The sequence below is a fragment of the Pseudophryne corroboree genome, chromosome 10, assembly GCF_028390025.1.
Source record: "Pseudophryne corroboree isolate aPseCor3 chromosome 10, aPseCor3.hap2, whole genome shotgun sequence".
NCBI classification, from domain to species: domain Eukaryota; kingdom Metazoa; phylum Chordata; class Amphibia; order Anura; family Myobatrachidae; genus Pseudophryne; species Pseudophryne corroboree.
Genome location: NC_086453.1, coordinates 248858084 through 248930172, shown reverse-complemented (window position 1 = coordinate 248930172; position 72089 = coordinate 248858084). Strand labels below are relative to the sequence as shown.

Sequence of the window (72089 nt, the reverse complement as noted above, 5' to 3'; positions counted from 1 at the left end):
ACCCTACATGAACATATTAAATGTAATTTTGAAACAAATTATGATCAAATACATTAGTTGGACATCAATATCAAGAAAAAAAGAAGAAAAGTACTGCGCTATAAATTCAGCAGCTCCATTAGATATGGATAAATATTGTTAATGTATATATGGAGCGCTTGATAGTATGTTACTGTCTAATGCTGAAAAAGAAAAAACAGGTTTAAAACACAATGGGTTAATAATGAACTCAAGGTGCCCTGAAATGTTTAAGCTCTTTTTTGAAATTTTGAAAGTCCCGGTCTCCAACTCAATGTGGTCCTTTCAGGCACAATAGCAAGGTCCCCGGCAGGTGTACTAACTGTCCCTATCCTACCTCTGGGTCCAGGACGAAGTGCCGCAGTGCATGAAGGACCACATTGAGTTGGAGACCGGGACTTTCAAAATTTCAAAAAAGAGCTTAAACATTTCAGGGCACCTTGAGTTCATTATTAACCCATTGTGTTTTAAACCTGTTTTTTCTTTTTCAGCATTAGACAGTTACATACTACCAAGCGCTCCATATATACATTAACTATGGACATCAATATCAGTTGGACCAGGAAGCAGCTTTGTACCTCTATATACACAAAAGCAACTGATTGCAATACATTGTTACATGGGCAGAGTCACCACCCTTTACCCTTAAAGAAAGGACTGCCCTATTCCCAGCCAGTTATGGGTGGCCAGGATCACCAGTGATAGAGAGACAGCACTGGTGGAAATGGATAAGATGATTGACAAGTTCATCCAGCGAGGCTATGGACGGGCTGAATTATTGGCAGCCAAAACGAAAGCATTGTCAAATTCAACTCAGAATACAAGCACTAAAAAAATCATGACAAGCTAACACCATGATGTTCATTAACAACTATAGCACTGGGAGTCATTTCATCAATAAGACCACAAAGAGACTTTGGCCTATTGTAAACACAGACACTAAAAACCTTTAGTAAACTCAAAGATCATGATGGGATACAGAAGAGGTCGAAATCTGAAGGGCTAGTTAGTCCACAATGATATTGCAACAAAAAGTGTTGCTTCAACTATGCACTTTCTATAAAAATAAAAAAGGGGATGTTAGATGTGCACTGGGTGCACCACGTGTAGGTATATGGAAACAGGTACATATGTATTGCACACACATTCGGGGAAACACTTTCCAATTAAATATGTTTTAATGTGCACCAGCAGATACGTAGTTTATCTGATTCATTGTCCGTGCAGCCTAGTATACAAATGTAAGACCACTTGTACTTTCCGTATGCGATTGACACAACATCGTAAAGCCATACGTCAAGCCATTGAAGAAAAGGCCATTGACTAGCCTGTGGACCATCATTTTCGAGATCATCTACATAATCTAGCGACATTAACCTATAAAATTGTGGACCATGTACCAGCATCCAGGAGAGGAGGAGACAAAGACATAAAATTATTGCAACTGGAGGCTTTTTGGATCCACAGAATTAATTGTGTGGCTCCTTTTGGGCTTAATGAGAATTTAGCATGTTTTTTGTGAAGTATTTTTTTATGAGTAAGTGATGAATTTATATTAACTCTACATGACACATTATCTGTAGAATATACAGTGAGCATATATAAATTAGCATCAGTCAGTTATATATTATTAATATCTACCAAGTATCACTCCTTTTGAAATTCCTTAATTCTTCTTCCTTATATATTTGGGATCAGGGCAGTTAGATCAAAGAACATTTACTATATTTCAATAAACAGCATAATTTTGGTGCAACAAGTCCCTGCTTATAAAGTTTGTTAAAACTGTATCTATGGGGAACTCATGAGTTGTACATAATAAGACAGTCTATAGCCAGCCATGCTTTTTTGTATACAATTGTTCTTAATACATGTATTATTAGTCATTTTTGCACTATTGCATGTATTTCTTGTGTATTTGTATTATTACAGTGTGCAGCTGCGTTGCCCAGGTAATGCAGAGTGTGTTCTTATCACGTGGGCTATGAACCTTGTCACTGGCATCTGACGTCATGCTGCCTAGTGTCAGCTCACCGGGAAACCAGTGGGATGTGATGTGGATACCTGGGTCGCGGTGAAGATGGCGTCACACTTTGGGCGGCAAGCAGGAGCGTGGCGTGACCACTGCCTTCTCACCACTGGACACTTGTTATAAAGCTATGTCTGCTTATGTTTGGGTTCTTGATAAAGGTCCAAGAGGACCGAAACGTTGAACAGGTACCAATGCCTTTGACTCTCATTTAAGCAGTCCCATGAGTGCCCCCACATTGGATTCTATGGGAATATATATATATATATATATATATATATATTAGAGATGAGCGGGCTCAGCTCTCAGAGAATCGAACCGTACCGAACTACACGTTCTGCACCCGGTTCCGAGTCAGGCTCGGGTTTTCCCGCCTGACTTGGAAACCCGAACGAGGCAAAACGTCATCATCCCGCTGTCTGATTCCATATAAGGAGCCGCACAGCCATTTTCACTCCAGTCTCGGAGAGTGTAGTGAGAGGACGTGTTTCCATCCTCAGTGTCTGTGTGGGGGCAGGAAAGTGGGGTGGCGAGTATTGTGCTGTGTTGTGCTGCTCAGTCCAGTCCAGTGTAGTCAGTGTATTGTGCTGCATCAGTCCAGCCAGCCACAGTGTTGGTGTCCTCTGCTGCTATATGTCCCCAGTGCTGCTGGCTGCTATATCAGTTACTTGCATTTTTGCTGTGTTGTCTTGCATCAGACCAGGGGTAGTGTCTTATGCAGCATCAGTCCAGTGAGCAGTCACAGTGGTGGTGTCCTCTGCTGCCATATATCCAGTAATATTGCCGTATAATTCCTGTGATATTGCCATATAATTCTCTAAATATTGGCGTATAATTCCTGTGACATTGCCGTATAATTCTCGGAATACTGGTGTATACTTCCTGTGACATTGCCGTATAATTCTCTGAATACTGGCGTGTAATTCCTATGATATTGCCGTATAATTCTTGGAATACTGGTGTATAATTCCTGTAGCATTGCCGTATAATTCTCGGAATACTGGCGTATAATTCCTATTATATTGCCGTATAATTCCTGTGATATTGCCATATAATTCTCGGAATGCTGTCCTATAATTCCTGTGATACTGCCATATAATTCCCGTGATACTGGCTTATAATTCCTGTGATATTGGCGTATAATTCCAGTGATATTGCCATATAAATCTCGGAATACTGCCATATAATTCCCGTGATACTGACGTATAATTCCTGTAATACTGGCGGATAATTTCTGTGATATTGCCGTTTAATTCTCGGAAAACTGGCGTATAATTCCTGTGACATTGCCATATAATTCTCGGAATACTGGCGTATAATTCCTGTGACATTGCCGTATAATTCTCGGAATTCTGCCATATAATTCCCGTGATACTGACGTATAATTCCTGTGATACTGGCGGATAATTTCTGTGATATTGCCGTTTAATTCTCAGAATACTGGCGTATAATTCCTGTGACATTGCCGTATAATTCTCTGAATACTGGCGTATGATTCCTGTGACATTGCCATATAATTCTCGGAATACTGGCGTATAATTCCAGTTATCCTGCCATATAATTCCATATAACTCCATATAATTCCATATAAATCCAGTCCAGTGGTGCCGCCATATAAGTTCAGTGGTGCTGTCCTGTGTTGTATATTATTTAGTCCAAATAAAGAGGTTATTAATATTTAATCCAAATAATTTTTACAGTGTTTGCCCTGTGAGGTGTAGGGGTACGCTCTCTTGTGTTGCATATTGTGTTATATAACTCCAGAAAAATAATGGAGAACAAACATTTGGAGGAGTTAATAGGGAAAGCTCAAGAACCACTTCCTCCTAGTTCTGAAGCTGCTGCCACTAGCCATGACATAGATGATGAAATGCCATCAAAGTCGTCTGCCAAGGCCGATGCCCATTGTGATAGTAGAGGGCATGTAAAATCCAAAAAGCCAAAGTTCCGTAAAAAGACCCAAAAAAAGAAACTTGAATGGTCTGAGGAGAAATGTAAACTTGCCAATATGCCATTTATGACACGTCGTGGCAAGGAACGGCTGAGGCCCTGGCCTATGTTCATGACTAGTGGTTCAGCTTTACATGATGATGGAAGCCCTCATCCTCCCGCTAGAAAAATTAAAAGAGTTAAGATGGAAAGAGCACAGAAAAGAACTGTGCATTCTAAGATGGTATCACAAATCCCCAAGGAGAGTCCAAATGTGTGTCGGCAGTTGCTATGCCTGACCTTCCCAACACTGGACGGGAAGAGGTGGCTCCTTCCACCATTTGCACGCCCCCTGCAAGTGCTGGAAGGAGCACCCGCAGTCCAGTTCCTGATAGTCAAATTGAAGATGTCACTGTTGAAGTACACCAGGATGAGGATATGGGTGTTGCTGGCGCTGAGGAGGAAGTTGACGATGAGGATTCTGATGGTGATGTGGTTTGTTTAAGTCAGGCACCGTGGGAGACACCTGTTGTCTGTGGGATGAAGAAGCCCATTGTGATGCCTGGGCAAACTACCAAAAAAGGCACCTATTCGGTGTGGAATTATTTCTCCACAAATCCGTACAACAAGTGTCATGCTATCTATCTGTTGCCTCTGTCAATCTGTAATAAGTAGGGGTAAGGATGATAACCACCTAGGAACATCTTCCCTTATACGTCACCTGCTGCGCATTCATCAGAAGTCAATGTCAAGTAGTGAAACTATGGGTAAGAGCGTAAGCAGTCCACTGACACCTAAATCCCTTGTTCCTCTTGTACTCAAGCTCCTGCAAGCCACACCACCAACTCCCTCAACGTCAACTTCCTCCTCAGTCAGGAACGTCAGTAGTACCACAGGCCATGTCACTGTCAAGACTGAGGAGTCCTCTCCTAATCGGGATTACTTCATAGGATCCTTGAGTGGTATACCTGCAGTTGCTGCCGCCGCTGTTGTTGCTGTTGAGAGTCGATCGTCATCCCAGAGGGGAAGTCAGAAGACCACTTTTGCTACTTCCAGTAAGCAATTGACTGTCCAACAGTCCTTTGTGAGGAAGATGAAATATGACAGCAGTCATCCTGTTGCAATGCTGATAACTGAGGCCTTGACACTTATGTTGGTGTTAGACATGCATCCGGTAGCCGCCATTAGTTCAGTGGGACATAGAGAATTGTTGGAGATAGCGTGTCCCCAGTATCAAATCCCATCTAGGTTCCACTTCTCTAGGCAGGTGATACCGAGAATGTACAAAAACGTCAGAAAAAGACTCACCAGTGTCCTACAAAATGCGGTTGTATCCAGTGTCCACTTAACCACGGACATGTGGACAAGTGGAACATGGCAGACTAAGGACTATATGACTGTAACAGCCCACTGGGTAGATATATGGCCTCAAACAGCAACAACAGCAGCGGCAACAGTAGCAGCATCTCGCAAAGGCCAACTCGTTCCTAGGCAGGCTATGCTATGTATCACAGCTTTCCATAAGAGGCACACAGCTGACAACCTCTTACGGAAACTGAGGGACATCATCGCAGAATGGCTTACCCAAATTGGACTCTCCTGGGGATTTGTGATATCAGACAACGCCACAAATATTGTGCGTACATTACATGTGGGCAAATTCCAGCATGTCCCATGTTTTGCACATACAATTAATTGGTTTGTGCAGATTTTTTGAAAAATGACAGGGGCGTACAGGAGAGGCTGTCGGTGGCCCAAAAAATTGTGGGCCACTTTCAACATTCTGCTACTGCTTGCCAAAGACAGGAGCGCCAGCAAACACTCCTGAACCTGCCCTGTCATCAACTGAAGCAAGAGGTGGTAACGAGGTGAAATTCAACACTCTATATGCTTAAGAGGATGGAGGAGCAGCAAAAGGCCATTCAAGCCTATACATCCACCTACGATATAGGCAAAGGAGGGGGAATGCACCTGACTCAAGTGCAGTGGAGAATGATTTCTGTCTTGTGCAAGGTTCTCCAACCCTTCGAACTTGCCACACGTGAAGTCAGTTCAGACACTTCCAGCTTGAGTCAGGTCATTCCCCTCATCAGGCTTTTGCAGAAGCAGCTGGATAAATTGAAGGAGGAGCTAAGATGGAGCGATTCTGCAAAGTATGTGGGACTTGTGGATGGAGCCCTTAATTCTCTTTGCCAGGATTCAAGGGTGGTCAATCTGTTGAAATCAGAGCACTATATTTTGATCACACTGCTCGATCCTAGGTTTAAAGCCTACGTTGTATCTGCAGAGGTGCAAGGACCTGCTGGTGAGTAAATTGTCAACTCAAGCTGAACATGACCCGTCAACAGCTCCTCCTTCATTTTCTCCTGCCACTGGGGCTGCAAGGAAAAGGATAAGATTTCCTATCCCACCCGCTGGCAGTGATGCAGGGCAGTCAGGAGCGAAAGCTGACATCTGGTCCGGACTGAAGGACCTGCCAACGATTACTGGCATGTCTACTATCACTGCATATGATTCTGTCACCATTGAAAGAATGGTGGAGGATTATATGAGTGACAGCATCCAAGTAGGCATGTCAGACAGTCTGTATATATACTGGCTGGAAAAAGAGGCAATTTGGATGCCCTTGCACAAACTGGCTTTATTTTACCTAAGTTTCCCCCCCTCCAGTATTTACTCCGAAAGAGTGTTTAGTGCAGCCGGTAACCTTGTCAGAGATCGGCATAGGTGGTTACTTCCACAAAATGTGGAGAAGATAATGTTCATCAAAATGAATTCTATATTCCTCCGGGAAGACCTTTACCAGCAATTGCCTCCAGACAGTACAGAGGGACCTGTGATGGTGGATTCCAGTGGGGACAAATTAATACTCTGTGAGGAGGAGGAGGAGGAGGAGGAGGATGTACACAGTGAAAGGGGTGAGGAATCAGAGTATGAGGATGAGGTCGACATTTTGCCTTTGTGGAGCCAGTTTGTGGAAGGAGAGATTGATTGCTTCTTTTTTGGTGGGGGGATTAATTGCTTTTTTTTTCGTGGGGGCCCAAACAAACCAATCATTTCAGCCACAGTCGTGTGGCAGACCCTGTCACTGAAATTATTGGTTTGTTAAAGTGTGCATGTCCTGTTTATACAACATAAGGGTGGAAGGGTGGGAGGGCCCAAGGACAATTCCATCTTGCACCTCTTTTTCTTCTTATCATCATGTGCTGTTTGGGGACTATTGTTTTTAAAGTGCCATCCTGTCTGACACTTCCGTATATGTCCAGTGGTACTGCCATTTAATTCCAGTGATTTGGATGTATAATTCCAGAGATTTGGACATATAATTCCAGTGATTTTGCCATTTAATTCCAGTGATTTGGAAGTATAATTCCAGTGGGAATTGTTTGTGTCACTTGGCGTAGTCATACAGCTACCTCTTTGTACCTCTTCAACATCTTTGCATGAGGTGCTGTTTGGGGCCTAGTTTTTGAAAAGTGCCATCCTGTCTGACACTGCTGTATGAGTCCAGGGGTACTGATATATTAGTCCTGGGGTACTGCCGTATATGTCCACCAATTGCAGAATTTTTTTTAAATGACAGGGGCATGCTGGAGATGTTGTCAGTGGACCGAACAATTGCAGCCCACTCACGACATTCAGCCACTGCGTGACACTGCTAGATGGGCCAGGTGGTTGTGTCACTTAGCTTAGTCATACAGCAACCTTGGTGCACCTTTTTTTCTTTTTTGCATCATGTGCTGTTTGGGGACTATTTTTTTAAGTGCCATCTTGTCTGCAACTGCAGTGCCACTCCTAGATGGGCCAGGTGTTTGTGCCGCACACTTGTGTCGCTTAGCTTGGTCATACAGCCACCTATGTGCAACTTTTAGGTGAGGTTTAGGTGAGGTTTGAGGTGTTCAGAATAGACTGGAAATGAGTGGAAATGAATGTTATTGAGGTTAATAATACCGTAGGAGCAAAATTACCCCCAAATTCTGTGATTTTAGCTGGTTTTATGTTTTTTCAAAAATCACCCAGATCCAAAACCAAAACATGAAAGTGGAATTAGAACCAAAGCCAAAACACAAAACATGAAAAGTGCCAGCTGCACATCTCTAATATATATATATATGGTTTTAGGGGCACTCCTTCATGCGGTAAAGCTGCAGGGGTGCCTTTCACAGGCAATGCATAGTATAAATCCTACTTACATAGGAAATGATGGAACTCCACAATCTTATTTCAAAAGATAATGTGAGCTTTAATACTGACATTTCGAGACCATAAACGGTCTATATATATACACATACATACATACATACATACATACATACAAACAAACAGCCACATGTTGGCACCAGCATTCCCCTGCTTCCACATTCACATGCATCTTGGTGCCCTCCAATTCCATACCTCCCAACTGTCCCGATTTTCGCGGGACAGTCCCGTTTTTTGGGGACTGTCCCGCTGTCCCACCCGCGGGCCGCAGTGTCCCGCGGTGGGGGGGCAGTTGAGAGACTCTGTCAATCGCTGCTCTGCTTAGCAGAGCAGCGGTGAATAGACGCTGTGCGCATGCGCACAGCGTCTATTCAGCGGAGTCAGAGGGAGCGGGCATGCCCCCTCAGTGACGAAAACGGGGCGTGGCTCGCAATCGCGGTCCTCCGTAAAGCCACTCCCCCTTTTCTATAGGCCATGCCCCCTCTTCGGGAGTGTCCCGCTCCACAAGGACAGAAAGTTGGGAGGTATGCAATTCCACCTTAAGCGTGGTAAGATAAATACATACAGAGTCTATGAGCGGCACTCTGGATGCCTTGTACAAAATATTCAAATGAGTTGCATCTCTATTGTAGTGATACAATATATTCACTTCTGTGAACAAGTTTACAGCTAGCAATTGCTATTAGTACTGTGGAAGGCTACAGAAAACTTTTATGTTAATCCATATGAACACATCATTTATGAATGTATTTCTATATTGGGAAATGCTGAGAAATTATAATACCCTTGTACTGTATATACTGTACTTAGACTTCTGGGTTATGTACCTCCTTCGGACACGTATAATCTCCTACTATAACTTCATTTATCTTATTAGTGTGTCAGTGTCTTTGTGTGTCAGTGTCTGTGTTTCAGCTTCTATTTATGTGTCAGTATCAGTGTGTCAGCTTCTGTCAGGTGTGTCAGCTTCTGTCTTTGTGTCAGTGTGTGAGCATCTGTGTGTCATCATCAGTGTGTTTAGCATCAGTGTCAGTGTGTCAGCATTAGTGTGTCAGTGTCTCAGCATCTGTCTGTGTGTCAGCATCTGTCAATGTGTCAGTGTCTGTGTCAACATCTGTTTGCGTGTCAGTCAGTATGTCAGCATCTATATTTGTGTAAGTGTGTCAGCGTCTGTCTGTGTCAGCATCAGTGTGTCAGCCAATGTGTTTTTTTATTTTTCATATGGGGGAAGTTTTTTTATTTTTTGTTGGGGTTATTGTGTTTTTTTTTCTGTGGGGGCCAGTGTGTGGGGAATAATGTGTTTGCTTAATTTCCTTTTTATTGTTCTCTGTGGGGGCTAATGTGTATTTTTTCTGTGGGGCCAATGTGTGTGTTTTTTTTCTGTGGGTGCCAATGTGTTTTTAGTCTGTGCATGGGTCTGCATCGCACTGTGCATTTATCCTGATACTGTTCATACACAGTTACAGTACAGATTCAGACACACGCACCACACAGTTTATTAGAAATGTGTTGGGCTTCCCTAGGCAGTTACAGGGGGTTAGCTAACAAGAGGTAATGTAGTATGGGCATGTTGCTGATAGTGGTTGTGCACAGAAATTCTGAATCTCTTACATTGGAAGCCATATTCGGATGATCTGCACATAGCATAGGGCTGGTGAATGTATCAATGGTTCAACCGATGGTAGCGTCTAAAGATTGCCAATGTGAGTCTCAGTCCTTGCATATTCAGACACATGTTCACCAGGAAGGGCATTGTCATGGCATTAGTATAAAGTCACAGATGCAACTGCAGCAAAAGATATAAGGAAGGCCACAACTGTGTCCAAATCAGAATCAAGCCCTATAAGGAGGAATCCTAGCCCCCTTGACAGATACCACCCTCTCAATAGACTACTCCCCCATTAGGGCTGCTTCCACCAGATTCCCAGGCTGATTTTCCATCTTAATCCATCCCTGACAGAAGGAGATGCAGGTGTGGTTCCAAAACACTTGGTGAGGCAATATCCATTGTGGTATATATGAAAGTTCCATAGATTTTTAAGGGGCACCCCAAGATTTAAATAGCTTCTTCAATTTTATGAACTGATACACTAGTCACAGCAAACTAATTGTGGGTGCGATTATTTGCACCCACTATAAGTATGGACATAGCTATATTTGTAAATACTGTATTTTTACTATAGAATTTTAGAATTTTCTGTAGTCAGTACTGTATATCTCATGGTTCAATTTTTGGTGGTTATTGCCAACCGATTCTTCAGTTCACTACTCTGCTCAATCTTTCTCCTCCACAATTATAATATTATTAATGGGTACTATAATGGTAGGTCCTTGAAACACTGATAATGTGTTAGTATTAGGAATATTGGGGTCCCACGTGATGGGGTTCACCTTAACGTGGTAGATGTGCACACTCTTTTGGCTAAACAAGCCTTATTTATATTACATGATAATTGTAGAGTTTACCATATTTATTTTGACTATTAGTATTCTTAGTGCTTAGAGCATGCACCTGCATTTTCTCTTTTCTGCCTGATTCAAAGTCGCTAGCAAGTCGGCAACAGATTTGCCTTTTTTTGTGTTCAGAAAATAAATGCAGATCTTTTCCTTTATTCATAGTTGGCCTATCCATCCACTTGTGAAAGTAGCCATCATCACTATGATTGCAAATTTGCACCAGCCCTGTATATGGTACAAGAAATCTGTCTACTATAACATGGATCTTTGCATATGCACAATTCTAAAAATCAGCAGCTATGCGTATGCAACCATCACACATGTTCAGAATACTTATCCTATGTGTAATACCAAGTTGCCAACCAGTTACAACCTAAAGCCTCAAGTAGAGAGGTGGCTGAGATGTAATTGACTCTACAAATTTGCATACAGGGGATCAGTACGAGTCTGGAGACCAATACTGGGAGCCCAACAGCCGGAATCCTGGCGGCGAGGGCAGCGTGTCTCCTCGTGGGCTCACTGCACTTGCCACACTTCAGGCAAGTTAGCGACCTTCGGTCGCCACAGGTTTCTATTCCCCTCTGGGTGGTGGCGTGGATGACCAACAAAGAGGGATGGTCATTACGCCGACTGCTGGTATTTCAGATGGTGTCAATTGACTGCCTCCTGCATACAGCATGCTTAACTTGGATGAATGTGGAGTGAGAAAAGATGAATAATGAATACTGAAAATAGGGAACAGCTTTACTAAATATAAACAGAATCCTGCTATCATACAATGCATACTTTACATTGCCATTGCCAAGATGACCTTTTCAGAGCTAATTTTTGAATTACCCATAACCTTCTTTATATCTCTACTCACATAAATTTTGAGACTGTTGTACAACTGTTTATGAATAAACTAATCACTATAGTCTGTATGTCTCTTTCTAGCACCTTGGACAAAGATTATATAAATAAGAAAAGACAAGAGAACACAAAATAGATTAGTATGTTAAATGTGAACAATCTGAGGCTAATGTAATGCTGCATGCTTAACAGAAAGAAGAAAAACATCATATCTGTATTCTTCAACCAGTGGTATCCTGTAGACTTTGAAATGTTACGCTATGAAAAATTCACTGAAGACCTCCACATAAAGAATGCTGGCCACCACAACTGGAGATTTCACAGATAAGCTACATATTTACTGACCAGCTTTTTAATTTATTTTACTTCACATGATGGGTCTTATAACCTGTATTTTAATATCTATAGGTGATTCAATGGGTATTAAATCCAAGAATATGTCACAAAGCCTATTGACATTTGTCTATTTTGGTGAATATTGATAGGTGGGGACTACACGGTGATGTAGGAGCACACAAAAATGAACACAATTTTTAGATTTTATTTTTTTAAGTAGGGTCTTTGGTATCACCATATAGAAAGTTTTAACTCACAGTTGTCAGAATAATTCCGCAGGATAATATGTTGTTTAATAAATGACCGCCACCCCCCTTATCTGCCTGTTTACTTGTTATTTCTTTGTTTCTAGACAGTTGTTATAAGAGAGAAAAATCCTCCTTAGAGATGTCAAATATGTAGACCTCTTTGGATGCATAATTTTCACACATTAAAGCAGTCTAATGTGGTCCTATAAAAAAACATTTATTCATTTATATTAGAGATGAGCGGGTTCGGTTCGTCGAGTTCCGAACCCCCCCCCCCCCCCCCGGAACTTCACGTGTTTTTCACGGGTCCGAGGCAGCCTCGGATCTTCCCGCCTTGCTCGGTTAACCCGAACGAGGACGAATGTCATCATCCCGTTGTCGGATTCTCGCGAGATTCCCATTCCATATAAAGAGCCGCACATCGCCGCCATTTTCACTCGTGCATTGGAGATTGAATGGAGAGGACGTGGCTACTTTCTCTGCCTGAAAAGCTCCATATCTGTGCTCAGTATGCTGCAAATATCTGTGCTCAGTGTGCTGCAAATATCTGTGCTCAGTGTGCTGCAAATATCTACGTTCTCTGCCTGAAAAGCTCCATATCTGTGCTCAGTGTGCTGCAAATATCTGTGCTCAGTGTGCTGCATTGTGGGGACCACCAGTATATAATTATAGTAGTACAGTACAGTAGGCCATTGCTGTATCTTGAAGCTCCATGTCAGACTCAGTTCTAGACAGTATCCTGATCATCAGTGCTCAATATCTGCTGCATTGTTGTGTGACCAGTATATACTATATATATTATATATAGTAGTACAGTGCAGCATTTTGGTGACCACCAGTATAGTAGTACAGTACAGTAGGCCATTGCTGTATCTTGCAGCTCCGTGTCACTTCAAGTATCCATATCTGTGCTGCATTGTTTGTGAGCAGTATAGTAGTACAATGCAGAATTTTGGGGACCACCAGTATATATATAGTAGTACAGTACAGTAGGCCATTGCTGTATCTTGCAGCTCTCTGTCACTTCAAGTATCCATATCTGTGCTGCATTGTTTGTGAGCAGTATAGTAGTACAGTGCAGCATTTTGGTGACCACCAGTATAGTAGTACAGTACAGTAGTCTATTGCTGTATCTTGCAGCTCCATGTCACTGCAAGTATCCATATCTGTGCTGCATTGTTGTGAACAGTATATAGTAGTACAGTACAGTAGGCCATTGCTATTGATATAATAATATTACTGGCATATAATTCCAAACATAAAAAAAAGAGAGAACAAAAATGTGGAGGGTAAAATAGGGAAAGATCAAGATCCACTTCCACCTATTGCTGAAGCTGCTGCCACTAGTCATGGCAGAGATGATTCAATGCCATCAACGTAATCTGCAAAGGCCGATGCCCAATGTCATAGTAGAGAGCGTTTAAAATCCAAAAAGCAAAAGTTCAGTAAAATGATGACCCAAAAATCTAAATTAAAAGTGTCTGAGGAGAAGCGTAAACTTGCCAATGTGCCATTTGCGACACGGAGTGGCAAGGAACGGCTGAGGCCCTGGCCTGCGTTCATGGCTAGTGGTTCAGCTTCACACGAGGATGGAAGCACTCATCCTCCCGCTAGAAAAATGAAAAGAGTTAAGCTGGCAAAAGCCCAGCAAAGAACTGTGCGTTCTTCTAAATCATAAATCCCCAAGGAGAGTCCAATTGTGTCAGTTGCAATGCCTGACCTTCCCAACACTGGACAGGAAGAGGTGGCTCCATCCCCCATTTGCACGCCCCCTGCAAGTGCTGGAAGAAGCACCCACAGTCCAGTACCTGATAGTCAAATTGAAGATGTCACTGTTGAAGTACACCAGGATGAGGATATGGGTGTTGCTGGCGCTGAGGAGGAAATTGACAAGGAGGATTCTGATGGTGAGGTGGTTTGATTAAGTCAGGCACCCGGGGAGACACCTGTTGTCCGTGGGATGAATATGGCCATTGACATGTCTGGTCAAAATACCAAAAAAATCTCCTCTTTGGTGTGGAAATATTTCAACAGACATGCGGAAAACTGGTGTCAAGCCGTGTATTGCTTTTGTCAAGCTGTAATAAGTAGGGGTAAGGATGTTAACCACCTAGGAACATTCTCCCTTATACGTCACCTGGAGCGCATTCATCAGAAGTCATTGACAAGTTCAAAAACTTTGGGTGACAGTGGAAGCAGTCCACTGACAACTAAATCCCTTCCTCTTGTACCAAAGCTCCTGCAAACCACACCACCAAATCCCTCAGTGTCAATTTCCTCCTCCTTAGACAGGAACGCCAATTGTCCTGCAGGCCATGTCACTGGCAAGTCTGACGAGTCCTCTCCTGACTGGGATTCCTCCGATGCATCCTTGAGTGTAACGCCTACTGCTGCTGGCACTGCTGTTGTTGCTGCTGGGAGTCGATCGTCATCCCAGAGTGGAAGTCGGAAGACCATTTGTACTACTTCCAGTAAACAATTGACTGTCCAACAGTCGTTTGCGAGGAAGATGAAATATCACAGCAGTCATCCTGTTGCAAAGCGGATAACTCAGGCCTTGGCAGCTGTGTTGGTGTTAGACGTGCGTCCGGTATCCGGCGTTAATTCACAGGGAATTAGAGAATTTCTTGAGTTAGTGTGTCCCCGGTACCAAATACCCTCTAGGTTCCACTTCTCTAGGCTGGCAATACCGAGAATGTACACAGACATCAGAAAAAGACTCACCAGTGTCCTAAAAAATGCAGTTGTACCCAATGTCCACTTAACCACGGACATGTGGACAAGTGGAGCAGGGCAGACTCAGGACTATATTAATGTGACAGCCCACTGGGTAGATGTACTGCCTCCCGCAGCAAGAACAGCAGCGGCGGCACCACTAGCAGCATCTCGCAAACGCCAACTCGTTCCTAGGCAGGCTACGCTTTGTATCACCGCTTTCCATAAGAGGCAAACAGCTGACAACCTCTTACGGAAACTGAGGAACATCATCGCAGATTGGCTTACCCCAAGTGGACTCTCCTGGGGATTTGTGACATCGGACAAGGTCACCAATATTGTGTGTGCATTACATGTGGGCAAATTCCAGCACGTCCCGTGTTTTGCACATACATTGAATTTGGGGGTGCAGAATTATTTAAAAAACGACAGGGGCGTGCAAGAGATGCTGTCGATGGCCCGAAGAATTGCGGGCCACTTTCGGCATTCCACCACTGCGTGCCAAAGACTGGAGCACCAGCAAACACTCCTGACCTTGCCCCACCATCAGCTGAAGCAAGAGGTGGTAACGAGGTGGAATTCAACCCTCTATATGCTTCAGAGGATGGAGGAGCAGCAAAAGGCCATTCAAGCATATACATCTGCCTACGATATAGGCAAAGGAGGGGGGATGCACCTGACTCAAGTGTAGTGGAGAATGATTTCAACGTTGTGCAAGGTTCTCCAACCCTTTGAACTTGCCACACGTGAAGTCAGTTCAGACACTGCAAGCCTGAGTCAGGTCATTCCCCTCATCAGGCTTTTGCAGAAGCAGCTGGAGAGATTGAAGGAGGAGCTAAAATGTAGCGATTCCGCTAGGCAAGTGGGACCTGTGGATGGAGCCCTTCATTCGCTTAACCAGGATTCATGGGTGGTCAATCTGTTGAAATCAGATCACTTTATTTTGGCCACCGTGCTCGATCCTAGGTTTAAAGCCTACGTTGTATCTCTCTTTCCGGCAGACACAAGTCTGCACATGTTCAAAGACCTGCTGGTGAGACACTTGTCAAGTCAAGCGGAAAATGACCCGCCAACAGCTCCTCCTTCATTTTCTCCCGCCACTGGAGCTGCCAGGAAAAGGATCAGATTTCAAAAACCACCCACTGAAGGTGATGCAGGGCAGTCAGGAGCAAAAACTGACATCTGGTCTGAACTGAAGGACCCGCCAACGATTACTGACATGTCATCTACTGTCACTGCATATGATTCTGTCACCATTGAAAGAATGGTGGAGGATTATATGAGTGACCGCATCCAAGTAGGCACGTCAGACAGTCCGTACGTATACTGGCAGGAAAAAGAGGCAATATGGAGGCCCTTGCACAAACTGGCTTTATTTTACCTAAGTTGCCCCCCCTCAAGTGTGTACTCCGAAAGAGTGTTTAGTGCAGCCGGTCACCTTGTCAGCGATCGGCGTACGAGTTTGCTTCCACAAAATGTGGAGAAGATGATGTTTATCAAAATGAATTATAATCAATTCCTTCATGGAGACATTCACCAGCAATTGCCTCCATAAAGTACACAGGGACCTGAGATGGTGGATTCCAGTGGAGATGAATTAATACTCTGTGAGGAGGGGGATGTACACAGTGAAAGGGGTGAGGAATCGGAGGATGATGATGAGGTCGACATCTTGCCTCTGTAGCGCCAGTTTGATCAAGGAAAGATTGATTGCTTCTTTTTTTGGTGAGGGCCCAAACCAACCAGTCTTTTCAGCCACAGTCGTGTGGCAGACCCTGTCGCTGAAAGGGTTTGTTAAAGTGTGCATGTCCTGTTTATACAACATAAGGGTGGGTGGGAGGGCCCAAGGACAATTCCATCTTCCACCTCTTTTTTTGTTTATTTATCTTTGCATCATGTGATGTTTGGTGCCAATTTTTATAAGTGCCATCCTGTCTGCCACTGCAGTGCCACTCCTAGATGGGCCAGGTGTTTGTGCCGCCCACTTGGGTTACTTAGCTTAGTCATCCAGCGACCTCAGTGCAAATTTTAGGACTAAAAATAATATTGTGTGGTGTTCAGAATAGACTGGAAATGAGTGGAAATTATTGTTATTGAGGTTAATAATACTATAGGATCAAAATTACCCCCAAATTCTATGATTTAAGCTGTTTTTGAGGGTTTAAAAAAAAAAAAACACCCGAATCGAAAATGCACCCGAATCCGACAAAAAAAATTCAAGGAGGTTTTGCCAAAATGCGTCCGAATCCAAAACATGGCAGCGGAACTGAATCCAAAACCAAAACACAAAACCCGAAAAATTTCCGGTGCACATGTCTAATTATATACACTACATGGCTCAGCTCAGTTGGTTATATCAAATTGACTGATGTACACATAGTTTAAAAAAAGGTAATTTAAAAATTTTATCGACCTCACACAACTATATGCTCCTTTTATGACGTCTGTCATTGTTCACTATGTACTCCATGTGGTCAACTTTTATTATGATTAGCCACAGACTCTGTATGCTAAAACTTTCCACCGAAGACAAAATTGTTTTTTTTGGTGGTGCAGGTTTGTGGAACTTGTCCTGGAACCCAGTTGTTGTTACAGATGCCAGGAAAGGCCCACCATTCTGTCAACCATTCTGTTCTGTCTATAACTTCGAAAAAAATGTTGCACACACCATGCATGTTCATGGATGGCGTACTGTGGCATACCAGCTTTCACTTAATGTCTACCATAACGTCTACTGTAACATAAGATACATGCAGATGGAGCCACGATAATTGTGGTTCCGTCTGTGCCTGCCCGGGCACGCACCTGTCCGGGACGCACATGCGCCCCATTCGTGATTAGGTGTTAGGTGGAAGGATCGCCTAGTCACGTAAGATACACATTCAAGTTTCAGATACCTACTAATTAAGTCATCTGTGGCCAAGCATAGATATATTTAAAACCTGGCCCTTTAGGGTGCCTTGAAGACTAAATTTGGGAAACTCTGGGTTAAATGAAACATTAGAAATTCACTTCTGATTCCCTTTCTATAACAATCATTTTCAGGTTTTCCTAAACTCCGCCATTACAGTCCAGATTTTACGGATATCCATGCATATAAGTCCTGTCGGTTAAATAAAATTACCTGAGGTACTATTTATGTCAGCTCTGATCAGGCATTGATTTTCTTAAAATATGGACTGTAAAAGGAGGAGTTTCTACATAATAGATTTGTGTTAATGTTTATGACTGTTATTGTGATTACAAGTAAACATTTTTATTTCCCAAGAAGGGTAACATCTCCGTATAAATGTTTTGTTTTCCTTTCTTCGTTTTTTATACCTTCTGCTCATTCATTTTTTTGTAATAGACTTACCCTAAGGGTAAAAATAATGTTAATTTCTAATTCTACTTTTTTATTTGTGATAGACGGTATATGACTTAATTAAGTCAGATTAAAGGGTTTGGTGTTGTTGGCAATCAGTTTTGTTCCGTGGTATCCTGGCCAGAATGAAAAATAATGGGCCTCATTCGAGGTGGAACGCAAATGCAAACACATTTGCAGTTGCCGATAATCGATACATTGTACGTGCGCAAAATTCGCACAGTGCATGTCCGTCGCTATATTTGCGTACGGAATAGCATAAAAATAACCTCCACTAAACTATTCAGCAGACTTGCACATAAAAACTAAACAATGTTAAAAAGTGTCTGTGGGCAGTCTCTGCAAGATTACAAATCTGGGTATGTACCTCGGTCCGGGGCAGTGCATATGCATATCTGCAGATAGGCACCCTTAAAGTACAAAAAAAGTCAATGCAGATTCTGGGCAGGTATATAGCAATGCACACTGGGGGTAATTCCAAGTTGATCGCAGCAGGAATTTTTTTAGCAGTTGGGCAAAACCAAGGCCCTCATTCCGAGTTGTTCGCTCGGTAATTTTCTTCGCATCGCAGCGATTTTCTGCTAACTGCGCATGCGCAATGTTCGCACTGCGACTGCGCCAAGTAAATTTGCTATGAAGATTGGTATTTTACTCACGGCATTACAAGGTTTTTTCTTCGTACTGGAGATCGGAGTGTGATTGACAGGAAGTGAGTGTTTCTGGGCGGAAACTGGCCGTTTTATGGGAGTGTGTGAAAAAAACGCTACCGTTTCTGGGAAAAACGCGGGAGTGGCTGGAGAAACGGAGGAGTGTCTGGGCGAACGCTGGGTGTGTTTGTGACGTCAAACCAGGAACGACAAGCACTGAACTGATCGCACTGGAAGAGTAAGTCTCGAGCTACTCAGAAACTGCACAGAGAAGTCTTGTCGCAATTTAGAGAATCTTTCGTTCGCAATTTTGATAAGCTAAGATTCACTCCCAGTAGGCGGCGGCTTAGCGTGTGCAATGCTGCTAAAAGCAGCTTGCGAGCGAACAACTCGGAATGAGGGCCCATGTGCATTGCAGGGGAGGCAGATATAACAGGTGCAGAAAGAGTAAGATTTGGGTGGGTTATTTTATTTCTGTGCAGGGTAAATACTGGCTGCTTTATTTTTACACTGCAAATTAGATTGCAGATTGAACACACCACACCCAAATCTAACTCTCTCTGCACATGTTATATCTGCCTCCCCTGCAGTGCACATGGTTTTGCCCAACTGCTAACAAAAATCCTGCTGCGATTAACTTGAATTACCCCCACTGTGCAAGTCACTATAATGACAGCAGTAACATCGATGACTGATGCGATGGCTGCACAATTAGCGAATAATCACACACAGCTGATGTTGTTTAGTAAAATCACACACAGCTTATGTGCTGCCTCACCATTTTAGCTGCAGGTTTTTGACCCTTATGTAGGGTGACAAGACTATCCCTTTAACCTGGAACACTCATTACACAGGTTCTGTGGCTAACTGACTACAAGCCTGAATTTCACCTGGTTTCAAGCAGCCACAGAACCTGTGTAATTCATGAGTGTCCCAGGTTAAAGGGATAGTCTGGTCACCAAACCTTATGCATATTGAATTTCAGGTTTATTCCTTTGTTTAGCTTATGTTTGTGAGTGCATCAATCAAACTGCTCAAGCTTTACAATTTAGGACATTAGTAACATATGCACATTACACTGTGTTTGTAGTTTAATTTAATGGAAACACTAAGGCAGAGGTTCTCTTAGTGCAAATGAATGCTAACCTGCAAAGAAACTGCAGTATACTGTAATTGCATCTAACGTTTGCATAGGTTTCAGGGTGACTCCTATTTTGTGTATTTTTTTTTATTTTTTTTCATTGTTTGCACTATGGGTATTTTTTTTTTCATTGTTTGCACTGTGGGTATGGTTTTTTGGGTTCAGATTGCATACCTCCCAACTTTGTCCGCCTTCAAAGAGGGACACACGTGCGGCTCCCAAAAGGGGCGTGGTCTATAGAAAAGGGGCGTGGCTTCGAGGAAGGACCCACAATTGCGAGCCACGCCCCCGATTTAGTCACTGAGGGGGCATGCCCAGCACTCCGTGAGCCGCTGGCATACCCTCTCTCCCTCTGTCTGCACTGAATAGACCCTGTGCGCATGCGTACAGCGTCTATTCACCGCTGCTCAGCTAAGCAGAGCAGTGAGTGCAGGAGCCTACCAACTGCCCCCCCCCACACCGTGGGACACTGTGGCCAGCGGGTGGGACAGCAGGACAGTCCCCAAAAAATGGGACTGTCCCACGAAAACCGGGACAGTTGGGAGCTATGAAATTGCAACTTTGCTTTTGCTATTACATTTGCGTTCAACCTTAAATTAGGCCCAAAGGGAGTCATTCTGACCCGATCGCTCACTGCAGTTGCCGCAGCGCAATGATCAGGTAGGAACTGCGCATGCGCCGGTGCCACAGTGCGCCGGCGCATGGCAGCTTTCGTTATCTAGCGATCGCCTCTGAGACAGAGTCGGTCGCTAGGCGGGAGGGGGCTGAACGGCGGCATTAAGCCACCATTTAGGGGGAGCGGTCCAGCCAACGCAGGCGTGGCCGGACCATTGGGGGGGCGGCCGGCGGCGGCTGCGTGACGTCTCACGCAGCCGCTGCGGCTAGCGGGAGTGACGAGCAACTCCCGGCCAGCCGCAGGAGCTGCGCTGGCCAGGAGTTACTCCTCAAATACAAAGGCATTGCCTCTGTGCGATGCTTTTGTATTTGTGCGGGGGGATGGCACTGACATGCGGGGTGGACCAGCCCTGTGCTGGGCGTCCCCCTGCATGTCTGAGTTAACGATCGTAGCTGTGCTAAATTTAGCACAGCTACTATCAACTCGAAATGACCCCCAATGTGTGCATACTTAACATGAGGGAAGAAGGGTGTACCGGCAGGACAAGCATTGTGCGGCAGAGGGGCAAAGGAGAAGAGAGAGAGGTGACATCAGCAGATTTGGGAGATCGGGATTGGATGCAGTAGAGATGAAGGGTCTGGGGTTGTGGATAGTGGATCACCCCTAGCCAGGTGCTGCATAGATGCTGATAAATCACTGTTTGTTTAGCAGTGCTGGCTGCAGTAAGGCCATGTCTTGGCCGGTTAAGATGGTACCTTATGGTATAAAGGTGAACTCCTCCTTGTCCTGTCATTTGGTAGGTGAGTGTCTCCTCTTCTCTGTAGTTACAACTACCTGGGTGAGCAGATGGTATCTTGTATGGTGGGGGTGATGCAGGTGACATGTGTTTACTAATGATTTCCTCTCAATGAGTTTTGATTGTACATTGAAGAGAAACTGGGAGAATAGTGAGGAGCTTTCAGAAGCACTGATCACCAGGGATTATGTGGCCCAGGTCCGAACCTGAATACAAGTTCCCACACTGGCACCCCGTCTGTGTTGGCACCTGGAGCATCGGCCCCATATGACTCACCCTTATTTTGCCACTGGTGTATTTATTAAAACACCTAAGGGCAGATGAGAATGGTGGTTATACCAAGCAGAAGGAATCTCAATCATTGTGTGTACATTACTGTATATACACAAATCCAGAGGAAAGTGTGCCTGGGGAGGGGGGGGGGGGGAGGGGGGAGCTTGGACTAGATGTGCTACCATGCTGAGAATTGTAACATGTAAGAAAATGTAAAAAGGAGCACACTCTAAGCCAGGCATTCCCAACCACGGTCCTCAAGGCACACCAACAGTGCAGGTTTTAGTGATATCCAGGCTCCAGCACAGGTGACTTAATTAGTAGCTTAGTTATTTTGATTTAACCATCTGTGCTGCAGCCTGGATATCACTAAAACCTGCACTGTTGGTGTGCCTTGAGGACCATGGTTGGGAATGCCTGCTCTAAGCACTAGGAATACTGATAAACTCTGCAGTTCACGTAGAGTATAATGGGGCTTCTTAGCACATGGTTGGCCAAATATGCATGCCCACCTGCATGTAAAGGTGTACCTCATCAGATGGGTCCCTAGCATCGCTAATACTTACACATAATATCAATTTATTCAGGACTTACTATATAAACATATAATATAGAACATTCTATATGTAGACAGAAATGTAGGTCCTCATTTAAAAAAGGGCAGATTGGGGTGGGGTGCTAATACAATACTGAAGAAGTCTTAACCTTTAAGTATACATTATATATGCAAATGTAGAGGTAATGGGGGGGTCTATTTATTTATTGAAATCACACTAGTGATTCTTTCATAAACACTCATATATTCAATTCATGTTGGATCCTTTCCAACAAGCATTTGTTGGAAAGGATCCGACAATGCACTATTCAATAAGATGCCAAATTCGACTGTCAGATTTGAGCCAAATCCATCTGTCGGATTTGGCCGCCACTGCTGCTGATGCTCACCATGGCGCTGCTCAACCCGGCTGCTGCTGCTCACATTGACACTGCACCAGCTTCTGCTCACCCCAGCACCAGTTACAGGAGTCAACTGCAGTGCAGCACCCGTGCTCCCTGTGTGCAGTGGGGGGTAGGCAGTGGCAGGTGGGTACTGGTAAGAGTGGTGTCACCGAGCTGGATCCTGCGATGAAGAGATGGCAGGGTGGATGGAGGAGACAGTGGTAGGGTGGATGGAGGAGGCGGCGGCAGGGTGGATGCAGGTGGCGGCGGCGGCAGAGTCGATGGAGGAAGCGGCGGCAGGGTGGATGCAGGTGGCAGTGGCAGAGTGGATGGAGGAGGCTGTGGCAGAGTGGATGGAGGAGGCTGTGGCAGAGTGGATGCAGGAGGCGGCGGCAGGGTGGATGCAGGAGGCGGAGGCAAGGTGAATGCAGGATGCTTTGGAAGGGTGGATGGAGGAGGCGGCAGCAATGTCAATCTGACTTTTTTAAAAGTCGGATTGACATTGTCAGAAATGGGGCTAAAACCTATTGGGTATGGCCGCGCTTCTGACAATGCACATGTGCATTTCCAACAGCTTTCAGGCAAGTCGGATTTCCCGACTTGTTGGAAAAAATGGCCCCCTATTGAATAGGTCGGAACCCCTTCCGAACTAAATCTTTCGGCAGCTGCTGTCTTTCCGACAAGACGGCAACTTCCGACACTTATTGAATATACCCCATTGTGTTCCTTACTTTGGAATTTATCTTTTCAAATCTTGATTCTATATGGAGGTTTTTTTTAAAAATAAATCTGTACTTGAAAATTATGCATTTTGCTAATGTGCTCAGTCTTTGTTACATGCTTACAAAATGTAAATCAGGGGACCCATTTATTATTGATGCAATATGGGTTAGGTATGTATTTTGGACCCCCCCACCCCACACACACACACACACACACACACACATACACACCCACACATGAACAGACAATCTTTGGAAAACGTGAATATTTTGTGATATGATTTAGTCATCGGGCCTAATTCAGCATGAATTGTAGTTTTGCTAAAAGTAGCAAAACTACAACTCTTTTCGCTAGCATGCGGGGGGCCACCCCCCGCTAACATATAAGCAAATCGCTATACAGCGTTGCGCTCACATGCTTAGGGTTGCCCCCTGCCTAAGCAGCCTAGCTGCAAAGGCAGTTGATGGGGAATCCATATTTTGGGTTGCAGTGGCTGCATGTGACATCTTGCAGCCGCCACAGCCTTCGCCGCAAATGGTCCAGATATGTCTGTATTGTCCGGACCGCTCTCCCAAACAATGTATTGAAGCCCACAAAACGCAGGGTCGCCACTTCGTCATCGCCTCCTGCCAGCTCTTAAACTGCGATTGCAGTTTGAGACCATGTGCATGCATACACCACCATGCGCACATGCGCAGAAGCGCAGAAATGGCAAATAGTGAATTCCACCCCCTACGGGGCTTACTGGTGTTCAGAGGGTTCAGATTATTGTCAGGGGTAAAATTATTTGAAAGAGGGGTCTGGCCTCTTTTAAACAAGTACAATGTGCTCTCCAAATCTTCACTGTGTCCCGGGTCGCAGTGGCTGCGTGTGACATCATGAAGTCGCTGCAGCTCGTGCCTGCAAGGGTCCAGACACACCTGCATTGTCTGGGCCGCGGACTGCCAACAGCATTCTAATGCAGTTGCCACGCCACTCCCGCCTCACGACCACCTGTACCTGTCAATCAGGCATATTTTTACCCTCGGAAAATATCTGCTAAGGGGCTGCATGATTTAAAATAGGAATTTCCCATCTTTCAAATGTGGATACCTCCACATATACTGGAGCAATTATGAGCATGAGAGGGCATAAAATCCATTCAGAGCCCAACTATATGGTCCTATGAACAATAAATATGAAGGGAATGGGGAATATATATAGAAGTAATATGCCTGACCGTACAGTATCAACACTAGGTGGAGATGGCGATAAATCCAGTATACAAAAATCCCATGAAACACAAACACCATGGGGTATATTTACTAAGGTTCGTATTTGTAGTGATTTGGTGGGAGATTAAACTTGAATTACATTGTTCGTGTTTTTTTGCAACTTTTTGAATAAAGTGCATGTAATTTACTAAGCTGTCAAGTTGTCTTCTTTTGTATTTTCCGATGTCGATGAGATTCGTATTGTCGGGCAGTGTTTTACGGGAGTAATTAGTAAAACACTGCCGTACTTAACACAATGAATCCCGGCCGGTACAGTGAGATCCGTGCAGGGCTTCAATGTGTACATTATCTGAAGTCTGTAAAGTGTTTAAAATCCTTAAAACATTTGCATGGGGTCCCCCCTCCTAAGCATAACCAGCCTCAAGCTCTTTCAGCCGGTCCTGGTTGAAAAAATACAGGGGGAAAAATCACAGGGGTCCCCCCATATTTCATCAACAAGCACCAGGCTCTGCGTCCGGTCCTGGTTCAAAAAATACGGGCAACAAAACACGTATGGGTCCCCCATATTTTTTAAACCAGCACCGGGCTCCACTAGCCAGAGAGATAATGCCACAGCCGGGGGACACTGTTATACTGGTCCCTGCAGCTGTGGCATTACACCCCCCAACTAGTCACCCCTAGCTGGGGTACCCTGGTGGAGTGGGGACCCCTTAAATCAAGGGGTCCCCCCCTCCAGCCATCCTAGGGCCAGGGGTGAAGCCCGAGGCTGTCCCCAACATCCGTGGGCGGTGGATGGGAGGCTGATAGCCATTGTGTAAAAATAAAGAATATTGGTTTTTTTTTTAGAACTACAAGTCCAAGCAAGCCTCCCCCGCAAGCTGGCACTTGAAGAACCACAAGTACCAGTATGCAGGAAAATAATGGGCCTGCTGGTAGCTGTAGTTCTACTACAAAATAATACCCCAAAAAATACACAAGATGCATACCGTGACAGTACAACTTTAATTTACATACATGCACACTTACACACACACATACTTACCTATGTTGACACGGAGCCCCTCGGTCCTCCCGTCCAGTAGACAACAAGTACGTGGATTACAAATTTAAAGAAGAGCACCAATCTACACAGGATTGTTTGTAAGTATAATTTTATTTTTACAGGTACCCAGTGGATTCTACTGGACAAGAGGACCGAGGGGCTCCGTGTCAACATAGGTAAGTATGTGTGTGTGTAAGTGTGCATGTATGTAAATTAAAGTTGTACTGTCACGGTGTGTGTCTTGTGTATTTTTTGGGGTTGGGTTTGTAGTAGAACTACAGGTAACAGCGGGCCCGATATTTTCCCGCATGCTGGTACTTGTGGTTCTCCAAGTACCAGCTTGCGGGGGAGGCTTGCTGGGACTTGTAGTTCTTCCAAAAAAAAAAACAATATTCTTTATTTTTACACAATGGCTATCAGCCTCCAATCCACCGCCCACGGATGGGGGGGACAGCCTCAGGCTTCACCCCTGGCCCTTGGGTGGCTGGAGGGGGGACCCCTTGATTTAAGGGGTCACCACTCCTCCAGGGTACCCCAGCCAGGGGTGACTAGTTGGGGGTGTAATGCCACGGCCGCAGGGACCAGTATAACAGTGTCCCCCGGCTGTGGCATTATCTCTCTTGCTAATGGAGCCCGGTGCTGGTTTAAAAAATATGGGGGACCCCTACGTGTTTTGTCCCCTGTATTTTTTGACCCAGGACCGGACGCAGAGCCCGGTGCTGGTTGATGAAATATGGGGGAACCCCAGTCATTTTTTCCCCTGTATTTTTTCAACCAGGACGGGCTAAAAGAGCCCGAGGCTGGTTATGCTTAGGAGGGGGGATTTTTAAGCCATTTACACCACTTCCCACTAATAAGAATGCACGGATCTCACTGATCCGGGCATGCCTATCGGAATACAGATAAAAAAAGCAGGTCTATTTGAAAACTGCTTTTTTTTACGATTTGTAACATTTACCGGCAGTGTTTGGACATTGCCTCCAGTGATTGTGAATACAAATTTTTTGTAAATTACCAAGTTGTATAAAATAACAGACGTGTTTTACCGATGGTGTATTCATTCGTATTTTTTTTCTCTGCCCTAAAAAAAAATACGAATGCCCTCATCACTGCCGAGATTTCTGTTTAGTAAATTCCCGAGATGACACTTTGAAAAAAAAAAAAATCGGTCAAAATCGGGAGTTTAGTAAATAATCCCCCATGTCTGGCTACATAGCCATGCCCCCAATCACAAAGTTTAAAATGACTCCTGCAGTATTTCATCCAAGCTTCAAAAATATTAACATTTTGATTACATCTTAGACATTTTTAATGTTCCACTTTCTAATTCTAAAAGTGAAAATGTAATTTGTAATTCTTTTTATATCATTACTGAACAATGATATAAGTTCTGCATAGAACTTAAACTGCATAGAACTTAAACAGTGACAATCATATTCCTCCAACAGATTAATGAGGATGATCTTTCTAGTCTATAAAATGGAAAGTAAAGGTCTCAGATATCAAAACATTTTAGAACTGAACATTCACCTTATATAAATGATGTAATAAAACAAAGTTTTTTCTCTAAAAAGTTAAATTAGGAATTATATGAGTTTTCATAATGAGATATTAGGGATCACATTTAAGGAGCACATTAGAACTTTTCACATTCACTGTCAATTACATTGAATGCGGTTGAAGGATAACTTAGTGTTTCTCTAATTTTTCTTTTGTATTATATTAGAAAAACATATTAATGAAACAATATACTTTAGTGGCAACAGTTGTCCCCATTTCCCATTTTTTTATATTTAATTACCTTTAATTACCTGTTGCTGACCTATACACGTATTTTTGACCTCTTGACTATATCAAGATGTTTCATTAAATTACTGATCTCTCTCAGGGTCTTGTTTGCACTAACTTGATGACCTAAGTAAACTGTCAAACTAAAGCTTGTACACTGCTGTCTGCCAGACACAGGTTGGAAAGGTACATGTAGAGGTGGCAATGAAAGCCTTCAAACTATGGCAGATGACTGCCACAGTGTTTGCTCTTCAAGGGATAAATCAGGAAGACAGCAGACAGGAACAGTCAAGGGACTCACAAGTGTGATTCATGTTAGATAATAGCTGAAGTAAGTGAGCCAGACACATTCTCAGTAGAGCTTGGTGTCTGAAGGAACATGAACACAATTAAAAAATAAATGCCAACTTCTGGTGGGCGGCGCATCTAAGATGTCCGTGTTTTGACTGAGCTCTGCTTTATCCAGCTCTATCTGCTGCCATCCACATTGTTACAGCCTGTTTCACGGCACATCTAAACGGGACTGTCTCCCTCAACTATAGAGGTATCCAACGATATCCGTCAACAGTTCTCATTGTGCTTATATTGTATATGTTTTATCTTTGTGTTCTATTTACTGTGGGATAATTCTCACTGAATATTATTTACTGCCTACTTTATTCGTGCACTGGTATTTGTTTTTTTTAGGCTGTATTAATTCATTGTATCTCCGGTTCACTTATATCCACTAACTTAACTACCTTCTCTGCTAGGCCGCTACCGGATGTCCTCCCACACGTCATTATGTTTAACCTTTCTGTGGAATAAGATGTAATTCACATGTTTTTTTGTATACAATCTCTTCTGGGGACAACTTATATGTTCTAACACTTTACCGTTGTATCCTACCCATATTCCTTCTATTTCTAATACACCTGCCTCTTATTGTCAGTCTCTGAAACATCACATTCACTCCTTTTTCAGAGGGTATGGATAAATTTGTTGATAAGACCATGCCTCCTAAACAGTCCACCTCCTCTAGTAAAACTAGTAAAAATAAGACCCCCTCTCAAAAATCAACCCCGCCCTCTCCAACTCACTCCGACCCTGGCTCCTCAGAGACTTAGGGGGAGAGGTCCGCTCCCCAAACTGCTAGGAAAATATCGTACTTCATAATGCCCTTTAGGTACAAATGGTTTGAGAGTCTCCAAATGAGATTAGAGGCTGTCCTGGCCCGCATTGACTCTCATGCCTCCCATATAGTGGCATTGGAATCGAGGGGTAGGGGATGTTTAAGACAAAATTCAGTTCTGTCACTCTGACTTAAAGTCCCATGATAAGTTAACTCAACAGCTATTGGAGAGGGTGGACAATCTCAAAAACATAATATCACATGATTTTAATAAACATTAAGAAATATAAAAATGATTAATTATAAATATCACACAATTAAACGAAATGACTTTATAAGTTCCCAATTAAGGGGAATGGGACCACTAGGGTCTCACTTATGTATTGATTGTATATGCAGTCTCTGGTTAGGACTCGCTCCTCATTACTTGATATTTTGGTAGTTACCCAGTCCGTATGGAAATTATCCCCGTGGATCTCAGTTTGGCAGTTTAGGGATCCAATTAGCAGCAGGGTTTTTTTTCAAATTCCAGGTCTGGAAATGTCCAAATGGAGGTAGAAGAGTCCAATAAGTACCATAGAAATATAGTGGATCCTGAGGAAGCTGGCAGCAACTAGACCAGCGAAACACGTTGAGCCAAGGACACTGACCACCACCATTGGATCCACTATATTTCTCTGGTACTTATTGGACTCTTCTACCTCCATTTGGACATTTCCAGACCTGGAGTTTGAAAAAAAACCCTGCTGCTAATTGGATCCCTAAACTGCCAAACTGAGATCCACGGGGATAATTTCCATACGGACTGGGTAACTACCAAAATATCAAGTAATGAGGAGCGAGTCCTAACCAGAGACTGCATATACAATCAATACATAAGTGAGATCCTAGTGGTCCCATTCCCCTTAATTGGGAACTTATAAAGTCATTTCGTTTAATTGTGTGATATTTATAATTAATCATTTTTATATTTCTTTATGTTTATTAAAATCATGTAATATTATATTATAAATATTCTTATCGTCCCTTATTGGTATTTCAGCCGGCGCCAGTATATCCTCACATCACTCTTCCGTTATATTAAGGGGTTGACCACCCCTTTAACTGGCTGCCGCTAACTGCGCACTCATATCTTCCTTAATCTCAAAAACATATCCCATCAAAATAACCTTAGATTTGTGGGGATCCCTGAGGCGGTTACTGGGCCGAACCTCACTACCCTTCTTACTATTGATTTGCTTTCAACCCTTGGTATCTTGACTGACATTGATCTCCCACGCATCAAAAGAGCACATAGAGTTGGCCCACTCCAGGAAGGCACTAGACATCGTTCCTGACCGGTGCTAGCTCGCTACCTGTACTACAGAACTAAGGAGGCAATTTTATCTGCTTACTGCAGACATGGGGAACTGATAATTCAAGGCAGTAAGGTCTTGATATTTCAAGACTTTTCAGCCATGGTATCCCAGAAATACAGACAATTTTCTGAGGTTTGCACGTATTTACATAATAGAAAAGTCCGCTTTGCCCTGCTATACCACGCCAAGTTGAGGGATCTTGGTGAATGGCACTCACATGTTTTTCCCAGACCCTGAGGCGGCAAAGACCCACTTCATGGCTTGTGGTTCTCCTTCACCCTCCCCAACTTGAGTTCACCTCTCAGAATTAGACTATAATCTAGGAGTTCCTCACACCTAGGGTAGGATACATTTTTTCTTACTTTCTCTGAGTCCTCGGAAGGTTGCATACCTTCATTTTTGTTTTTTTCTTTTTTCATTGATATTTATAGATGGTGTCTACGGCCTTTTTGTTGGTTAGGATAATTATAGAAAACCTTCTTGAGGAACATTGGATCTCTACTAGGGAGAATTCACTCAAAGCTGCCTGGATTGGTTCATGTATTTTGTCCCCCTTTAAACAAAAGGCACGAGGGGTGGCTATTCTCTTTAAAAAGGGACTACCCCTGTCCATGCTCTCACAAACTATAGACCCTGATGGCCTCTATATCATCATGGATAAAGAGTTATATTTTACTAAATATACCCTTGCCAATATCTATGCCCCGAACCTAAACACACACCATTTTTTTCAAGACTTAGGGTACATCCTGCAGAGCTGGCACAATTTCCCTCTAATACTTGGTGGGGACTTCAATATGGTAGAAGATCCTTCCCTGGACAAATCCCCCTCACAACCTTGACTTATGCACGCAACCTACTAACACCTTATTGCCTTTAGACTTGACTAAACCCTCTCTGACCCTTGGCGTTTACTGAGCCCATACGCATTTATCCTTAGTCCATGGCTCTCTCTCCCGGCTAGATAAGATTTACATAACTGATGACCTCATGACGACTGTTCGGCGAGTGGATATCCATGATATCCTCATCTCAGATCATGCCCGCCCTAGTATCTCTAGCCCTTTCCCATCCGCAGATGCATCCCACTGATCGGATGTGGTGATTCCTCTATTACCTGGCCCAATCGGATGACTTTAAATCTCATCTTACGCAACTCTGGACTAATTACATTGACGATAACCTGGCATACTGGGACAACCCAACCCTTTTTTTGGAAACTTCCAAAGCAGTGATGCAGGGACACGTCATTAGCTATGTCTCTCGAAAAAAGACAGAGGCCACTGCCGAATATAACAATCTCAGAATGACTGTACAAGACTCATTCTTACAATACACACTGCATCCTTCTGAGGAGCCTCTGGCCACTTACAAACAAACTAGACAATTTCTTGAAACACACTTTGCTACCCAAGCTCGACACATTTTATAATACACAAAACACCGGTTTTATTGTTGGGGGAATAAGGCGGGCAAACTCCTAGCCTCTCTTACCAAAACTGTTTAAGTCTAGATCTACTATTACCTCTTTGAAACATCCCTCCACTGGCGCTATACTCACTAGATCCCATGATATAGTCTCTCAATTTCAATCCCATTTTGAGGCTTTATTCTGCCCTTCCTCTGTTGACTCCACGTTACAATATACATTCCTTACTGACACATTATTACCTAAACTGACCTCAGAACAGAGGACTATTTTAGCGGGCGACATTACCATGGAGGAATTTAACACGGCCATATCCAACTTCCTCCATGGTAAATCGCCTGGCCCTGATGGGTTCTCTGGAGAATACTACTGTATTCTTCAATCTCATATTGCCCCTGCCATTCTAGAATTATTCAGAAATATTCCAAACCACAAACCTTTTTACCCTACTTTTAACGCTGCCCATGTGATCCTTTTGCCCAAACCTAACAAAGACCCCACTCTTATCACATCCTATAGATCCATCAGTTTATTAAATGTTGACTACAAGCTCCTGGCTAAAATCATGGCCTCGCGTCTCCAAACTAACCTTCCCCATCTAATGACGGACCAACAAGTGGTATTTGTCCAGGGTCACCATGCTATTAAAGCAATTAGAATGGCGATAGCGGCTGTTGCAATGGCAACTAATGCACCCAATGTTGCAAACATGCTCTTAAGTCTTAACATACACAAGGCATTTGATATGGTTTTATGGCTGCATTTGTTTGCGGTATTAGACAAATGAGACTGACACAGGGTTCACTGACCTAATTCACTCTCTCTACCACAATCCTTAGGTATCCTTATTGCTTAATGGCATTGTGGGACCTTGTTTCCAACTGGATAGAGGCACCCAACAGGGCTGCCCATTATCCCCCTTATTATTTAATCTGGCCCTAAATCCCTTGTTATGATCCCTTCAGAATGACCAATCTTTTCACGGCATTAAACTAGGACATCAAGAAATTAAACTCTCAGCATTCACTGATGATATCTTCCTTTATATAGGCAATCCTGAATGATCCCTCCCCCTCATTCTAGACAAAATTGGCCTCTTTAGTACAATCTCGGGCCTATATATTAATATGGATAAATCAACCGCATTGGCTTTGGGTAATATGGTTGGACATTCCTGTTGGGCTAGGCGATTCCCATTTATTTGGGCATCACACCATATTTCTTTTTTGAGTATACTGTTACCCCGAAATTTTAATTTGTTATACACCTTACATGTTAAGCGCAGAGGATGTTAAATCATGGAATCGATTGATGTTATCCTTTTTGGTTATAGCTAAGCTCCTGAAAATGGTGGCAATCCCGCGTTTATTACACCCTATACCAGGGATGGGCAACCTCCGGCCCACGGGCCATATACGACACGCAAAGCCATTCATTCCGGCCCACCCGCTTGTTTGTCAGCGAGACTCGCTGCTGCTCAATCCGGCGGCGGCGTGTCTCAGCTGTTAGGGCAGGGAGAAGAGCTCAGCAGCGGGTAGGATCTCAAACCAGCCACCAGTTTGTGAGCCAATCAGAGCTCACGAACTGGCATCCAATCAGAAGCTGCCGCTGCCGGTCCGCTAGCTCCGATTGACTCATGAACCAGCGGCTGGTTTGAGGTCCTACATGCCGCAGCCTGCCATGACCCGACAGCTGAGACACGCCACCACCGGACAGAGCTGCAGCAGCGGTGAGCGGTCTGGCACTGTATATCTGGCACTGTGGGGGCATTTGTGTATCTGGAACTGTGGGGGCATTTGTATATCTGGCACTGTGGGGGCATTTGTGTATCTGGCACTGTGGGGCATTTGTGTATCTGGCACTGTAGGGGCATTTGTATATCTCGCTCTGTGGGGGCATTTGTGTATCTGGCACTGCACTGGCATATATGTATCTGGCACTGCACTATTGGGGGCATATGTGTATCACGTCCTATTTTAATTTGCCCCACCCATTTTTTGGCACACGCACTCAGTACCTCTAAGTGGCATAACTACTGGGGGCATAACTACTGGGGTGCAGGGTAATTTTTAAGTTGATAATTTTTGTATGGTCTCAAAGGATTTTATAAATTTCCAAATGGCCCTTGATAGAAAAAAGGTTCCCCACCCATGCCAATACTCTTGACCAAGGCTGATTCTCTCCTTATTAATTCAATACTACGTAAATTTATCTGGAAAGGTACCAGGGCTAAAATCGCTCTTAAGAAACTCCATCACCCAAAACATAATGGTGGAATAAATTTCCCTGATATTATCACCTATAATCATGCAGCACTATTACGACTCCTCCGAGATTGGATTTTTCAATCATCAATTTACACTGACACATCCCTAGAACAAAACTTTTTAACAACTGTGACCTCACTTGTTTCCTTCATTCACATGACCATGATGTTTCAGATCAGATATGCTCTAATCCACTATTGTGGTCGACTAAACGGTTATGGCATATACTGCGCCATAAACACAACCTTAATGCATATTATTCCCTTCAGTTACCCCTCCTTCATAATCCTAACTTCCTTGATGGCATGGCTGCTCACCCTTTCGCTGCATGGAGTTCAGCGGAGCTCCACGCTTGTTTGTCTCTAGTGATGAACGCCTTCTAACATTCACAGAATTGACTTCTAGTCATCCTGTAGTAAGTTCCTCCCCACTGGCGCTCTTACAACTAAAGTTTTATGCATCACATGTGCTGCAACATTACTCTACCACTGATTGGAAAAATTATTTGGATTCCATCCTGACCATTACACCCCCTCAACGTAGAGCTATATCGATTCATCACAATATTTTGAGGGATATCATAGATAATGCTAAAACAACAGGGTATCGGTACCAACTCTGGAGAAAGCTTTACTATATTCCCAAAGAACCCTGTCAGCCAGCAAGAACATAGAATTGTTTCTAAACACATACCATAAAACTTACCTATCTCCACTCAGACGTTATCATATGGGTACCTCGGAGAGCCATGCCTGCATGTGCTGCCATCAAGAGGAAGCTGACATTTTTCATTGTTTATGGGCTTGCCCCATGGTCAAGTATTTTTGACATCTAATTCGCAGATACGCTGAAGCCAAACTTGTTAACTATGTTCCGTTCACTCCGGAGTGGGCAATCCTGGGCGTATTTGATCCTGCCCAACGAATTACTCCTGAAAGCAAAAATCTCCTACTCGCACTAAGTGCAGCAGGAAGGAAAACTACACTCCAGGGTTGGTTGGATTACACCCTCCCCTGCAAATACCTCTGTTCCTATCCAAGCTCAACTGTATCTTTAAGATGGATTGGATGGAAACACTATTGCAAAAAGATAAGAAGGTGGAACGGTTCTTTATGATGTGGGAATCATATATAGATATGCTACCTCTATTTGTTATGCAACAGCTCCACCATAGCTTACAGAACACCGTATGGTACCAAACAAAAATTGCTGTGGGTGAACCACCAATTGTTTTACTTTGATCACTTCCAGGCTTCAATACTCTGTGCAACTATATATTGTTTATTCTGATATGTTACTTTTTATATGTTAAACTGACAAAATTTGGGAGTTCTGATGTTCATATTCAAAATTATTTTTGATGCTTTCATCTGTGTCAAATGTTGATTGTATTTTTTATTTTATTTCTGTAAACGAGAAGACCCTGCCTCCAATGTCACAGTTTATGACTTGTCTTTCTTTTCCTGTAACACATCTGATGATACCTCAATAAAAAAATTAAAAAAAAAATCAAAAATGTAAAAAATGCCAAGAAAGTTTCAATTGCTGTGATTTTTTTTGTCTGATTTGTAAGGGGTACAAACACTTCCTGGTCCTGTACCCTAAAAATGGAATGAACCTAATTTTATTTTGTGTTCTACTGAAGTACATATGTGGAAAAAAATAGAATCCGACCTTCTATCACTTTAGGGCCAATCCTATTGTTTGATCTTTGATGTTATGGTTTTCTGCTAGAAAGCTGCAGTCCTGCATAAATATAATAATGAGGTAAGGAATGTATTGCATATTATATTATATTGGTATAACATTACCATTTTGGAGGATGTGTATGACTTATTATGATGTTCAATATTGTACGTATGCATAATTTGTTATTTTTGATCAAGCCTGTTAGCCCAAGATTTCTCTTTGTATTTTGTTTTGATGTACTGACACTGTTTAACGATATGACGTGTATCATCTTAATAAAAACAATACATAAAAAAGGAATGTATTGCGTCCAATCATTGGATCAATTTGCCAATAAACGGGTACTTGGCCTGTTTTATTATATAATGTGTATGAAAAATCTGTTCATCATTTCGCTGATGAACCAGAGAAATCATGATAACAAACCACGGATCGGTTGGCCAAGACAGAGAATCTCAACCTTAATTCTAGATATCTTGCAGTGTGTAGGAATTCTCAATAATCTGACCATATTTCCCACATTATTTCATGATTACTGTATGTCATCCTCCTTGTAGGAGGACATACGCAAATTCAGTGAAGTGTGGCAGAAAATTTGGTATGTTAATGAAAAAATGACTTAGCGCGTAGCTCAGATATTGGAGCCTCTGATTTGGCAAAAAAAAAAAAAAATCACCCCGATTGTCAGGACAACCGAAATATCTGACAGTATGTACCTAAAAGGAGCTTGGAAATGACAAGACATGGTTACATTTTTGCACTTCTAAGAATCTGAGAAAATCAGTTATTTTTACAGTGAGTAAATGCTCTTTTGTCTCTTGTAAAAAAAAAATGGTCTCCTAAATGTGTCCTCCTGTACCAGAAAGCAGACACTAATTATTGTATGTGGGCATATATGTGGGCCTGTAGCACAACTTAAAAGAAAGCATGGACAGGGCTATAACTGGGGGGCACATTCCGTCAGGTGCACAATTTGAGGTGGCGCTGAGATGGTCACCCTAACACCCCCTCTCTCTGACTCCCCTCCTGGAGGCTTCAGTTTCCCAACAGTCATGAAGGGGGTGGAGCCAGAGCCGGTTGCATAGCAGCTGCTGAACCTGGCTGCTGGCGGAAGTTAGCCACAGTTGGGGATGAGAGTGAGGGCGGGATGTACTAAGCCTTGAAAAGTAATAATTTCACTGTAATAAAGTACCAGCCAATTACCTCCTAAGTGCCATGTCACATGCTGGGTTTGAAAAATGACAGGAGGTGATTGGCTGGGACTTTATCACAGTGAAATTATCACTTTTCAATGCTAAGTACATTCCGCCCTCAGAGAGCAGCGGTGACAGCTGGTGGGGACAGCAGGGTGGAGACAGCCTCAGACAGGTGGGGACAGCCGGAGATCAGGGATCAGGACATGGGTAAATGAAGAGTACAGTAATGCAGAGATCTGTCACACATACAGGTAATATAGATCTGCTACATGAATTGTAACTTGTGTACCCATATATGCAGTACAGATATAGTCCCCCCTACCTCTATATGCAGTACATGCACAGTCTCCTCTATCCCTATGAAGTAGGTGCATAGTCTCCTCTATCCATATATACAGTACGTGTATAGTCCCCCCTACCTCTTTATTCAGTACATGTATAGTCCTCCTCTACTTTAATATGCAGTATGTATAGAGAGCTTTAAGTCATTATGTACATACCTTTTCTTTTGAAATGCTAAGAAAACAAAACAAATTACAGCCTTGCCCCAGGTGACAAAAATTCTAGTTTCAGCACTGTAATTAATAAAAAATAGTGAAAATTAATTTACATGTACTTTTAGGCTAATCAGATCATTTCTAGAAGTGCTGTTTATTCTCAATAGGTCAGTTTTATTATGTTTTCATGTATGGAATAGGTTGAAAGAAAATCCAAAAGTAAGCAACAGCTTACAGTATAAGACAATATGCTCAGTCAGAGCTTACAGTGAAATGGCCCTCTAATCACAGTTTTTTTCCTTGTTTTCATCTAGGAATATTTCACAGGACATATATCACATACAGTACAGTACACAGAGCAATCATAGTTCCCCATCAAGGCATCAGAAGCCACGAGGTTTGTCATACAAACCCTGGTCATACTCATAGAAATAATACAAAGTGTAAGATTTCAGGAACTCATGCACAATATAAGCTACAGTAGCAATTTCAATAACCTGGCAATGTGTGCTGATAGAAGTAGGGCTGGCTCTACCATTAGGCAACTGCCTATGGCACCAGGTTCTCTGGGGGCAGCCCTGAGTCTGCTTATATCAAAAGTAAGGATAATTCTGAGAGATGCATTCTTGTTAAATTCAATGCAGACACCGGCTGTTGTACTTCTAAGATGCTACCTCCACAGTTTCACCTGAGGGGCTGGAAAGTGGGTACTGGTGTGTGGTTTGGGGTCCGTCCGTATGTACGTACGTACGATGACAACAGGCTGGAGTTTTGCCTAGAGAGTCAAGAAACCTTGTACCGGCACCAGATAGTAACATAGTTTATATAGGTTTATAAGGTACTATAATTGACATAACAGGTCATTAACAACAGCTAGTAATTAAGAAACTCTCAAGTCCAAATCTGTTTTTTTTTAGGATTTCTTGCAAAATCCATCTTGTAAAGCTGACCCTAAGGCCCCCATTTATCAAGCCTTGGAGAGTGATAAATAGCATTGTGATAAAGTAACAACCAACCAGCTCCTAACTGTCATGTCAGACTGGCTGTGTTTGAAAAATGATAGTTAGGACCGATAGGATGGTACTTTATCACCATGCTATTTATCACTCTCCAAGGCTTGATAAATCTGGGCCTAAGTATTTTGATCAAAATATAAACAAATTGTTTATTCTTTTTATTTTGCTATATGCACACATATTTATAGGGGTGTGACAAGCTACTTTCTCTCTTTATTCAGTACAGTACAGTATGTCTGTATATACAGGGATGCAATGGGAAGTGGGTACAAAGTAATTAGCCCATGCTTGTTTGGTGGCTTGGTCCCAGGCCTGCTAAAGAGACACAGCTATGTCCCAAATATGGCATGTTCATGATCCTTTCAGCAGTGGTGTAGCAAGTTAGCAACTACAAAGTTCTCTGATATTTGCAATGAGGAATGGTCACACCCTTACATGCTTTGACATTCCACCCTGTAATGGGGCCAGACATCTATGATGGTGGCCTTGTGTATGCAGGCTTATACATATCTTATGCTAAAAGAAAAGAAAAGGGGCGACCCGGCACTGGTCTCTATGTAAATGAAATAACAAATGATGAACAAACCAGAATTCGGACAATTAAGATATATTTTCGTAAATTATCAAATCTCTGTCCAGTATGGTGGTGCGCCCAGAGCCAGAAGGAACATGTGTCAACAAAGGGAGAAGAAAGGAAGGCTCTTGTGTGGGTGCACTCTTAAATAGTTGAAATAAGGTTCAAATAGTTTTAATTATACATAGTGGTTAATAAAATATAACTTTTAATGGATATACATTATAAAGAATATCTCATGATTACCTATTAAGCAACATAGGATCCAAAAAATAAATGTGATTTAAAATGCATATTAAATTGAAAAATTTGAAAGAAATTGTTTTAAAAATTGAAGGAATGTTCTGGTCCTATCTCACAGGATGTGATAAGAAAGGCTGTAGACACTTTGCTGTTCTACATTCGTTTCAGCCCGACCAGTACAGAAAATCTGTATCGTTGAGACCAAAATATGGTCAATTGTCAAATATGAGGATAGTGAGACATTACCCACTTCCCACCAGTCACCAACCAAATGCACTGTATAATAAAGAGCTCAGAGGGTCTTGAGCAATTGTATAAACAGAGTATGCATACAAAGGGTAGGGATATTTTAGAAAAGAATGAAATCAAGTGGTGATACTGCTGTTGGTGTCAGATAACGCACATCACAAGGATAAAGAGTCTACTACACTGGGTATTCCCTGTGAGACTCCCCCTCAGGTACTGACCCAGCCCAACACTGTATAGCTTCCAAGATCGGACGAGATCGGGCACTGGTAGTGTGGTATGGTAGTAGACAGATGGGTGGGTTAGACGCCAATGAGAGTGCACCTATATAAAAGAGAAAATGTGACAATTGGTCACAAAAAGGTGTGGATCTGCTTTCTACGTTAGGCTGGATGCAGTAGGTCCTACATAGGTGGTATTACGCATCCAGGATCATAGATGAGAGTCCACCGAAAGAAGAAAAAGAGTCAAGAATGGAAGCAGAAGGCATCAATAATTATGTGCAAAGTACCATGCTAACAAACATTTACTGACATCAAGAATAGATGCAAAGAATAATACATATTGTATATAAGCACCTATGTGGGACCTACTGCATCCAGCCTAACGTAGAAAGCAGATCCACACCTTTTTGTGACCAATTGTCACATTTTCTCTTTTATATAGGTGCACTCTCATTGGCGTCTAACCCACCCATCTGTCTACTACCATACCACACTGCCAGTGCCCGATCTCGTCCGATCTTGGAAGCTATACAGTGTTGGGCTGGGTCAGTACCTGAGGGGGAGTCTCACAGGGAATACCCAGTGTAGTAGACTCTTTATCCTTGTGATGTGCGTTATCTGACACCAACAGCAGTATCACCACTTGATTTCATTCTTTTCTAAAATATCCCTACCCTTTGTATGCATACTCTGTTTATACAATTGCTCAAGACCCTCTGAGATCTTTATTTATAAATAAATTATACAGTGCATTTGGTTGGTGACTGGTGGGAAGTGGGTAATGTCTCACTATCCATTGCCGGACCTGTCCAGCTCTCTCATATTTGACAATTGACCATATTTTGGTCTCAACAATACAGATTTTCTGTACTGGTCGGGTTGAAACGGATGTAGAACAGCAAAGTGTCTACAGCCTTTCTTATCACATCCTGTTAGACAGGACCAGAACATTCCTTCAATTTTTAAAACAATTTCTTTCAAATTTTTCAATTTAATATGCATTTTAAATCACATTTATTTTTTGGATCCTATGTTGCTTAATGGGTAATCATGAGATATTCTTTATAATGTATATCCATTAAAAGTTATATTTTATTAACCACTATGTATAATTAAAACTATTTGAACCTTATTTCAACTATTTAAGAGTGCGCCCACACAAGAGCCTTCCTTTCTTCTTCCTTTGTTGACACATATCTTATGCTGTAAAACAGGGCTGGCCAAACCGGTCCTCGAGATCTACCAACAGTTCATGTTTTCCAGGCCTCCCGGATATCTGTAGAATTGTCAGTTAGGAATTAATTCAGCACACCTTAATTAGTAATGACTACACCTGTGCACCAGCTAGGTGGTTTGGAAAATGTGAACTGTTGGTAGATCTCGAGGACTGGTTTGTCCAGCTCTGCTGTAAAACAAACCTAGTATAACCAAGTAATGTCATCACAAAATCATTACAAGGAGGATTAGCACCTTTCTAATTGTAGAAACAGATAAAAAATATAACTAAGTGTACCGGTAGTACAGAGCATTGGGTACTCTTTAAAAAAAACAACAACAACATTTCAACCTGATAATGATGATGGCTGTAATATCTACAGCAAGATATGCTTAAAATGTATCATACACTGTGAGCATATCTTACCCAAGCATACACAATTATTTTTTCGGACTTATGTATCTACAGTATTTTTTAAATAAATTTTGTCCAACTTTTCATAGGCCTCATAGAGAGAAAAGGACTGGGAAAAATAGAAGGAAAATGACACACGCAAAGAAAGAAGAAAAGTGTGAAAATAAGAGTAAACAGGATAGAAAAAAAGACAAGGTTTATTATATTCACTTCTGTAGCAACAGTCATAAGACCCAAAAAGCAGGGGGGGGGGGGCAGCTGATTCCAAAGGTTTGGTGCTGTTGTCAGCAGTGGGGAGGAGATAATGGTATATGTGAGGTAAGGAAAAGCACATGAGGAAAGAGGGCCCTGCCCTTTCTATTGTACAAATAGTGTAGGTTTTTGCCCCTCTTCAGCCCATAATAACTGTTTCTTTGAATGATATTTAATTTTGACAGATATCAAAACATATTATTCCGGTAATAATTGCCTACATATAGACATTCCACTTTAGATGCAGAAGCACATGAAGCAACATCTATTGGCGGTAAACCATTTGAGGCTTTAAGCAAATTACTCTACAAACTCTGTCCTATGTGTAATTCCATGTGGCCAAATGTCGAATGTGGACTAGATGGCCACTGTCGAAGTCGAAAATTTTATAGGCACATGCATCACGTACAAACACCACACAGATGGCCTCCGTGCGGGTGCTTGTTCTGCTGTGCGTGCGCATACTCGCACGTTGCGTATATTGGCTCATGAGGTCCTGCGTATTAGAGTGTGGTATGAGTAAATACGGTAGCATACACATTCGCATGGAAAAGCCACAAAGACATAACTCATATTTAATCCACATAGTACATAATTTACACATAGCCCACACACACACCAGCAATTTACATTTACTTTGGAAAGGGAACAATAGAGATATTCAACTTAACAGGATATGAGGGGACAGAATTATGTTAGGAGGTGGTGTTTGGTATCCAGCTGTACAGTATTTTAAGAGCAATATTCCGGTAGCAGTTTGCAGAAGGTAGCACGCACCTGCGCATATCTATGCGCAGGAACAGAATTTTAATATCACACTGTATGTACTGTACTCTTGATATTCGGAGGGAACCCAGTGGGGGACATCTGCAAGTGCACCTGGAACAGACATCGCCCACCTATTCAAACCAACCTATGACCCCTCCTGTACTGTAAATGACCAGCCCTTTTACCTATGGATAAAGAGATTGCAGTTTCCTTTGTTTCATGCTTTGGACCATTGTATAAAACCAAGCCTCCTGGCTGGCCTCAGGCTATTCTCTGAAGGTCATCTTTCCAGATTGACTGAGGACCGTAACCGGGTTACGCTGGCGAACAAACGTACGTATCCATTGATTGTAGCCTTTTCTCTTATGTGATTGAATTTCTCTGTGATCCCCCTTTGTAAGTAAATACTTGTTGTGGGTTGGACCTCAACATTTTATATACAATTGGTGTTGCATTTCCTTTCCTGTTAGGATTTAAAGTGTATAGGCCGCATGTGTAGCTATTTTGTGCTTACAGCGTGACGGTGTGCTTACGCAACGTGTACACATTTTATAGAGGTTTTAACCCACACACGCTTAGAGGCTGCAGCAGCCTGAACAGTTGTACATTTAAAGTATTGTTTTTGTTCCTGAAAGTGAATCAGACTTCACACCACTTTCAGTGTCCGTACAAGCAGTAATACCCATTGGTGCATCCTAAGATGCCATCATCAGTTGCACCATTGAAACTTGTACGAGCCCCGTGGCAAGACCAACTTTTTTCAGACTTTTTTTTAAAGGGACAATCACCTACAAGGCAAAACCATGCATTGTAAGTGATAGCCCCTTTAAAAAAACATCTGAGATCGTCCGGCATCCCGCACCTCTGCCAATCTTAGACTTCATTACATCCCGCCTCACGTCTGAATCAGGCCCCAATGTGCCTCATCTTATTAAAGTAACTTGCAATAAAAATGAACTGTTCTTTTCTGTTCCTTTATATACAAGCTATGTTGATTAGTCATTTGAATACTATTATGTATGTATATATTATTAATAGGCTAATGCACAGTACTATTGTTTATAAATATCTAAAATAAAGTAGAAACTAATTATGGTCATTTAAGTCCTGCATTGTATCTTTGACACTTAAATAATAAATATTCAGTTCATTATCCTCTATAGTTTGTATTAATATGTGTATTCATCTCCGTTTCATATACACAAAATAAAAATATAACAAATAGATTAATATTTATCCTTCCAATTCAACCAATTATGTTTTAATGAACTCCTTTAAGTATTTTAAGCAGAATCCCCAGGGCATAACCATCTCCATCTGTGTCTGGCAGTGCATAAAAGGGGCCGCAATCTCTGCTCAGGAGCGAAACATCACAGACTGCTTCATGCACAAATGGTGCCTGCTAAAATTACTCTCTTCATTCTTAATGAGGCATATTTAATGAAAGCATGTTTATGCAACAAATGCAGCCCACTAAAAGTAAAATGTCTAAGCAGAAGGATATGTGGCATGCCTACTCAGCATATTACTTGGATATCTTTGCAATATTTACTAAACAGTTATACTGTATATGATAGTACAGTGCCTAGACTCTCCCTTTATTCACAAATAATGTGGTTAACACCTTATGGAAACACCCAAAGAGTGCAATGAACATCAATTATATAAGTAATTATATCATTATAGCATTTATTTTGTCGCAGAACATACAATATAAACAATAATTACTAAAAGGTCAAAATACCTATAAAAATGAAATCATATAAAATATATGAACATAAGCGTCAACTTACATCTACCATTCATACACCATGTAGTGCGCTCTGCTAACTGTGCCCTGCCGTGCCACTGTGTGCAGGGCCGGATTAAGGCTCCAGGGGGCCCGGGGTACTTTAGACAAAGGGGGCACCAGAGGACTAAATATAGTGTTTATAGGAAAGGGAGGTTCCTTACATTTGTGTGTCTATCTATCTATCTATCTATCTATCTATCTATCTATCTATCTATCTATCTATCTCTCTCTCTCTCTCTCTCTCTCTATCTATCTATCTATCTATCTATCTATCTATCTATCTATCTATCTATCTATCTATCCATCTAAGATAGATACAAGTATTAGCAGAAAGCTGTTGGAGGCAGTAACAAAATATAGCACATATTATTGAATAGAAAATTAGCATATATATACACTGTAGAAAAACAATATCACACTGTAGAAAGTAGAAACCCCCCTGTTGCCGATACATCGCCGTAGGTGACAGGCACAGATTTAAGAGAGGAACGATCAGGGTGCTCGCCTACCCTAGCACACTGCTACTTTTCAGTGTGATGAGACACACTGTCTCGGTGATGGAGGAGCAGCAGGAGATGGTGTGGCTGCGAGTCCCGGCCTTCCTGTACCTGGACGATGTGTTCAGCATAGCGAAGAGCCCGGGCTCCGAGCTACAGGACCTGATCAATTAGTGCGGCTTGGAGTCGGTGTTCAGGGTGGTCCCGCAAGTGGCGCGGGTTATTGAGCTGCTTGAGAGCTTCGTGGCAGCGGGTGGGAGGGAGGGAGCAGGAGCTGCTGATCAGGACGATGTAGAGGATGCATATGGCCCGGGAGTAGGGCGCCACATCGGTGAGTCTCACCCCTTGGTGCCGGTACCTGGCAAACGGAGTGGAACTGCAAGTCTCAGCATTCTGACACTTGTAGTTTCACAGTCAGCAGCAGCCCGTTGCCTACAGCAGTCAGCAGATGTGTAGGCTTTACATGTATTGGATGTGTCTAGTTATCTATAGATGCAAAAATTACATACATCCCTACTGCACTGTGTTGGCAGGATTATAATAACAGGAGCTCTTGTATTTAATCATGTTTGCCCCTTTTTAATAATAATAATAATAATAATAATAATAATTTATTATTATTATTATTATTATTAACAGCTTCTTCAAAGTTGTACAATAAAGAATAAATACAATCAGGTAACTGTCTCAGGCCATGGGTAGGTATTCAGGTGAATCAGAGTGTAGGCATTTATTATATGCTAGGATCCAATACGATCGCGCCCCTTCCAACGAGGAGAGGTGGCTGCTGGCTGGGGCTAGGGGGGTAGCTGCAGTGGTAGCGCACAGATCATCCGCTAGGTAATGTAGTTTCTATGGGCCTGGATAGCTGGCTGGGTGACACTCTGTCTTCCTCCCGAGTCCCAAATGTCCCCCTCTTACCAGCTGCTGGCTATCTATCTATCACCTCCCCAGACGTTTACTACATACATACACATACCCTCCAACATTTTACACATAAAAACCGGTACAAATTAGAAAAGTGGGCGTGGGCACGAGTAAAGGGGGCGTGGCCACACCCAGTTTCCAATACATTCAATGTAAATTTGGAGAGCCAAAAATCGGTACAAAGCCCTTTTTGGCAGGTGCAGACCATATAAAAAGGTACTGTACCTGCCAAAAAGGTACAGTTGGAAGGTATGATAGCTAGCACACACACACACATACACACACACACACACACACACACACACTACACTCACACACACAGCACTAACCAATTTAAGAGAAGAGGAGGAGGTTCTGCGGGAGTCCATATTAGTTAAGCACAGGAGCTGCTACTGCTACTGCACATGCTCAGCAGCTTCTTCCACGGTGAGTTATGTCTCCAGTACAGAGAGCTCTGCTGATCAGAGCTCTGTGTGAGGAGCATTCACGGCAGCTCGTTAGTGCCTGTGGGTGGCCCCGCCGGGTGCAGAAACGGAGACCAGGCTGTCTCCGTCTCTGAAACGCAATTAGTCTGCAGAGGGAAGAGGTGGGGGAAATTTGCTGAACTTCATTAAAAAAAACATGCAAAACTGCCAGTGCTTGATGGCAGGCACGGGGGGCCCTTAGATTTGGGGGGCCCAGGGTAATGTGTCCCCTGGGATCCCCCCTTAATCCGGCTCTGACTGTGTGGTTTTCTAAGTCGCCTCATGCTGTATAAAGTCACATTGAAAAACACGGAAATGCTTAAAAAGCTAGAGTGTAATACAACTTTCTGTCCATAAGTTGTCGCTTTTCTAAAACTGCACAGCGCATATGTTAAAAAACTAGAGATGTGCACCAGAAATTTTTCGGGTTTTTTGTTTTGGTTTTGGATTCGGTTCCGTGGCCGTGTTTTGGATTCGGATGCGTTTTGGCAAAACCTTCCTGAAAATATTTTGTCGGATTCGGGTGTGTTTTGGATTCGGGTGTTTTTTTTCAAAAACAGCTTAAATCATAGAATTTGGGGGTAATTTTGATCCTATAGTATTATTAGCCTCAATAACCACAATTTCCACTCATTTCCAGTCTATTCTGAACACCTCACACCTCACAATACTATTTTTGGTCCTAAACTTTGCACTGAGGTCACTGGATGACTAAGCTAAGCGACCCAAGAGGGCGGCACAAACACCTGGCCCATCTAGGAGTGGCACTGTAGTATCAGACAGGATGGCACTTAAAACAATTGGCCCCAAACAGCACATGATGCAAAGAAAAGAGAAAAAGAGGTGCACTGTGGTCGCTGGACGGCTAAGCTAAGCGACACAAACACCTCAATATCACAGGAATTATTCGTTCTTATCAATGGTATTATTGATCCAAATCACTGGAAGAAAATGACAAAATCACTGGAATTGTTTGGCAAGATCACTGTAATTAATAATTAAAAATCATTGATATTAATTGCTAAAATCTCGCTCGCAATCGCCTGCCTAGTGAAGTGGAATCTAGTTGGGATTTTGTACCGGGGACACAATAACTTCATCAATTGTCTAAATCCCACTGCACTAATGGCAGAAAACGGGCGCACGTCTAACAGCGCACTGATTATACTGAGGGGTGGTATTCATGTGACCGCCGGTCAGCTGACCGACAGTCACATGACCTCCTCCACCAGCCCAACGGCTCACTATCCCGATGGTCGGCATACCGACCAACAGGGACTATTTCCACTCGTGGGTGTCCACGACACCCATAGAGTGGGAATAGAACCCGTGGCGAGCCCGCAGCGTGGCGAGCGCAGCGAGCCCGCAAGGGGCTTGCTGCACTCGCCCCTCCCCTCCGGGATCCCGGCGTCGGTATGCTGCCGGGATCCTGGCGTCGGTAAGCTGACCGGCGGTCTCCTGACCACCGGTAAGCAGTACTACACCCATACTGAGAACTGATTATACTGAGCCCTGGGTTTACTGAGCACTGATGATACTACGGAGAACTGACACTGAGCAGCGAGAACAGCACTGGACTATTGTACTGTAGTATACTGGTCACCACAATGCAGCACTGACACTGAGCACAGATATTAAGCACTGATCAGGATACTAGAAGTGACACAGAGCTGCAAGATACAGCAATGGCCTACTGCACTGTACTATATGTATACTGCTGGTCACCAAAATGTTGCACTGGCCTACTATATAGTGCTCACAATAATGCAGCACAGATATGGATAGTATACTTGACACAGAGCTGCAAAATACAGCAATGGCCTACTGTACTGTACTATATGTATACTGCTGGTCACCAAAATGCTGCACTGTCCTGCTATATACTGGTCACAATAATGCAGCACAGAGATAGTATACTTGACACAGAGCTGCAAGATACAGCAATGGCCTACTGTACTGTACTATATGTATACTGCTGGTCACCAAAATGCTGCACTGTCCTACTATATACTGCTCACAATAATGCAGCACAGAGATAGTATTCTTGACACAGAGCTGCAAGATACAGCAATGGCCTACTGTACTGTACTACTATAATTATATACTGGTGGCCCCCAGTCCCCACAATGCAGCACACTGAGCACAGATATATGCAGCACACTGAGCACAGATATGGAGCGTTTTCAGGCAGAGAACATAGATATTTTCAGCACACTCAATCTCCAATGCACGAGTGAAAATGGCGGCGACGCGCGGCTCTTTATATAGAATACGAATCTCGCGAGAATCCAAAAGCGGGATGATGGCGTTTTGGGCCCGTTCGGGTTAACCGAGCAAGGTGGGAAGATCCAAGGCTGCCTCGGACCCGTGTAAAATAGGTGAAGTTTGGGGGGGTGTTCGGAACTCGGAGAACCGAACCCGCTCATCTCTATAAAAAACCAATGAAGTTTATATAGTACCTCCTGCTGCTTGGCTGATGGAACCAGTCATTTGGTAAAGCGTGTTTGTCGTGCAGTTAAGTGTGTAATAAATAGGCTTACGATTCAGTACTAAACCTTTAAACCATGACACTCATGCATTTATACAGGTTCTCTGGCTGGCTGACATCAAGAATGAGTTCCAACTGGTTTAATTTCCTAGAGAACCTGTGTAATTCATTAGTGTCATGGTTTAAAGGGATAGTATTGTAAGCTTAGTAATAAAGGATTTCATTATTTGGCGTGTGAGTTTTTTTAAATAGAAAAAATGAAATAAATGTATCGCTTGCTCTATATGATGCTCCTCAGTACATACTGTATAGACAACAGGTGTGACTGCTCCTATAGCATGACTGGTCTGTGTGGTCTACTGGTTAAGGTGAATGTTTAACATAGCCATCACCCAGAGTTCGATACCCACTAGAGAGTATAATGACTTTGGTGGTTTAAAGATGCACATGCAGCTTTTCATAAGGTGAGATCAATTTATGTTCAATATTCAGACATTCTGCGGAACTTTCTGCATAGCTAGGCACCTCCCCTCAAACTTTAATTTCTATGCTATGCCAATGAGCTGGTTATTACCTGTGACCCGATCTGACATTGCACGTTACTGTTTCAGCTTGGTACAGTGGTGTAATCACAATACACATAAGCAACAGGTGTGACTGTGCCTACTGCTAGCCTGTACAGGCTAGTGCTTAACATGAATGCTTTACACAGCCATCAGCTAGGGTTCAAATCCCATTAAGAGCAATGCTATTTTGCTATCAATATTGTTATATCTTCAAATATTTCTTTCATTTTAGTTTTCCAAGTGCAACATTTGACAAGACACAATTTATTTATTTATTTTATGTACACTACTATCGTATTCTACAGTGTTTACTTTCCTCCACATTTCATTTCTACGCTACTGCAGTGTGTCATCTGGGCCCAAATGTATTAAGCGGTAACAAGAGATAAATCTGAGACGCATAAGGAGAGATAAATGACCAGTCAATCAGCTCCTAACTGCCATGTCACAGACTGTGTTTTAAAATGACAGTTAGGAGCTGGTTGGCTGGTCATTTATCTCTCCTTATGGGGTGTATTCATGAAGCAGTGGAAACTGTGGAGAAGTGAGCCAGTGGAGAAGAGCCACTCAGCCCTGAAGTAACATTTATAATTTGCATACTATAAAATTATACAGAGAAGCTGATTGGTTGCCATGGGCAACTTCTCCAATGGCTCACTTCTCTACTCTTTTCACTGCTTCATGAATAAACCCCTATGTGTCTCAGATTTATCTCTTGTTAACACTTAATACATTTGGGCCCTGGAGTGAAGACGCACACACAGTTTACATTATAATGAGATCAATTCATGTCACTATTGTTAAAGTATCCTGTCAACTTAATCCATTGCTCTGCACCTCCCCCCATTATTCATTTATATGTTATGCTACAGAGCTGCATTAGACTCTAAACAGCTAATGACCTTGTACTGTGCGTTACTATAGTAAAGATGCAAACTGACACACATAACTTTGGTGGTTGAAAGATGCACGCTCAGCTTTTCATAAAGTGAGAGCAATTTATGTTCAGTCATTTTTGGGTACTCTGCTGAACTCTCTACATACAGCTAGGCACCTCCCTGCATAATTAAATTTCTATGCTATGTAACCGAGCTGAAATGGCATTTTATGTTACTATAACAGCTTGGTGTGGTGGTATAATTATGGTACACATAGACAACAGGTGTGACTGCTCTAACCGTGTGGCTGGCTGGCATGGTCTAGTGGTTAAAGTGCTCGCTTTGCATAGCTGGGAGTAATGTCATTTTGAAATCATATTTATTTTATCTTCAATATATTACAATGTATTTTTGTAATTTTAGTTTTACAAACTGGCACACATAACTCTGGTGGTTTAAAGACACATGCAGAAGCTTTTCATAAAGTAAGATCATTTCAGGTTCACTATTGTAAGGGGTATGTTTACTAAGGTGGGAGATTCATAGAAGTGGAGATGTTGCCCATAGCAACCATTCAGATTCTAGCTATTATCTTCTAGAAGGTGCTTTATAAATGAGAAGTAGAATCTGCTATGGGCAACATCTTTTCTATGAAACTCACACCTTAGTAAATATACACCTTAGAGTCCTCAGCTCGACTCAATACGTTGCTATGCACCTCCCTGCCTCCACCCTTCATTTTTATGCTACACAAGGCCATTTCAGATGGCTTGGCAGCTCTTCAGTACACATGTGTATATTGTGTTGCACTGTAAAGGAGTGCAACTACACATGTATCTGTTTTCCTGCGGCATTGCTGTATTATGACTGCATCTCACCAATTCTATTCAGTGCAATACATCATGGCTACCAGGATGAGGAGATAGAAAAAAGTAGGTTAATACCGTGCTAGAAAGTATATAGCTGCTCCGATTTGAAATTGGTTAGAAAGAGTGATATGGGAGCGCTAGTGAGTATTAAATACACCTGCAAAGTAAAAACAAATTATTTAAAACAATTACTTAGCATTGAAAAATGCTGCTGCTATATTGCAGAACGTTTACACTCTTTTTTGAATGTTTGGTTGGGATACCGGACGGCCGGTATGGAGGTTGCTGGTGTCAGAGTTTCCGTGTCTTTTGCGGGCGGGGAGGTGGAGTCCCTATCTATCTAGCCCTATCCTACCTTCCTTCCCTGCGACGCTGGTTACTCGTCCTGGCAGTCGTCCTCCGTTCCTGCCGTGTTTCACAAAACCGGAAGTGATCGCTCCGTGACTTCCGGTTTGGCGTACGTCCGGTTTCCCAGCATCCAACGCGTTTCGTGACTGGGCACTTCGTCAAGGATGATTGTTATTCCTGTTTGGATAGGCTTTATATATGGTAGTCCTCATAAAAACTTTATTGACAAAAACGGAAGTCCTTACCGGAAGTGACTCCATAAAAAAGCGGGTAGCACATGTTCTATTACTTTGCAGTGTATTTAATAGGTAAAAAATGAAGTGTATGTGGAAAATTATGAGAATGTATATGAAGATAATTTTCTTGTGGATTATTGACTTATTCTTTTGAAGGTGAAGGGTTTTTTTATCTCAAAAAATAAAAACTTTCATTTATAAAAAAAACTTTCAGTTCTGTGTCTATATTCAAACCTCGTGGTGTCATTGTTGCCAGTTCATATATCCACTTCGTTTCTGTTTTTTTCAGATCGGTGACTATTTCTCCTCCTCTCCAATGAGGTTTTACTTGTTGTATAGCTGTAAATTTCAGATCAGTGGGATTCATTTGATGTTTTTCTTTGAAATGTTCAGGGACACTGTGTGTTTGTAACCTTTTTCTAATATCGTACAGATGTTCTGCAACACGGATTCTTAATTTTCTCTTCGTCTGTCCCACATAGGGGGTAATTCTGAGTTGATCGCAGCAGGAAATTTGTTAGCAGTTGGGCAAAACCATGTGCACTGCAGGGGGGGCAAATATAACATTTGCAGAGAGAGTTAGATTTGGGTGGGTTATTTTGTTTCTGTGCAGGGTAAATACTGGCTGCTTTATTTTTACACTGCAATTTAGATTGCAGATTTGACTCACCACACCCAAATCTAACTCTCTCTGCAAATGTTATATCTGCCTCCCCTGCAGTGCACATGGTTTTGCCCAACTGCTAAAAAATTTCCTGCTGCGATCAACTCAGAATTACCCCCTTACTGCATGCCACATGGGCACTCCAGGAGATATATGACTCCTTCTGAGTCACACGTCAATTTTTGTTTTATAGAGTATTCTTTATTTGTTTGATTTGATTGGAAAGCTGTAACAGCTTATGTAGATCTAGCCTTTGTTAATTTGCAACAATTACAGTTGAGACATTTGAAAAAACCTTTAGTTTCATTTTTTTTCTATTGTATTATTTTCCACTGGAATATAGCTTCTTGTTAATTTTTGTTTGAGATTTTTCGCTCTCCTGTAAATAATTTGTGGTTTTTTTGGGAGAAGTGTTTTCATTTCAGTATCTAGTTCGAGTATATGCCAGTGTTTGGATATAATTTTTTCAAAATCTTGATGATTGGAGTAATATTGTGTAATGAAAGCTGTGTCCATTTTTCTTTTGTTCTCTTCTTTGTTGTTGTATGTAATGGTTTCTTTCTGTCTATCTGTCTGATTTTCTCAAATTGTTGTAGCAGGACTTTTTCATTATAGCCTTTTTCTGAATATTTCTTTACTAGTGTTTTTCCTTGTTCTTGGAAAAGGTTGTCTTCTGTATGTATACAGAAACAATTAACCTTTGAACCAGTTCAGGAAGATTTTTTCACAAAATGGAATGAACAACTCGATTTATGTTCCATGAACTTGATTAAATTAATCATAGATGAGAGAAAAACAACCTTGAGCAAATTGGAGGAATCGATAAAAGCAACAGAGCAAAGGTTCGCTCCATTATACGACAGGGAAGACTACAAGAATCTAATGAAAATGACTAATCAAAAAATAAATGGCATAGAAGACAAAATCATTCTGTTGAAACAAAAGAAATTCTATAGAGACAGTAAGGAAAAGAAGGAACTGCAGGAAACAAAAAATGAAAGAAGAAGAATACATCAAAAACAAGAAAAGATACCATGGCAACAAAACTCCAAGTGGAACACATTCAGAAACACTAACAATCAGAATAAACAATGGAAGACTAAACCAAAAACACCACTAATTAAAGAAATACCGAAATCCAAAAGAGAACAAAGAGAGTATCAACCGTATAATGGAAAAAACTTCATTTATCCCAAAAATCCATACAAACTCATCAAGAAGTCATTTGCATCAGGCGTTCAAAAAGCACAAACAGATGAAAACGAACATTATCATTCATTAATGAAAAAAATTGAAACAAAGAACACAATAGGAGATACAGAAAAAAATAATCCAAGAAAGAGAAATATCGCAGAGGAAACCGACACAGACGACGAAGAAGATTTTTTAGACTTTATCTGGGGAGACGAGAAACTACCAGACAAAACACCATACAAAAGACAAAAAACGATGGCAAGGTGAATGTGAGAGGAACAAGAGGTGGACAAAAGAACAAAAAGAAAAAGACACAAGAACCATCCACGAAAGACAGTGAAAAAACCACCATCTTTCATTTAAGCAGCAAGCAGTTAACCGAGGACCAAAAGAGCATCTTGTAAAAAGGGCTAAAATTTGTGCCGCATTCTAAAGCGAATAAATTTAACATGTTTATTGATGCGCAAAAATTTGTGCGAAAGATGTGCATTAAAAAATACTTCTTAAAAGACCCTCTGACACGTCAAATGACGACTACATCAACTTTTCAACACACAGATTTAAAACCAACCTCCACATTTTACCCTCATCACATTAAAGGCCCTCATTTGGAAACATTTCAAAGACTAATAGAGGAAGATATCTCCAAACTTTCACACAAACAAACCTCCAAGTATAACATAACAGCTAGAGAAAAGAAAGCCATCCAAGATCTAAGGAAAGACACATCACTGGTAATAAAACCAGCCAATAAGGGAGGAGGGATCATAATCCTAGATAAAGTCCAATATGAAGAAGAAGCTAATCGCCTGCTAGCGGACACTGAAACATACAGAAAATTGAAGACTGATCCTACAAAAGAATTCCAAAAAGAATTAACAGACCAGTTAGAAGAAGGAAGAATGATGGGGATTATCAACGAAAAGGAATTTAAATACTTGAAGATAGACAATCCGAAGGTACCAACATTCTATTTCATCCCGAAGGTTCACAAGGACCAACAAAAACCACCTTGGAGACCTATAATTTCGGGCATAGGATCCATGACTTCAAATCTCTCAAGATATATTGACCAGTACTTACAACCAATAGTACATAAACAGAAAACTTATCTGAAAGACACAATTCATATACTACAAATATTGGAAAAGCTACAATGGCAAGAATCTTACATCTTATGTACATCTGATGTAAAATCATTATACACATGTATAAGATACTCCATTGGCTGTGAACATACCTCATACTACCTAAACAATCAGACAGATCTACCAAATGCTCAGGTTAACTTTATCATGGAACAATTAGAATTCATATTAACACCCAATTTTTTCTGGTATAATGGCGACTACTTCTTACAAACGAAGGGCACAGCAATGGGGACTCCAGCAGCCCCAAGTTATGCAAATCTTTTTGTATCCAAATGGGAGGATGACAACATCTGGATGAATAACCCCTACAGAAAGAACATCATTAGCTGGCACCGGTATATAGATGATCTCTTTTTCGTTTGGGAAGGTTCCGAAAGAGAATTAGAAGATTTCATCAGACATATGAACAACGAAATAGGTTTAGAATTTACAACTAATACTAGCAGGTCAGAGGTCAACTTCCTCGATTTAAAGATCTATATAAAAGATGGAAAACTTCAAACACAGACCTACAGGAAAGAAGTTGACGGCAACAACATACTACCGTATAGTAGCAACCACCATAGAAATTGGGTAAAAAATATACCGAGTGGCCAATTTAGAAGAATTCAGAGGAATTATACAGAAGACAACCTTTTCCAAGAACAAGGAAAAACACTAGTAAAGAAATATTCAGAAAAAGGCTATAATGAAAAAATCTTGCTACAACAATTTGAGAAAATCAGACAGATAGACAGAAAATAAACCATTACATACAACAACAAGGAAGAGAACAAAAGAAAAATGGACACAGCTTTCATTACACAATATTACTCCAATCATCAAGATTTTGAAAAAATTATATCCAAACACTGGCATATACTCGAACTAGATACTGAACTGAAAACACTTCTCCCAAAAAAACCACAAATTATTTACAGGAGAGCGAAAAATCTCAAACAAGAATTAACAAGAAGCTATATTCCAGTGGAAAATAATACAATAGAAAAAATAAAACGAAAGGTTTTTTCAAATGTCTCAACTGTAATTGTTGCAAATTAACAAAGCCTAGATCTACACAAGCTGTTACAGCTTTCCAATCAAATCAAACAAATAAAGAATACATAAAACAAAAATTGACGTGTGACTCAGAAGGAGTCATATATCTCCTGGAGTGCCCATGTGGCATGCAGTATGTGGGACAGACGAAGAGAAAATTAAGAATCCGTGTTGCAGAACATCTGTACAATATTAGAAAAGGGTTACAAACACACAGTGTCCCTGAACATTTCAAAGAAAAACATCAAATGAATCCCACTGATCTGAAATTTACAGCTATACAACAAGTAAAACCTCATTGGAGAGGAGGAGAAATAGTCACCGATCTGAAAAAAACAGAAACGAAGTGGATATATGAACTGGCAACAATGACACCACGAGGTTTGAATATAGACATAGAACTGAAAGTTTTTTTATAAATGAAAGTTTTTATTTTTTGAGATAAAAAAAACCTTCACCTTCAAAAGAATAAGTCAATAATCCACAAGAAAATTATCTTCATATACATACTCATAATTTTCCACATACACTTAATTTTTTACCTATTAAATACACTGCAAAGTAATAGAACATGTGCTACCCGCTTTTTTATGAAGTCACTTCCGGTAAGGACTTCCGTTTTTGTCAATAAAGTTTTTATGAGGACTACCATATATAAAGCCTATCCAAACAGGAATAACAATCATCCCTGACGAAGTGCCCAGTCACGAAACGCGTTGGATGCTGGGAAACCGGACGTACGCCAAACCGGAAGTCACGGAGCGATCACTTCCGGTTTTGTGAAACACGCCAGGAACGGAGGACGACTGCCAGGACGAGTAACCAGCGTCGCAGGGAAGGAAGGTAGGATAGGGCTAGATAGATAGGGACTCCACCTCCCCGCACGCAAAAGACACGGAAACTCTGACACCAGCAACCTCCATACCGGCCGTCCGGTATCCCAACCAAACATTCAAAAAAGAGTGTAAACGTTCTGCAATATAGCAGCAGCATTTTTCAATGCTAAGTAATTGTTTTAAATAATTTGTTTTTACTTTGCAGGTATATTTAATACTCACTAGCGCTCCCATATCAGGATGAGGAGATAGTCTAAACTGGAGTTCCTGATCCTGTATAAGCACAGGGACAGACCCTTGGAATAAATGAGGCAAAAAAGTGGTCTTACTGTATACAAGAGGCAGGCATGAGATACACTCACAGCTTTGCCGGGAGAGATCAATAAGGTCTCTCCAAAGAATTTATGAGACAAGGTACTGAGGAAGCTTCATGAGTGTACAGTACTGTATACTGTTTATTAACTATTATAATATCGTGTTGTACAGTACTGTATTATTCCCAAAATTACATTTGTAGTGTGAGGGATATTATGTGTTGTTTTTTTACCCTGACAGTAGCAATTTGTACTGTAGCATTTTTTTCATGAGGGGAGTTAGGCCACAGTATTGTTTTTTTTTTTTTTTTTACCCTGTCGGTAACAATTTGTAGGTTATTTTTTCATGGTGTCTTAGGCTACAGTATTGTTTGTTTTATTTTTACCCTGTCATTGGCAGGGTGTGTGATTAATTTTATCATGTTGAGACTATTGTGTGGTGTATCTTTTAAATGTTGCAAATACATTTGTGATTTCTTTTGTTTCTGTTCTATGGAATATTTTGTTTTCTTGCAAACTAGCAGAAACAGTATTTGACTACTATATGCTAATTACAAGTACAGTACAGTATGAATTAGGGGCCTAATTCTGAGTTGATCGCAGCATCAAATTTGTTAGCAGTTAGGCAAAACCATGTGCACTGCAGGGGGTACAGATATAACACGTGCAGAGAGAGTTAGATTTGGGTGGGGTGTATTCAAACTGAAATCTAAATTGTAGTGTAAAAATAAAGCAGCCAGTATTTACCCTGCACAGAAATGAAATAACCCACCCAAATCTAACTCTTTCTGCAAATGTTATATCTGCCCCCCCCCCCCCTGCAGTGCACATGGTTTTGCCCAATTGCTAAGAAATCTGCTGCTGTGATCAACTCAGAATAACCCCCCATGTAAAAAATAGGGATTGCCATATGTCCAGTGCTGATGTATAAGTCCAGACCAGTGGTGCTGTGTTGTGCTGCATCATTCCAGTGGTGGTGTCTTGTGCTGCATCAGTCCAGTCACAGTGGTGGTGTCCTCTGCTGCCATATGTCCAGTGCTACTGTATAAGTCCGGTCCATTGCAGTGGTGCTGTGTTGTCCTGCATCAGTCCAGTGGTGGTGTCCCTGTGCTGCTACATAAGTCCAGTGATACTGCTGTATATGTCCTGTGATACTGCCGTATATGTCCAGTGGTACTGCCGTATAAATCTAGTGGTACTGGCATATAAATCCAGTCCAGTGGTACTGCCGTATAAGTCCAGTGATTCTGCTGTATAATTCCAGTCCAGTGGTACTGCCATATAATTCCAGTGATACTGCTGAATAAGTCCAGTGGTACTGCCGTATAAGGCCAGCAGTACTACCGTATAAGGCCAGCAGTACTGCCGTATAAATACAGTGATACTGATATATAGTACTGCCATATAAGTCCAGTGGTACTGCCGTATAAGTCCAGTGGTACTGCCGTGTAAATGCAGTGGTACTGGTGTATTAATCCAGTCCAGTGGTACTGCCGTATAAATCCAGTCCAGTGATACTGACGTATATGTCCAGTGGTACTGCCATATAATTCCAGTGCTACGGCCGTATATGTCCAGTGGTACTGCCGTATAAATCCAGTGGTACTGGCATATAAATCCAGTCCAGTGTTACTGCCATATACGTCTAGTGATACTGCCAAATATGTCCAGTGATACTGCTGTATAAGACCATAGTTACTGCCGTATAATTCCAGTGATACTGCTGCATAAATCCAGAGGTGCTGCGTATAAGTCCAGTGATACTTACGTATAATTCCAGTGATACTGCCGTATAAGTCCAGTGGTACTGCTGTTTAAGTCCAGTGGTACTGCCGAGTAAGTCCAGTGGTACTGCTGAATAAGTCCAGTGGTACTGCTGTATAATTCCAGTGGTACTGCTATTTAAATCCAGTGAAACTGTGGTATAATTCCAGTGATACTTATGTTTAATTCCACTGATACTGCTGTATAAGTCCAGTGGTACTGCCGTATATGTCCAGTGATACTGCCATATAAATCCAGTCCAGTGGTACTGCCATATAAGTCTAGTGGTACTGCCGTATAATTTCAGTGATACTGACGTTTAAGCGCAGTGGTACTATTGTATAATTCCAGTGATACTGCCGTATAATTCCAGTGGTACTGGCGTATAAATCCAGTGATACTGACGTATAAATCCAGTCCAGTGGTATTGCCGTATAAGTCCAGTGGCACTGCCGTATAATTCCAGTGATACTGCCATAAAATTCCACTGATACTGCTGTATAAATCCAGTGGTACTGCCGTATAATTCCAGTGATACTGCCATATAAGTCCAGTGATACTGCCGTGCAATTCCAGTGGTAGTGGCGTATTAGTCCAGTGATACTGATGTATAAATCCAGTCAAATAGTACTGCCATATAAATCCAGTGGTACTGCCATATATGTCCAGTGGTACTGCCGTATATGTCCAGTGGTACTGCCGTATAATTCCAGTGATACTGACATTTAAGTCCAGTGGTACTGCCGTATAATTCCAGTGATAATGCTGTATAAATCCAGTAATACTGCCATATAATTCCAGTGGTACTGACATATAAATCCAGTTAAACTGCCATATAAATCCAGTGCAGTGGTAATGCCATATAAGTCCAGTGCAGTGGTAATGCCATATAAGTCCAGTGGTACTTTTATGTAATTACAGTAGTACTGCTGTATTATTCCAGTGATTCTGCCATATAAGTCCAGTGGTACTGACGTATAATTCCAGTGGTACTGGCACATAAATCCATTGATACTGCTGTATAAATCCAGTCCAGTTGTACTGCCGAATAAGTCGAGTGGTACTGCTGTATAAATCCAGTGATACTGCCGTATAAATCCAGTCCAGTGGTACTGCCGTATAAATCCAGTGGTACTGCCATAAAAGTAAAGTGGTACTACCATATAATTCCAGTGATACTACTGTATAATTCCTGTGATACTAACATATAAATCCAGTGGTAGTGCCGTATAAGTCAAGTGGTACTGCCGTATAATTCCAGTGGTACTGCCGTATAAGCCAAGTGCTACTGCCGTATAATTCCAGTGGTACTGCCGTATAAGCCATGTGGTACTGCCATATAATTCTAGTGGTACTGCCGTATAAGCCAAGTGGTACTGCTGTATATCTCCAGTGACACTGCCGTATAATTCCAGTGATACTGCCATATAATTCCAGTGATACTGACGTATAAATCCAGTCCAGTGGTACTGCCATATAAAAGTCAAGTGGTACTTTCCTGTGCTGTATATTATTTACTCCAAATAAATGGGTTATTAATATTTAAGCCAAATAATTTTTACAGGGTTTGCCCTGTGTGGTGTAGGGGTATGCTCTCCTGTGCTGCATATTGTGTTATATAACTCCAGAAAAATAATGGAGAATAAAAATTTGGAGGAAAAAATAGGGATAGATCAAGAACCAATTCCTCCTAGTGCTGAAGCTGCTGCCACTAGTCATAACATAGACAATGAAATCCCATCAACATCGTCTGCCAAGGCCGATGCCCAATGTGACAGTAGAGGGCATGTAAAATCCAAATAGCCAAAGTTCAGTAAAAACCACCAAAAAAATAAATTTAAATGGTCTTAGGAGAAACGTAAACTTGCCAATATGCCATTTACGACACGGAGTGGCAAGGAATGGCTAAGGCCCTGGCCTATGTTTACGACTAGTGGTTCAGCTTCACATGACGATGGAAGCCCTGATCCTCTCACTAGAAAAATTAGAAGAGTTAAGCTGGCAAAAGCACAGCAAAGAACTGTGCGTTCTAAGATTGTATCACAAATCCCCAAGGAGAGTCCAAGTGTGTCTGCGGATGTGATACACTGGATGGGAAGAGGTGGCTCCTTCCACCATTTGCTTGCCCTCTGCAAGTGCTGGAAGAAGCACCCACAGTCCAGATTCTGATATTCAAATTGAAGATGTCACTGTTGAAGTACACCAGGATGAGGATATGGGTGTTGATGGCACTGAGGAGGAAGTTGACAATGAGGATTCTGATGGTGATGTGGTTTGTTTAAATGAGGCACCCGGGGAGACACCTGTTGTCCGTGGGATGAATAAGCCTATTGTGATGGCTGGGCAAAATACCAAAAAGCCAGCTCTTCGGTGTGGAATTATTTCTCCACAAATCCGGACAATAGGTGTCAAGCCGTGTGTTGCCTTTGTCATTCCGTAATAAGTAGGGGTAAGGACATTAACCACCTAGGAACATCCTCCCTTAAACATCACCTACTGCGCATTCATCGGAAGTCATTGTCAAGTTCAGAAACTTTGGGAAAGAGCATAAACAGTCCACTGACACCTAAATCCCTTCTTCCTCTTGTACCCTCACTCCTGCAAGCCACACCACCAACTCCCGCAACGTCAACTTCCTCCTCAGTCAGGAACGTCAGTAGTCCTGCAGGCCATGTCACTGGCAAGACTGAGGAGCCTCTCCTAACTGGGATTCCTCCGGAGGATCCTTGAGTGGTATGCCTACTGCTGCTCTAGCTGCCGCTGCTGTTGTTGCTGCTGGGGGTCAATCGACATCCCATAGGGGAAGTCGGAAGCGCACTTTAACTACTTTAACTAAGCAATTTACTGTCCAACAGTACTTTGCTAGGAAGATGAAACATGTCAGCAGTCATCCTGTTGCAAATTGGATAACTAAGGCCTTGACAGCTATATTGGTGTTAGACATGCATCCGGTATCCACCATTAGTTCAGTGGGACTTAGAGAATTGATGGAGGTAGTGTGTCCCCGGTACCAAATCCCATCTAGATTCAACTTCACTAGGCAGGCGATACCGACAACGTACAGAGACATCATAAAAAGTGTCCTCATCCTAAAAAATGCAATTGAACCCACTGTCCACTTAACCACGGACATGTGTACAAGTGGAACAGGGCAGACTGAGGACTATACTGTGACAGCCCACTGGGTACATGCATTTCCTCCCTCAGCAGCGGCACCAGTAGCAGCATCTCGCAAACGTCAACTCATCCCTAGGCAGGCTACGCTATGTGTCACTGCTTTCTGTAAGAGGCACAGCACTGACCACCTCTTATGGAAACTGAGGGACATCATCGCACAATGGCTTACATCACTTAGACTCTCCTGGGGATTTGTGATATCGGACAATGCCACCAATATTGTGCGTGCATTACATCTGGGCAAATTCCAGCACGTCCCATGTTTTGCACTACAATTAATTTGTTGGTGCAAAATTTTTTTAAAAATGACAGCGGTGTACAGGAGATGCTGTTGGTGGCCCAAGAAATTGCGGGCCATTTTTGACATTTAGCCACTGCGTGCTGAAGACTGGAGCGCCAGCAAACAGTCCTGAACCTGCCCTGCCATCACCTGAAGCAAGAGGTGGTAATGAGGTGGAATTCAACACTCTATATGCTTCAGAGGATGGAGGAGCAGCAAAAGGCCATTCAAGCCTATACATCCACCTATGATATAGGCAAAGGAGGGGGAATTCACCTGACTCAAGTCCAGTGGAGAATAATTTCCATGTTGGGCAAGTTCTCCAACCCTTCCAACTTGACACACATGAAGTCAGTTCAGACATTGCCAGCTTGAGTCAGGTCATTCCCCTCATCAGGCTTTTGCAGAAACAGCTGTAGAAATTGAAGGAGGAGCTAAGATGGAGCGATTCCGCAAAGTATGTGGGACTTGTGGATGGAGCTTTTCATTTGCTTTGCCAGGATTCAAGCGTGGTCAGTCTGTTGAAATCAGAGCACTACATTTTAGCCACCATGCTCGATCCTAGTTTTAAAGCCTACGTTGTATCTCTCTTTCCAGCTGACACAAGTCTGCAGAGGTTTAAATACCTGCTGGTGAGAAAATTGGCAACTCAAATGAAACGTGATCCATCAACAGCTCCTCCTTCATTTTCTCCCGCAACTGGGGCTGCAAGGAAAAGGATAATATGTCCTTGCCCACCCACTGGCGGTGATGCAGGGCAGCCAGGAGCGAGTGCTGACATCTGGTCAAGACTGAATGACCTGCCAATGATTACTGACATGTCTACTGTCACTGCATATGATTCCGTCACCACTGAAAGAATGGTGGAGGAATATATGAGTGACAGCATCCAAGCAGGCATGTCAGACAGTCAGTATGTATACTGGCAGGAAAAAGAGGCAATTTGGATGCCTTTGCACAAACTGGCTTTATTTGACCTAAGTTTCCCCCCCCCTCCCCTCCAGTATGTACTCCGACAGAGTGTTTAGTGCAGCCAGTAACCTTGTCAGCGATCTGCGTAGGAGGTTACTTCCACAAAATGTGGAAGATATGATGAGTTATAAACCAGCAATTGCCTCCAGAAAGTACAGAGGGACCTGTGATGGTGGATTCCATTGGGGATGAATTAATACTCTTTGAGGAGGAGGATGTACACACTGAAAGGGGTGAGGAATTGGAGGATGAGGTCAATATCTTGCCTCTGTAGAGCCAGTTTGTGCAAGGACAGATTGATTGCTTCTTTTTTTGTGGGCGCCCAAGCAAAACACTCATTTCAGCCACTGTCATGTGGCAGACCCTATCGTTGAAATGATTGGTCTGTTAAAGTGTGCATGTCCTGTACAACATAAGGATGGGTGGGATGGCCCAAGGACAATTCGTTCTTGCACCTCTTTTTCTTCATTGCATCATGTGCTGTTTGGGGACTAGTTTTTTAAAGTGCCATCCTGTCTGACACTGCTGTACAAGTCCAAGGGTACTGCCCTATAAGTCCAGGGGTAGTGCTGTATAAGTCCAGTCCAATTGTGCTATCGTGTGCTGCATTAGTCCGGTGGTGGTGTCCTGTGCTGTATATTATTTACTCCAAATACAAGGGTTATATACATTACTTATATTATTATCCAAATAATTTTTACAGGGTTTACCCTGTGTGGTGTAAGGGTACGCTCGCCTGTGCTGCATATTATTATAATTGCTCCAAATAAAAGAGTTATTATTAGCCAAATTAATTTTACAGGCTTTGCCGTGTGTGTGTGGTATAGGGGTACGCTCTCCTGTGCCACCAATATTGTGCGTGTATTACATCTGGCCAAATTCCAGCACATTGTTTGTGCCGCACACTTGCATCGCTTAGCTTAGTCATACAGCTACCTCAATGCACCTCTTATTTTTTCTTTGCATGATGTGCTGTTTAGGGCCTAGTTTTTTTAGGTGCCATCCGGTCTGCCACTGCAGTGCCACTCCTAGATGGGCCAGGTATTTGTGCATTACACTTGTGTCAATTAGCTTAGTCATACAGTCACCTCTGTGCAACCTGTTGGCCAAAAAACAATATTGTGAGTTGTGAGGTGTTCAGAATAGACTGGAAATTAATGTTATTGAGGTTAATAATACCGTAGGATTAAAATTACACCCAAGCCAATCTAGATCTAAAACATGAACATGGAACCAGAACTAAAACCAAAACACAAAACATGAAAATTGCCCACCACACATCTCTAATGGTCAGTACAGATGAGTCCTAATATGGTGTTGCTTAAGTCGCTCCAATTAAACATGTTTGTCACGGCATATAAAATTTGTATCCAATTAGTGAGTCAACTCAATAAGATGCAAGAGGGTTGGTGCCATGCAATACATAACTTACCTTGGGATGGCCAGTGCTCCTCTGATAAAAACTACAGTGGTAAGATAGCAGCGGAAGGAGAGGACAATACAGTATATCAAGTAATTAATGAGCTACACCTTTCCTACTAGAATTGAGAGAGCAACAAAGTGATGATGTCTGGGGAAGTCTTTATAATTAACATTTTTTGTGGAGGGTTTAATGAACCACAGAACCTGTGTAATTAATACGTATCCAGAATTAAAGGGATGAGGTGGCATCCCTAGCTGTATCTTGTGATTGGGTCTCTTCAGAGGTCAGGCGGGCGGTTCTGAAAGCTGCTGGGGCCACTGTGCTCTGCAGAGGTTTTGGTGGCAGTATCCTGTGGATTTCTGTGGCTCATCTTCAGCTTTGTCATGATGTGTGAATTCTACCACAGCTCTGTAGCTGGTGAGTTGGATGGCTTTGCTTCTATGTCCTCTTATCCTGATTCCGTGCAGTAGCTCTCAGGGCCCTTTAGTGAGACTTTATCTGCATCACTTACTATTGCACTACAGCAGGTGCTTACAGCAGTGAGTTCTTTTCTGCAACTAATTACTAATAGACTGGTGGAGCTCAGGGACAGGGCCGTAACTAGGTGTGTGTTGAAGGTGCCTGGCACGCAGCACATATACTGTACTTCAGGACTTCAGGAAGAAATAAGCTAGTGCACCTCCGCTAACGATTGCTGACAGTGTGGTAGGTATCGCTGGTGGACTCCTTCAAATTCCTAGGCACCACAATCTCCCGGAACCTTAAATGGGGGTCCAATGCTGATGCCACTGTCGGGAAAGTGCAGCAGAGGTTGTTCTTCCTTAGGCAACTAAGGAAGTTCAACATCTCACAGAAGATTCTGCTCCTCTTCTACTCCGCAGTCGGTACTGTGCTCCTTGATATTGGTATGGTACGGCTCCACCAGCGTGAGGGACAGATGCAGGCTCCAAAACGTGGTCAGAACTGCAGAGATCATCGGGGCCAACCTTCCCTCAGTCCAGGACCTGTACCTGCCCAGAGCTAAAAAGCGGGCAATGAAGATAGTAAAGGACCAACTACACCCAGGCCACAGCATGTTTAACTTGCTTCCTTCAGGTAGGCATTACAGGGCCATCCCCGCCGGGTCCACCAGAAGACTTAAAAGTTTCTTTCCCCAAGCGGTCCGCCTGCTGAACTCCTGAACATTGATTGACTAGACGTACAGGTAACTCACTTGTGTCCTTACGGTGTACCTATCTGTGTGACTTTACTCCCCCCCACCTGCTTATCTGTTACCTACTTGGATGTTGTAAAGTAAACCGAAGACAAATTCCTAGTATATTCAAGTACACCTGGCCAATAAAGCTGATTCTGATTCTGATATACTCTGTGGGAGTACTATTCGGCAACACCCGCAGGGCTGCTCCCCGCCGCTAGCTGCAATGCTGTCCGCTGTCATGTATGCAGTGGTGCGCTTGGCTCCCTTTCTGCCGAGCACACCACTATATTCATACAAAACATGTACAGCATGCAGCATTGCAGCTCCGCCCCTCCCGGCTTGCCCTGTCTCAGGCTCGCATGTCATGTCACAAGCCTCCCACACTCTCATCCTGACAGTGACAGACAGCTGACAGCGCAGGCCTGCCTGGCTGCCATCCAATGGAACAAGAGGCTGCAGCCTGTGGCTTAGACACTGGCTGGCACGCAGGCTGCAGAGAAGGAGGGGGCAGGAAAATGGTAGGGCACAGCAACACACAGGAGCTGCACAAGGAACAGGAGGAAGGCTGGAGAGAGAACACGCTGTGCAGCAAGTGCAAAATAGAATTTCTATTTGTCACATAATCCCCAAGGATAAGTAAGGACAATAGTGAACTTTTTTTAAAATTAAAATTGTAATAATTAAAAAGTGTGTACAGTTATGTTACGTACAACAAAGATGCTCCAGGGGTTTCTGTAAGTGCGCTGTCAGGGTGGGGGGATATGTGTGTGTGTGTGTGTGTCTGTGTGTGTGTGTGTGTGAAAGAGTTGTCAGTGTCAGGGGGGGAGGGGAGGAAGGTGTTTGCATATAGAGTATATGTGCTGTCAGCGTGAGTTGGAAGCAAATCAGTGGAGGTGTTTGTGTGGCGGAGCTGTCAATGTGGGTATGATGAGAATTGTGTGTGGGGGGGTGCTGAGTTCATTAGGGGGGTAATTCCAAGTTGATCGCAGCAGGAATTCTGTTAGCAGTTGGGCAAAACCATGTGCAGTGCAGGGGAGGCAGATATAACATGTGCAGAGAGATTGAGATTTGGGTGTGGTGTGTTCAATCTGCAATCTAATTTGCAGTGTAAAAATAAAGCAGCCAGTATTTACCCTGCACAGAAATAAAATAACCCACCCAAATCTAATTCTCTCTGCAAATGTTATATCTGCCTCCCATGCAGTGCACATGGTTTTGCCCAACTGCTAAAAAATTTCCTGCTGTGATCAACTTGAAATTACCCCCATGATTTGATAGTACTGATAGTATGAGGGTAAAATGAAGATGGGAGGAAAAGCTGGGGAAGCGAGAGGAGATAGGCAAACAAAACAAAGTACAACAAATGTACTCCCTGGCGCTAATTATAAATAGATCAGTATTTCAAATATTTTAAAAATTCTGTCTGCATGCAGCTCACTGTGAAGAAAAAGGGATTCCTCTACCCTTTCAATATAATCCACCAGAAAAAACACAAAGCACAGACAGCACTCACAGACTAAATTTAAAAAGATTTTATTAATCTTATATCATAAACTTGATTTCTATACCTCTATATTTACTTCTGTATAGAGTTATAATAAATTATTACTATCTCAAAACATGGCAAATATATGTACAACAATTTGTCACAGAAACAACAGAAACATTTGTCTCATAGTATATTAGTCAACATTACAGTATAACCAAGCTCCACTTTATACTTTGTATCTTTATCGATACAGATTTCAGATGTTATTATGTTAGTAATAATAGCAGGCTATAGCGGCAAAGTCTCTTTATCCAATTGTAAAGATGTTAAATATTCAATGTTCCATGCAGCTTTTACATATCTTAAAGCATAAATTCTCTGCTGCAGTTGTTAGTTGGTTAGCATGCAGGATTTTAAAGCAGTTTTTCTCTATAGAGAGCAAGCTTGTTCATGCAAAACAGCTGTTAATTGTACACGGCCATGTTAGTTCTTATATATTACCACATCCTCCTCCTGGGTTATGTAGCCTTTCAACTCCCAGCTATGGTGCTTCAAAACCCTCACAGCAAGCCTTATCCGGAGATCCAGTAGAGATTACCCAGTCGTGAGGCAGATTGTTAATTGTGGTAGGGTAGCGACAGGTCGGGAAGAGGAGGCAATAGGGTAGTGACAGGTCGGGAGGAGAGGGACATGGGGAAGCGACAGGTGGGGAGGAGGAGATGTGGTAGGGACAGGTCTGGAGGAGGAGGAGATAGGGTAGTGACAGATTGGGGGGTGGAGGAGGAGATGGGTTAGCGACAGGTTCAGAGGAGGAGATGGGGAATAGACAGGTAGGGAGGAGGAGGATATGGCGAAGCAACAGGTAGGGAGGAGAAGATATAGAAGCAACAGGTCCAGAGTAGGAGATGGGGAAGTGACAGGTATATAGGAGGGGATGCGGTAGCAACAGGTCAGGAGGAGGAGAAGATGGGGAAGCAACATATAGGGAGGAGAAGATATAGAAGAAGCAATAGGTCAGGAGGAGGAGATGGGGAAGCGAAAGGGCTGGACTCAGGAGTAGAAATGGGAAAGCGACAGGTCAGGAGGAGAAATTCTAGAAGAAGCGACAGGCCAAGAGGAGGAGATGGGGAAACAACACCTTAGGACAATTACCAACTATATGCATACCCTCCAACTGTACCTTTTTAGTAGGTACAGTACCTTTTTTTTATGGTCTGTACTGATTTTTGGCTCTCCTAACTTCCATTGAAAGTATAGGAAAATGGGTGTGACCACGCCCCCTTTACCCATGGCCACGCCCCTTTTCCACATTTGTACCAATTTTTTTGTTTAAAATGTTGGAGGGTATGCTATATGTATTAACAAATATATGCACATTTATTTCATGCTTGACTACTGTAATAGCCACACATATAAAAAACAAAATGGTTGCTGGTTAACGTTAAAGGGGAGGAAAAATATGCAAAAAGGGGGAGAAAGCAGAAAGTAGTTAAACTTAATTAATTATGTTATAATCATACTGTACTAGTTAATAATTTTCTCAAATAGGGGTTAATTGCTAATAAGGAAATTGCATTGTATGATATACAAAATACTCTGTATCGTATGATTGCTTTTAAGCACTCTGTATTAAAACAGCAGTTACTGTGATGCTCTCTGTATTTTGTGTCTCTTTGCCTACCACTTTTTTTTGCTCTCCCTCCCAACCCTATCTCGTGACTCTACATGGCATAATATGTAAAAGGGGACTCTACCTGCCGTACTGTGTAAAAGGGGACTTTGCCTGCCTTTCTGTGTAAAAGGGGACTCTGCCTGCCATAATGTGTAAAAGGGAGATCTACTTGGACTAATGTGTAAAATGAGGCTCTACCTGGTGTAATGTGTGAAATGGACTCTACCTGGCATAATGTGACAGGGGCTCTACCTGGCGTAATGTGTAAAAGGGGCTCTACTAGTGTAATGTGTGTAAGTGGCACTACTGTGTCGTGAAATTTTAATAATAAAGAATACTGTGCAGCGTAATATGAAATTGTATTATTTTGTGGTCATGCTCCTTCCCCATGAAGTAATTTATATTTTTGACGCACACCTGCGGCATGTACTGGCCCTATTTTGAATATGGGGGAACACTGATGCTGTTTCTTGCACACAGTGCTAAAATGCCTAGTTACGGCACTGCTGAGGGATGCCCTTACTCATATTCACCGTGAACTACGGCTGGTGCATTGAGATACCCCGGCGGCCTCTGTTTCTTTAGTGTTTATTCCACAGACCCCCGTGAAGATTCAATCTGCACTCAAACAGAGTAATTTATCTAATGAAGAGAGAGAATGGCATCGTAACATCCTCCAGTTTGCTGGCAGTCCACGAGAGAAAATGGCTTTTCGATCTAATATTTGTTTGGAACAGTGGCTTGGTGTGATGCATGGGTGGGGATTTTGGGCACTAATTCAGTTTACTTTGGCTGCTACTTGTTCCTATAGGTTTATTTTGACAAATCTGTGTGTGATGGCTGATGGTCCAGTATAGCCTTATGCAAACTCTCCATGGACTGTCATTTGGCTGCATTACTATAGTTCAGGGTGGACTCATCCTCCGGATGGATTTTGCTCACCTTGGGACTGGGAACCATTTCACTAGTTGCTGAGACCCTTACTGTGCTCTGTTCTGTATACTGATTTTTGTTAGCTACTGCATAGTTTCATATTGTTTGTACATCCTTTCAAAGACCCAGTTGTGTTATGCTGCTATTCTTGAGCTTATTCTGGATAGTTATTTGCATACAACCAATTATTTTCCAGGAGAATTCTGCTCTAATGTTTAAGGCCATTTATTTAGTGTTATTGTCATTTACAGTATATACATATTAGTCTGTTCCAGCTCAGTGTATCTAAACCTATGTGCATATTTCACTTTTGTCACTTATATAGATATTAGTCTGTTCCAGCTCAGTGTATCTAAACCTATGTACATTTTTCACTATTTTACAGGAGCAGCTTGCCATATTTACTTTTTGGTTATTTATTTTAATGCCACAGCCACTTCTATTTATATTATGTCTGTTCTTTACACTCAGTTATCTTGTTATTTGCATAATACTTTACTATTCTATGGGTATAACCTGCTATATTTAGTTTATGGCCATTTATTTAGTTGCCCCTGTCATTTACAGTATATTGTGTGCTTATCCTGTAGCTACAGTTTTGTTGTTCTGCTATTCTCATGCTCATTATAGCTACATGTTTGTGTGCAACACTTATACCCCTTTCACATCGCAAAAATAACCCGGTATATTGCCGAGTTTGAGCCGTGTCAACCCGGTTTGAGGTGCAGTGTGAAAGCGCCATTATGAATTTACCGTGTCAAACAACCCGGTATTTCAACCCGTGTAAAAAGAAGGATCCTACACGGTTCAGAAACGGTTCATTTGGCAGTGTGAAGCCTCAGACCCGCTATATTCAACCCGGTAATCTTAAAAAGGAGATGATAGGTTGTCTCCCTGCATGATGTCACCTGTCTGAACCCGGAAATAAACAGGCATCACGCTTTAAACAGTGTGTTTTTATTTATACTTCTACATTCAGTGCTACATTGCTACAGTGCTTGGAAAATATGGCAAACTGGAGTGAGGATGAGGTTAGGGAGCTGTTACGGATAAGAGGGGAGTCGGAAATCACCCACCAAATGACAGGGACTGTTAAGGATGCAATCACATACAAAAACATAACGAAGATGCTTGCAGCCTCTGGATTCCACCGTACCTCCCAGCAGGTAATCAATAAGCTAAAGGCCCTTAAAAGGAATTTCCATAAGGTCCACGATCACAACAGAAACAGAAGTGGTGCTGCCCGTATGGAGTGGCAATATTATGAGCAGTGTGCCACCATATTTGGCCACACAGCACTTGCAACACCGGTTAGCTTATCCTCCAGCATAGCAGCAGCAGAAACAAGACAGGCCTGTGCTGCTTCCACCAGCGTACAGGACCCAGACACCCGAGCCCAGGACCCAGACACCCGATCACCACCACCACCATCTCCACTACTAGTACTGGATGATACGCAACCGATGGCAACCACTATGCCTGACCCAGTTGTACAGGAGCCCAGCAGAACTGAAACCACTGATGCGCCAGAAGACACAGCGGCTGGGCCAAGTCAAATGGCCCTAATTGCACAAACGCAGCCTTTGCGTGGAAACAGTAAGTACAACAATCCTAAAAGCATAATAACTAACATTAACAATTAACGTAAACTAAACACAAACTAACAACTCTAAACATTAACGTCAATAAATCTGTGAAAAAAATGCATACAATTTAAAATGATAAATGTTGCAGAGTATATGCAGTGTGTAGGTGGAAGGAGGCCACAAAACACGTTTGCAAACACTGCTATTTTATATAAGCTCTTTGCAAATTCCAATAACATATTATTTGATTTGTGTCTGCAGTATATACTGTTCCGCCAAGGAGGCGCCGGCCAAATAAAACGGAGCAAGCTGCAAGAATTATGACCACTGTCCTGGTGGAAAAATTACAGCAGATGGACGCTGCTATGGCTGATCGAGAAGATGCACGTCTCGAGCGATTTCTGCAGGCAGAGCAAGACATGAACAATACATTTATGACGCAGCTGATCTCTATGCAGGAAACCTATAATAGGGATGCAAGAGAACGTCAGAGAGAAATGCAGGAATTTCAAATGTCCATATTTGACCGAATGTTCCAATGCATTGAAGGGCTGCACACAGTGCCACCAAACTACCCTCAACCATATACCCAATATTACCCTGCACCCCCCTACTATAATCATACCACACCTCAACCAACGCCACACCATACCCATCCTCGCCATAACCAACCCCAACAAACCCCACCTCCACTAACTCCAACTCACTATACCCATCCTCGACATACACAACCTCAACAACCCCAATCACCTTCTGATGAAACGGAGACAACTACAGAGTCTCCTGTTTATCGTAATTTAACTTAAATAGTTATTGTTTTTAAAAAAAGGTTTGTTTTAAAATCATAGGAGTGTTTTTACTGCACTATTACTGGTTTGACTTGTTACTGTAACGATTGCACTACTTTATTTTCCAAAGTTTTATACAAATTAAAATTCTACGGTCTCTGACCTTTTGTTAATCTTTGGACTTGTCCTATTTTTACTTACAAACAAACAAAATGCTTGATACATCCATTTCAAATTGGATATTGATGTTGTACATTTGTATCGACACAGTAGCAGAATGTCAACTAAACAGGTTTTTTTTTTGTATCAACAACAATTAACAGAATATACAAACTGAAAAAAATTAACGGAGTAATGAGGGAAGGTTGGCCATTATAGCAGACCTCATCTGTTCTGCACTTCCAGAATGGTCGCCCAAATAGGCCTCACAATCAAGTGCAGGGTACGCAGCAGAGGCCTGCACTGTCCACTCTGGTAGGAATTCCTCCCTCTGAAACTCACATAGGTTATGCAGAATACAACATGCTGCAACAATGTTAGGCATGATATTAATGTCTACATCATTGCGCTTCATAAGACAGCGCCAACGTCCTTTTAATCGTCCAAAGGCATTTTCGACCACCATTCTTGCCGAGCTCAGGGTGTGCGTATATGTAATTTGATTGGGGCTCAGCTGGACATGTTGGGTGAACCCCTTCATGAGCCATCGTCGTAACGG

General features: G+C 42.4%; 2 pseudogenes; one reads left to right on the top strand and one right to left on the bottom strand.

The window, feature by feature from the left end:
• Positions 1–39125: 39125 nt before the first annotated feature.
• Positions 39126–39244, bottom strand: LOC134967087 (5S ribosomal RNA; annotated as a pseudogene).
• Positions 39245–39652: 408 nt separating this feature from the next.
• Positions 39653–39771, top strand: LOC134968315 (5S ribosomal RNA; annotated as a pseudogene).
• The last annotated feature ends 32318 nt before the right edge of the window (positions 39772–72089 follow it).